Below are 72,089 nucleotides of genomic sequence, written 5' to 3'. Positions count from 1 at the left end.
CTTATATGTGAACGCAAAGCATACAATTGTCCAAAACTTTCTTTGATGGTAAAGGAAATCCCATTGTTAAACAAGCATTTTCTTGACAAAAAATGTCTTTTGTTTTCCACATTAGATACATTAAAGATAAAAAAACACTTGAAGTTTTTAAAATTATGAACATTGTATTCATCACAGACAGGGTTGCTGGTTGAAAGGTATTGCTTTCTCTCAGCACGTAAAAAGATATATGTTTGACTTCGGTTCCATTGTTTATTGATCTACGAGAAAGGCATACCTCCCATTATTAGATGCTGTTTATCGACATCTCTGTAGTTCTAGCATTAACACCAAGCCATCTGCAATGATCTACCTTGATAATGCAGTAAAATATCTTTTTATATCAAAAAAGGGCCTCCTTGCATATTCATATCTGTTTCTCGTATTTTGCCCTGGTTCGGAAGTTGGTGTGTCGGTATTTTGTGTTCCTGTTGGATGCAAAGGAACCACATTTATAGTAAAATCGTCGAATAAACTGGACTTTATACGAAACAAGTACAATGGTCACCAATTTAATGACCACCGATTTAATGGTCAACATATATGGATGACACAAATTTAATGGTCACCAATTTAGTGCGCAGCAATTTAATGGTCACCTATTTAATGTTCACCGATTTAATGGTCATCAATTTAATGTTCACCAATTTAATGGTCACAAGTTAAATTACTACCAATTTAATGGTTACTCTAACATTTTACCAGTTTATATTTGTTGACTGACACCCTTGCAAGGTTACCCGAACTTGTCAAAATTTTGAGGCAATTTACATTTTTATTTTTCAAATCGTGTCTAGTATCTTCCGAAATTAACGCAAGTTGATTTTTTCCTTTATATTACAATCAAAACTTACATAATTTCCCATTTGATCTTCCGGTACGGGAGCAGCGAAATAATATTGCAGGTGTGCTTCATTACAATGGGTAGAATTCTTATGTTTCTGTTGGAGACAGTATATTCACAGGAAAACTGGTTATGAATTTATGAACATTGGCTAAAAACTAAATTTGCCTGATATCCTAAAAGGTCGAAGATTTTGGTTGTTCAAATAAGGTAAAGTACATTTTATCATAACAATAATCAAATACGAACAGGACAAACATAATAATACTAGGATTATATTCATATTAATGATACTAGGATTATATTTATATTAATAATACTAGGATTATATTTATATTAATAATACTAGGATTATATTTATATTAATAATACTAGGATTATATTTATATTAATAATACAAGGAATATATTTATATTAATAATACTAGGGTTATATTTATATTAATAATACTAGGATTATATTTATATTAATAATACTAGGATTATATTTATATTAATAATACTAGGGTTATATTTATATTAATAATACTTGGGTTATACATGTATCTATATTAATAATACTAGGATTATATCTATATTAATAATACTAGGATTATATTTATATTAATAATACTAGGGTTATATTTATATTAATAATACTAGGGTTATATTCATAGTAAAGTATAACATATTAAGTATGAAAAAATTGACATAAAGACTTTATTACAATGATTCTCATTTCATACCATTACCAAAATAATGTCCTACATCATGAGACATGTTCTTTAGTTCCGGTTATTGAATGTCAATGTGAACAACATTAGGTATGTTTGTGTGGTGAAGTTGACTGTGTATTCACCGAAAAGTCACGTTCAGGTTCTACACTGGTTGTTATATACCAATTGAAACTCTATTCACATACATATCGATAACCGTATACGAAATTGTACATGTATATGCAGTTTTCTCAGGATAGCTCAGTGAACAAGGCATCATCTCAAAGTGTATATATTAAAGCTAACCATATAGAACACTGAAAAACTGTGATCTCTTCATATAGCAATGCACGAGCTTATACCGTTAACTAATCTATAAATACACGTTTAAGAGTTTTAAAAAACTGTTTACCCTGATTAATGCTTGTACAGAAGGTTACAAGGAGAGAACCTAATGGAGTCATATAATTTGAAATTTGAAAAAAAGTGCGAGTGACGAGTTATCTGGCAGCGTTCTGCTTAGGAGCGGCAGCATTATACGCCTTCATGTAGGACCTACCGAATGGCAATGTTTTTGTTTCGCACAGATCTAGGTATTTACAAAATACAGTTGCGTACACTTAATTTTCGTAATCAAGGGAAAATCTTAGTTTTCTGAATTTACTTGAAAAAAAACCCCCCAAAAAAACAACGTCTGATAACATTTTCCAACAGTGACTTTACATTTTTAGTCGCTTTAATAGCATATCGGGACACTTTCATTCAACTAGCATTTTTGCCAGTGCCCACGCACCAAACAATACAAATTTATAAGGTTTGCGTTTTTCGTCCTACACGTCAATGTAAGGAGGTGATTGTATCACATAAAATACTATGTATAGAATACCTAGTTGCTCCCTGTTGGATACCTGTCGTACGGGAGCGTAGCTATATATTTTGTCTTTCTCATAAAAACATCAATATGAGCTGTTTAGTTGACAGAATTTCTGAGTCGATTTAAAGCCGGATAATTATTTTTTGTTATTTATAACATTCTACAGTATAAGCTATCAGATTTGGGCTTTCAGATTCGGTAACGTAAGGACATGAAAAGGGACCATTTCTCTTCACATCATTTATCGTTTCAGACAGTTTCATTTATTTTTAATATATGTAGTTGAAAGAAGGAAGTAAAGCCAAAAGTGATTGATCTATAGATGAAAGAATCCTGCGTGCTTTTTTATAGTTTAATGCAACAGAAGACAAACACGTGCATACATGGGGTTATACGGAGACCTTTATCACTATTAACATTAAAGTCAATATGCCTACATATTGAACAATGAAATACTTCCGTTATATTTGAAGCCAAATGCAGAATGTATAAAGGGAAAGTACGGGGAAATTTACCCATATTACCACTATCAAATTCCCTTCTTTTAAACACCAATGCACTTGTTCCACTTTTTCAACCGAAAAGTGAAAACAGATTTTCAAATTTCCCCAAACATCTGAATTTGTAAATTTTCCACAAAAATGAAATATGTTGGAAAATATATCTAACACATACGTTGAAAACACATGTTATTCCAACTACAATCTTCTGTCGAACCGAAAGTAATTTACAACGCTATTTTGAATCCGCTGTTTTCTCCTCTTCAATTACCCTTAACGCTGTAGTGACATTAAATGAAAACAAACAACAAAAAAAAAAAAAAAAAAAAAAAACACAGCTCCATAAGATATTGAAATTCAATTGATGCTTGATTTTATCGTTTTCTGGATTTGGAGGTGGAGGAAAGCCGGAGTAACCGGTGAAAATTCACCGGCCTTCGGTCAGTACCAGGCAACTGCCGCATGTGGATTTCAAACTCGCAACCCAGAGGTGGAGGGCTAGTGATAAAGTGTCGGGACACCTTAACCTCTCGGCCACTGCGACCTAATATTACTCGCAATGACCACTAAAAATAGAAGGACTACCTCTTGAGCCTTGTTAAATATATAAAATCTAACAAATGTAATTCTAACAAAGATGTTTTTTTCATGTAATGCATGAAAATAATGCTTTTCCAGTATAATTTACCATGATAAAAATATTGCGTTGTTCTTGTAAAATGTTTGTCTACCCAATGTGGAAAAATCTTTAATTCAATCTTAAAATCTGAGTGATCATTTAGTTTTCTTAAGACAAGTATTTCCAATAGCTGAGCCTTGTTTTTTTTTTTTTTTTTACATTTCTATTAAATACAATACTTATGGTTTGTTGTCACTTCCTCAGTTACTATTTAGAGGACGTCATATTAGTTTTATGTTTGTATAAAATGGAATTAGGCATCGAGAAACTTACTTTTCAGTGGCTATCTTTATATTCAACTAGGACCATTTCCATATGACAGTTTGCTTGCATAGCTTTCTCTCCTTTCGTCCGTGTCATGCAGGTATTCCATTCTTTTTAAACCAAAAATAACTACCGCAAATTGTATAGCCGCAGGGTACTGACCGTAGGCCGGTGGTTTTTATCCGGTTACTCCGGCTTTCCTCCACCTCCAAAACCTGGCACGTCCTTAAATGACCCTGGCTGTTAATAGGACGTTAAACAAGACAAACCAAACAAACCAAAGTATAGCCACATAAGAAAAAATATATCAATACAGTAGAAAATAATCAGTTTTTGTAAAAGTTCGAATGCTTGTTTCGAAAATGTAGTTCTTAAATAGATCACACTTCAGAGCGAAGAAAATAAAAGTCGAAACAATATCGATTTTGACATCAGCCGTAACAAGAAAAGGAAAAACATATCTAATGGAAGCGATTGTTGTTTAACGTATAGCCTTGATAATGATGCATTGGATATTTTAAAATATAGGATTAACTAAGAAATGTAGATTAAAGCACACACGATACAGTTATTACACCAGGCCTCACTCAGTAAGTAAGTGTTTTTTTGTAACATGGGACACACCAAGGTTGTATAAAATCAATGTTATGTCACAGCGTCTAAGTCAGCGTTATTTCTGATACGTTTCTCTTTATTATAAGTGAAGCCAAGGTCGTCCATTAAGCAGAAATTCCGATTTGATTTAGAGTAGGTGAAGTAATGCGAGCACGTGCGCATCTCCCTTGCTGCACGTACTGCATACAAATGACCAGAGATGTTACTATATAAAATCATAACGGACATCAAACGAACCTAGGCGTCTTCAATCGCTAAGATCAATTTATTCTTACTTCTCATTGATTTTAGATCATGTTACATAAAACTGGTCACCTAAGTTATCCTTTATGCCGGTAATGTGCCAACTGTTTTATAGGCTTTCTAATGAATAAAAACACACTTCTTCAAACGACAAGCTTCATAGACCTTTATGTACGATAGCTTTACCTCCGACCGCTGTCTTACGTGGTTCTTCATGTGTACAGACGCACCAAAAGTGCTGACTATCTGTTTACCAAGACGACGTCATTATTTTTCAGCAAACATGTTCATGATGTATATATTTTTGTTTGTGTATCTAACATAGTTTGTTTTAAGTGGCGAAGACAATAAACATTTGTCAGGTTACATGTAATAAGCAAACGACTCTGCCTCTGAAACTAGGTACAACAATAGTTGAATTTGAATTTTCTTGCAAGAACAGTTGACGATGTCAATATTAATAGTCTGCCTCTGCATGACGATTTATATTGAACATAAACATGTCTAACTTCATAGTCATTTAATGAGTGGAAGAGATATACAGTGAAATCTAGGAGGTATTTTCATTGTATCTAATCATTATCATTAAATCACTACCGAAGCTTTATTCCGCGACTATGGCACATGTCGCAATTAGACAGAAAGACAATTGAAACATACTAGGGGAGATATGTTTGGAGTGAAATATATGTTCTCTACAAATGTAGATTTAAGATTCGTGCCCAATTAATATCAAGATAGCATGATTTTATTACGAGAGTTTGTAGAATATCTGAGGTAAAATGAATTCAGACTTGAAACCTGCTTATTTAAACCGAAATTTTAATGGTATGATTAACTCGATTAACTCTGCAACGAAAAGAAAAACAGAAAGACTTTCCGAAAGAAGACTTTTTAAATGGCTCAAAATGAGGTAACCAGCGTTATGCATTGTCTGGGTCCTTAGAATCGGTGGTTATAATTACACATGCCTGCCATGCCTCTACTGAATGGCTCGGCGTTGTACGTTAATACAAAACCAGCCACATCCAATGTTGTCTTCTGTCGTAGTGTTGGAAATGATATATCATCTACACGCGATTGTGCATATAAAATATATTTCTTTATACATCTAACGTATATCATGCTAAGCATGAACAATTCTTAGTACAACTCGAGGGGATATAAGAGAAATGCTTTTTCTTTGACAGGGCTGGTTTTGGTATTGTTTCGGTTTTTATATATTATACACCAGAATATCATATGGTGAGTCTGCATGATCGAGGCAATTGACGGCGATCATTGTATGTGTATCTATAGTGAAGGTGGAAGGTCTCTACAAGGTTTTCTTTTGTATTGGTGTACGTCCTCTGAGCGTAACAAGGTAATTTAAGGTACGGTGAATGATGAGTCCACTGACAGACGGCATTTATAGTGTCATCACACTGAAATGGCACACAGGTAGAATCGAATGCAACACACTCCTTTTTAAACTTAATGTCAAGCAGAGGATGTGTCAATGGAAACAAGAAGGAGCTTAGATTATTAAGAAAGAAGATAAAATATAAAATCTCGATTATGTAGGCCTTACGGATTCACGCTGTGGTGACAGTGGGTAAATTTGTAAAGTTTAACCTTATTCGATCACATACTATCATTACAAACTGTGTTTAAATGACGCCTGATTCTTTCTAAACCAGCAAAATAACGTCAGTACAACCATACATCATAAAAATTATGTCGGAATCACCAAACACCGTATCAATTATGTTGACACCACTAAAATCGTATCAATTTTGTCGGCACCACCTAACACCTTATCAATCATGTCGGCACCACCTAACACCATATTCATTATGTCGGCACCACCTAACACCTTATCAATCATGTCGGCACACCATACACCATATTCATTATGTCGGCACCACCTAACACCTTATCAATCATGTCGGCACCACCTAACACCATATTCATTATGTCGGCACCACCATACACCTTATCAATTATGTCGGCACCACCTAATACCATATCAATCATGTCGGCACCACCTAACACCTTATCAATCATGTCGGCACCACCTAACACCTTATCAATCATGTCGGCACCACCTAATACCTTATCAATCATGTCGGCACCACCTAACACCTTATCAATCATGTCGGCACACCATACACCATATTCATTATGTCGGCACCACCTAACACCTTATCAATCATGTCGGCACACCATACACCATATTCATTATGTCGGCACCACCTAACACCTTATCAATCATGTCGGCACCACCTAACACCTTATCAATCATGTCGGCACACCATACACCATATTCATTATGTCGGCACCACCTAACACCATATCAGTTATGTCTGCTTCACCATATAAATTATGTCGGCATCAGCGATAGTTTATTAAAGATATAATATGTCATTTTGATATGATGTGACGAATATCTATTCACTGAACAAAACTAACAAGATCATATATGAAGTTAGTCGATACAGGAAATTAAGTAATCATGGTTATCCTACTCGGCAACCAATCAGCAGACTAAACTCAACCGAGACGAATGAAATTTGGTATTCTTCTCATTAAAGTCACTTTAAAGACGATACACACACAATATTGAATAAAAACACATCTCATCTCAAGGAGGACACCGTGGTATTTAATAAAATCTCATCTCATCATTACTGGGACTCATCCGGTATTGAATAACATCTTATCTCATCTCATCTCATAGATGACACATGCGATGTTGAATACAATATAATCTCATCTCATAGAGGAAACACGTGGTATTTGGTAAAATCTCATCTCATCATGTGTTGGACACACCCGGTATTGAATAACATCTTATCTCATCTCATCTCATAGAGGACACATGCGATGTTGAATACAATATAAGCTCATCTCATAGAGGACACACGTGGTATTTGGTAAAATCTCATCTCATCATGTGTCGGACACACCCGGTATTGAATAGCATCTGATCTCATCTCATGCGATGTTGCATAAAATAGTATCTCATCTCGTGGAGAACACACGCGATGTTGAATAAAATTTCATCTTATCCCATTTTGGTAGGTTTTATGGTGACGAGCGGAGCAGTGATCTCGTCCCGTTGGAGGACATAAATAAGTTGATGGATTCTGTGGCTAAGAGGGACTGGCAGTGATCCCGTCCGTGGAGGTCATAAACTGGTTGAAGGATTATGTAATGAAGAGGGTGGGGTAAAGATAGCCAATGAATAACATGCGGAATAGAGGATGGGAAGTTAATTCCTTAACGCTTGTGGCACCTTTCTCCTAAATTTGTCAGAAAGGATCACATTGTTAAACTTAGGACTAACAAAACTGCTTCAGTTTTGAATTATTCATTATCGAAAAGCATTTCCCCGTCAGTATATACGGAGGGCGTGACAGTTTTTGAGTTGAAGCCACCATACCGAAAGACGGGAAAGGGCTTGTCGATGGAGACTTACATATGTAAATTACAAGCATGTATGTTTCCATTAAATATTTTAAGAACGTGACAAGTTAAGCGTAAACAACTACATAAACGTCATGCGGTGTAGAAGGTGATAATATGTTTTCGATATGGGCGTTAAATATGCGTCGTAATCGGTTTATCAGCTTTGATATCAAATCAAAGGGGAATGGTAAGTGGATGTATGATACTTGGTCGATTTATACACTCCTCTCCCCAGTAGAAGTGGAAGATGAAGTTATATCAGGACGTTGATCTGGAATCAGTGTCTACAGAAAAAGGGCGTATGAAATCTTATAAATGTGTATAAATATTGTTTTGAGTTGTATATTAAGCTCCCGAATTAATTTGTCTGTCGTGATTTATATATTCAATATATGAATCTATGTATTTACTTTGTTTAACCATAAAATGTATGTTTTATGTACATACTTTTTATCAAACCGAGTGCATCAATATTGTTATTGTGTGGGTCAATATTTCATTGTGTAGGTAGATATTTCATTGTATGGGTCTATATATTAATTGTATTGGTCTATATATACATTATATGGGTCTATATGTATACATTGTATGGGTCTATATATAAACATTGTATGGGTCTATATATATATACATTGTATGGGTCTATATATATACATTGTATGGGTCTATATATATATATTGTATGGGTCCATATATATACATTGTATGTGTCTATATATAAACATTGTATGGGTCTATATATATACATTGTATGTGTCTATATATAAACATTGTATGGGTCTATATATAACCATTGTATGGGTCTATATATATACATTGTATGGGTCTATATATAAACATTGTATGGGTCTATATATACATTGTATGGGTCTATATATATATTGTATGTGTCCATATATATACATTGTATGTGTCTATATATAAACATTGTATGGGTCTATATATATATACATTGTATGGGTCTATATATAAACAGTGTATGGGTCTATATATAAACATTGTATGGGTCTATATATAAACATTGTATGGGTCTATATATATATTGTATGTGTCTATATATATATTGTATGGGTCTATATATATATTCGTTGTGTGGTTCTATATTTTCATTATACGGTTCTATATGTGTATATATATTTGATATCCATTGTATGGTGCTCTTTAATATATGAGGATACATATTCAATATATTATATTCCCTCACAAACTCAATTCGTGTACTTTGCGGACATACAATAAACAATAATTGTTCACTTCGGTTTTTTTTCGATCCTTATTTTCATATGGTTTATCAAATGCCAAAAATCCTATAGTCAAAAAGAATTTAGCCGAATCTTGCAAGACTTCGAATGAATTGTAGTTTATTACCACTATTTATTCTTATGGTTACTTAGTCGCCTTCCGGTAATTGATTATTATGACTATGGGGCTTGAGTGATTTATGTGTCGGGGGTTGTTCAAAGTGATTGTTTTTTTTATGGTTTTTGTGCAGAAATAAGTGAGACAACACATTGTGGTCTTGTGTGGTGAGAGTGCTTCAGTAACTGTGTATGGAATGTGTGGTGAGAGTGCTTCAGTAACTGTGTATGAAATGTGTGGTGAGAGTGCTTCAGTAACTGTGTATGGAATGTTTGGTGAGAGTGCTTCAGTAACTGTGTATGGAATGTGTGGTGAGAGTGCTTCAGTAACTGTGTATGGAATGTTTGGTGAGAGTGCTTCAGTAACTGTGTATGGAATGTTTGGTGAGAGTGCTTCAGTAACTGTGTATGGAATGTTTGGTGAGAGTGCTTCAGTAACTGTGTATGGAATGTTTGGTGAGAGTGCTTCAGTAACTGTGTATGGAATGTTTGCCCTTAAGTTCTCTAGTGTATTGCATTGTACACTACTAACAAACCAATCCGGCAATGTCTCTAACCAGGCATGTAGTTTTAATAATATGTTATTTAATTCGATATTGGAATTATAGAAGGAGAACACTAGTTAAAAGTACATCATCACATCGGCGCCGTTGTTAATTTGTCTGATTTTCTCGTACATGCGTAGTCACTATGGGCACGTGCATAACTTTTAATTATTGCTTACGTTTGTAAGATATTCCGTGTAATTTTACGACCAAATTGTTTAAGATTTTCATGTTCCTTTAGGCACAGTGTATTTAAGACGGCGTACATTGCATATCGTATAGATTCTTTTGAAGCATGCAGGAGATGGTAAAGATCAAACCCCAAGCCAGCACTTCTCATAATGTTTCTTGTGTATGAAGGTGCCGATAATGGTTATATAGATCTGAGATATACTGTAAGTACACATTTTATTTCAAAACGTTCTAAAAGTAAACATCCTGCCAGGGTCTAAGGATGCAAAAGTATCTATGTCGAAATCAATGCTCGGCAATCAAAATAATACATAAAATTGAGCGTTATATTTTTGGTCTGATTCTAAACCTGTTTCATAATCAATATTCGAATTCAATTTCGTGACATTTAAAGGGGAATTCCTTCGTTTGAATTAAGTTTGGGTCGTCAAAATTAAACTTACTGGAAAATACATGCATGATTTTTTTCCAAATAGTAAAAGAGTTGTGATCTTTACATTAATAAGGCATTTTACTCTCAAGGTAAACCAACGTTCTTCGAGTATCAATTCCTGAAATTCTTAATTCGACCCAAAGTATAACTAATTACCGCAAAGACATACTGTTTATGTATACGATACACCTTTCGTCGTTAGTTTCTTTACTTGTAGGCACAAACTCTCATATAATCATTTTTCGGACATAGATTTCATCAATAGAAATTGTGCATGTTTCGGTTGTCCGAACGAAGGCATGCCCCTTTGATATGCTATACTTTTATATCTTTCCGTAACCTGCTAATATAATAGAAAGTTGAAGACGAGGAACAAGGGGAATATAAGCCAATAATTCACAAGCTTATTTCTGCCACTTTTAAAAAGAAAACACATAATGAAGTTTTCGAGCGAGATAAAATGTCGTTAAATCTAAATATGGCACGAATATTTAGTATTTACTCTTTCACATAAAAGTGAGTTTATTGACTCTTTTCCAATTCTGCTTGATAAACTTTATCTATTTTACAGTTGCGGACAAAGTTATATCTTCTTATATGAATCACGATTGTTGGTTCGGATGAAAAAAAACAAACGAAAGGGGTACACCAGAGTACATAGAACAAACCCACGTGGTCGGGCAGGCATACATTTTAATATTCGAACAGGGAATCGAACCCCGGTCACCTTGATGAAAAGCGAATGTGTTAGCACTGTGCCACTCGACCAGACAATCCTTCTATCACTTTTCAGTTCCAAATACATTTGGTACTATAGCAGCAAAGGTTGGGATATTGTTTGAGGTCTCAGAAACTAAATACAAAAACTGTGTAATAATTAGTGTGAACGTGGATTCCTAAACGGTAATGAAGAGTGACGTTCCTACTCCACACGGAGTCTTCTTTACGTTTCACTCCCACGGAGTCTTGTGTCTTCGTTTCACAGGTTTGACCCGTGGGAACACTTGCTTGAAAATCTTCCGTTTGTCAAGAATATTAATATTTTAATCGATCAAGCAAATCGCTTCTCGTTAATGAAATTTTTCTTTGACCGGAAAATAAAAACGGTATACCCCAAGATGGCAATGTGTCGCGGTATTTTTCTTTTGATCTGCCATCTTACCAAACAAACGAAACATCTTGTAAAACGACGCTTTCATTCGGTCAATTTTTCCTTATGAATTTTCTACGGAATCAATTAGATTATTTGTTTGGTCCATGATTAAATTCTTTGTTTTCAAATTTTGTACAAGTGCCCAAACGCGATAGATAGGAGCTATGCAAAGAGAGATCACGAGGGTGCTGACGATGATCTAGTCCATACCAAGTCTGTATCATCAGTCATCAGTTCACTATATCATGAACTAGCTTAAAAGTTTCAACATGTTTCTATTCTATTTCTAATTAAAAGAAATTGCGACGAATGTCACAAACATTTTACAGCCTTTATAAATCAAAGACACTTCAAACCCACGAGTATTCAAAATAATTTGTCAATTGTTATTCCTCAATTGTAGAATTAAACGATGATAGGGTTCAATTCATAGCTACACAATATGGCTTCGTTAGTCTATACATCAATTGTACACCCACTGCGCTGGATTCTCTCATTTTTGCTAATATCCAGTTTCCATGTGCCACATGCTAGGTTAGACAATGGTTTTATATGTTGGATGCCTGTATGTTCGGCGTACTGCCCAAATTCAACAAGTTGGAGATATTTGACAACAAAGAGCCATTTGATGGTGACAAGAATTACTGTGTATTTCTCTTTCTTTGGTCGAGACGAAATGGAATCCTTTGTTTGCAACATTTCAAATGAATACGTGTAGCTTTTCGTATGTGACCTCATATCTTCACTCGAATCAGAGCTCTGTAGGAACATTTAGATGATGGTAAGTTGTTCCGTGTTCTTGTACACAACAGAACTAACGAAACCAATGTGTAAGGCATTGCTTGACAATCTGACAACCTCGGAATGTAATCTAGTCAATATCAGCGACACATCATTACATACAAGTATCCTTTGTTTCACTATCACATTGTTGTATACATTTGATACTATACGATACATGATTGCCAGAGGCTAAAATCTGTAAGTTCATACAGTTATTATTCATTTCATATAAAAATAAAGCTGTGTCATTCATATCCTCTATCAATGACACATCATGTGCATTCGAATATTTTTTTTTCATTTTTTTTTTTTCATTTTTAAACGTTTTTCCGTTGAAGTATAGATTCCAATTTACAATTTACCGATAATGCGATTCATAAGATGGAGCATCTATGCCTCAGTTGTCTAGTATTATAATAGTTCGGGATGAGGACATTGTTGTAAAGAAAGATTCGTTTATTTAGGTATAGAACACATGTTAAGTAAAACGTACGTAGAAATACAGTTAACTGTATTATAGACACCCCAATATGTTATAAATAGTGCAGTTCACTACGTATTACAGACACAGCAATATGTTACATATAGTGTGCATGTATTGCGACGCTCTGTATCATCCAATATGGCTGAAAGCGCCTGAGCTAACATAGATACGGATTAAAAGAAAAAATGCCCAATTCATGTATGATTTAATATGAAAGAAGAGTGAATGGCTTTAATGAATGACGTAACCATGTAAATGGATTAAAGTAAGGCGTCAAGTCTTTCACAAATTTCCATACTAGGTGTTTATAGATGTTAAATAAATTGTTTGCTGTTGTAAGTCGTCCTCGCCATTATGTCAGTAAACCTATACGTGACATCAGAGGAATACAAATATCTTTGTCTGTCGTTTTCCCGTGTGGCAAAGCAATTAAATGTTTTGATCATCTCAAATGTACTTTGCGCTGTCTGTCGATACCAAACACATAGATTAAGTAATCAAAAAGACTCCCCGAAGGTTCGATAACCAAGAACAAAATATATTGTAATTGTATCTTGATGCTTTTGTTTCCAACTAGCAATACATTTTGTGTTAATTCAGGAAAAAATGTCATATTTAATCTCAAAGTACAGACATGAGATTCACCATCATGTGATTAATATGATATGAAAGGTGTTAAGACAAACAGCTTTTCGTGTTATTGTGACAAGAAGTCCAAATATAAATCTTTTTATGATACGATCATTCTTTCTCGTTAATGCATAAGCTAACTGTTAGCATACAGTAAAACTCCGATATGGTTGCTGTGGGCTATCTTCTTGGCACTTCTCTCAAAGGTATTGTTAGGCTTTTAGTATCGTAATGAAGAATTGTTACAGCATAAAACGTCTGACAATTTGTTGAAAACATCAAAAACATACTGTAATGCATGTCTACATCTGACGTCATGATAACTATTGTATCCGTGGAAGATATACCTTAAAGCAAACATGGACTTGCACAACATCAATCGGAACCCCTCGTCATTTTCTCCGAAACTGATTCGTAGACGGGGGCAAGGTGTTCCGATTGGCACAAGATGTGTAACGTCAGGCGAGGTTCCGGGTGTCGCGGGTCGATAACTACACATACAAGTTTTCTACAAACCACAACAGCGCATGCTGTTTGCACAAACGATCACTACATATCCTGATAAAATAGAATATATAGTTGTTTCATCTATTACTCTCTGACGGTAAGGACAGATTCGCCCGTTGTCAGCATTGTGTGCCGGAAAGGGACATCGCGCTACCATGTATATATATGTCTTTTCAATGTGATGACACTACATTTATAATAACGTCTAACAGTGGCTTCATCATTTGTCATCACCGTCCTTATATACCCTTTTCTTAATATGATATAAAGCAATAGGAAACCAAATCAGGTAGTCAAAATCATTATTTCACAACAGTGAACAAGAACAATTAAGTAATTTTGAGCACATTTCTGATAATTGGATACTTTTCTAAAATTACAATCGTTTTCGTAATATGGCTGGAGTGTTTGCTTAATTGTCATTAGCCGATTTCCTGTTTTGCCTCACAAGGACCTATCAGTGAGTAGACTTGTTCGGGCTAGAAATAACTCAGCTAGGAAATTTCCCAGGTTTTGCGGACATGTTCGTGCTATTTTTAGCACAAACAGGTCGGCAAGTTTGCCTCCAATCATGCACGTGTTCATTTGGACAACAGCCAATCAAAACGTCTGAAACGCGACTGTTAGGCATCATTTTACAATATGGCAGACACGAAAACAAGCAACGTTTCGCTACAATAAACGAAGAGGAATTACAAGATATTTTGAAGAAAAAAAGACTTGTAGAACACTCGGGGAAAATAATTCAGGTGCAACAAAACTGTATCGGCAATATTTAATGTCAGTGGTCAATCTGCATGCCGACTTTGAAAACTTTAGTCAGCATGATTTGGACAGGAGCCTTGGAAATGTTTATTCATGTTATTTAGTTTGCCGTATTACAAAAGAGGTATTGCCTTTTGTGATTCGATGTACACGAGACTATACGGACCTGGTCAAGAGTTTACTCACCTCGACATGTGGCTCCGTATAATCTCTTGTACACGGTACCGTAATTTATGATTACTAATACGATAACAATGTAAATTATCATGTATTATATAAAGAATAATGCAAACGAAATTACTTTGATATATAAAATAGATTAGTGTTGCTATTCCTTTCACTAATAAAAGAAGTAAAAAAAAAAAAATGAAAAAGTTCATTTGAAACGAAACTGTTGAATACACGCGCTGTCATGAAGTACAATTACCGTATGTATTAACAGTTGACACAGATGTCACAGTGCATTGGCACTCTTCAAGTTTATCTGTTGATTATATAATACTGTAAGTTTATTTAGCAGTCACATGCATGTCATATCAGATAAACGTCCTCGTTGAACGGAGATATAGCGTACAGTGTTAATGGTATCTCCGTTATAGATTATCGTGTAATGAAAACACTTTCTGCCCTCGGCCGTGTGATGTTAGCCGCTTACTATGCCTGATTCGTTCATACCGACCCGCAGCAGATTTCTACATGATAGAAAACGCTGATAGCGAGGATCGCTCAATGATAAGGCCACAGTATGAAAATTTCAACAGGCTGCAACCAACGGTAGTTTCTATTATCATAACTCCCTGTTGCCTCAGATAGGAATTATGAATATTAGCAAAATTGAAATTAGATTCATAAGTGTGGACTACCGTTGTTATCAATGAATTCAAATTGCTGACTTGACGTGTTAATGGTTCGGCAAGTGGTTTAATAGATTCCTGTTCTGTACATATTACTGTTGAGTTATTTCGGTTTGATATGACATCATCAGAAGACATATATTGATAGGTTATCTCCCTAAATCCTATAATAACGTAATTTGTAAGACTATTGCGGCGCCGAAACCGATTATATTCATGTAATAATGATGAAGCATGGCATTATACAAACTGGAATTAATCAACAAAGCCGATTACCATTCCAAGGACGAAAAGGGTCAAAAACAGATATTTAAACTATTTTGAAGGTTAAACACGACCATTATACACCGCTAATAACCTAACTTGTAAATTATGTTGGTTTATTTTGTTTAACGTCCTATTAACAGCCAGGGTCATTTAAGGACGTGCCAGGTTTTGGAGGTGGAGGAAAGCCAGAGTACCCGGAGAAAAACCACCGACGAACGGCCAGTACCAATTAATCAACTGCACCACGTAGGTTTCGAATTGGCAACCCAGAGGGGGAGGGCTAGTGATAGAGTGTCGGGACACCTTAACCACTCGGTAACGGCGGCCCCATTGTAAAAAAATTCGCTATTCAAGGTCAAATATCATGTTAAGGTTAAGCGTTATTAACTTAAAGTCAAATCAACTTTGGTCATAACGACTCTTTGAAAATTGAACTGGACCAAATGCAAAATTCGATCGATGGTAGACGTTTTGAAGAAAAATGTTGATATCAGATCATGGAGTCATGAAGTTCACACTAGATCACAGACACTCCTAAAGTTGACACTAGATCACTGATGTTATTTGAAGCTGGCACTAGATCACAGACATTCTTTGAAGTTGACACTATATCACTAACGCTCTTTGAAGTTCACACTAGATCACAGACACTCTTTGAAGTTCACACTAGATCACATACACTCTTTGAAGTTCACACTAGATCACTAACGCTCTTTGAAGTTGACACTAGATCACAGACACTCTTTGAAGTTCACACTAGATCACAGACTCTCTTTGAAGTTCACACTAGATCACAGACACTCTTTGAAGTTTACACTAGATCACAGACACTCTTTGAAGTTGACACTAGATCACAGACACTCTTTGAAGTTTACACTAGATCACTAACGCTCTTTGAAGTTAACACTAGATCACAGACACACTTTGAAGTTGAAACCAAATCACAGACACTCTTTGAAGTTGACACTAGATCACAGACACACTTTGAAGTTGACACTAGATCACATACACTCTTTGAAGTTGACACTAGATCCCAGACACTCTTTGAAGTTGACACTAGATCACATACACTCTTTGAAGTTGAAACTAGATCCCAGACACTCTTTGAAGTTGACACTAGATCACAGACACTGTTTGAAGTTGACACTAGATCACAGACACTGAAGTTGACACTAGATCACAGACACTGTTTGAAGTTGACACTAGATCACAGACGCACTTGAAGTTTACACTAGATCAGACACTCTTTGAAGTTGACACTAGATCACAGACGCACTTGAAGTTTACACTATATAACTGAGGCTCCGGGAATGTTAACCTTCATGTAGTTCGAGGTTTTATCTTTCGTTGTCAAAATATGCTTGCTGATAAATTTATTCGCTGAAGGTCAATTTCATCGATAGTATCTGAGGAAATAAGATCACAGACACTTTTTCATGTCACACCATATCATCTGTAAAGAAGGCAAATAATTACGTTAGAACTAGTCTATATGGAAGATCTCAAACTTGAGGAACGCCAATGACCATTCTGGACCTGGCCGGATAGATTGTTTTTTTTCTCTTAATTATCTAGAAAAAAAACATTAGAGATTACCGACGTAATTTTAACTCAAAAACAATCAAACTAGGGAAAAAAGAAACAAAAAACAACGGAAAATTAACAATTGCTAAGTTGCACTTTGTTGAACAAGAAAAGATCAAGATAAGCGGCTGATGCTGAAGAGACTGTAGTGTCCTTGATTTTACTCTCTACAGAGTTTATCCTATCGTTATGTTTTATTATTCAATTAGAAGATAACACATCTTCAATATACATTTATATAGATGAAATTGTAGGACTTTGCTGGACCAGTGTTAACTGCTCTGTTAAGGGTTTCAAACCTTATTACGACAACAAAAATAGGCCATGCGGGTCACAGTGTGATCGCATTGGTACGCCAATATTCTGTTGTCAGGTCTAGACACCAAACTCACTATAGGTGTTGTCAGACAGAAAAATTCAATAATCATCATGATTTTATCTTAATTGTTTTTCTTACTAGCCTTAGTCGCATGTATTAAGAAAAACGTTCACGTGTACGATGAATTTCACAATAACTTACTTTGTTGGAAAGGAAAACTATCATTACAAGAGAACGAATGCGTTACTTGAGTTTGGAATCGAGATTGGTAGTACAAAGAGTTGAAAGGCAAACGCTTTGATAGAATAAACGTTTCTGGAAGCGTATGCTCATAATTGATCAAGGGCTCAATTGAGTTCGTCAACATCCACAACCATTAATTTTACAAGTATCCAAACACAACTTTAGAATTACGGGTGTAAGCTAATTTGAACAGCGTCCCAAACTAGCATCAAACGTTGTTTATAATAATTCTTATGAAGTTCATGAATCCAGTATGATGGAAGATTGTAATACTTAATTATTGGTCGGTATTTCGTCTTTAGAAAAAAAATGTATGTGTGTGTAGGTTGCCCTATGTACATTTAATTATCATGTTAACTTTGCAAACAGGAAATGTTATCATTAGATGCCTCATTTGCAAGCACAACCAAACAACTCTCATGTAAGTTGTAACGCGCTGTTAGACTAACATTACGGACATCGATCATTAATTTATCCACTCTGACAGAAAATCTAATCCAGCATGCTCTCAGTTTATCCAGAAATGAAGTTAGTTGGCTCTATATGGGTTTTTCGTCACCCGGAATATCTTTCTAAAGGATTGTTTTTGTGCACTCTCCGGCCTAATTGCAGAATTTCCGGAATGACTCCCGGTATAATGAAACATTCCATCAATATTGTGGAAATTTAGCATGATATCATTTACATTTCTCGTAAAAACCAGTAATAACTTCATTTCCGCAAAAAAATATTTTTACTTTGGAGATTGTAGATATCTATATTTAGAAACAATGTTTACTTATGATTGGCAATCCCGTCAATTCGAGACATAGAATGATTGATGAAGCCCATCAGTCAATATTTGGTATATACAAAAGATTCCCGAATCTTCTCATTTTCCTATCGATTAACAATTAAGAGAATAACCTCATCAAGCATCCTGTATGAATTCAGTGTTACCTACCACATTCATATATATATATATAAATATAAATATACGGTATTCGATAAGCAAGGTTTTGTGCCGTTAGCAATAAAATTAGGAATGCTGGGATCCAAGAATTGACTAATGAGGAATGATCTTTTATACTTGTGACCAACTATTGAAGCCAACATGGCCTCAGCAATGGTTGAATAAACACACCACTACAATTATAGCGCATCGATACAATATATCACAACGTCAACACACAACGATACAATATATCACAGTGTCAACACACAACGATACAATATATCACAGCGTCAACACACAACGATACAATATATCACAGTGTCAACACACAACGATACAATATATCACAGCGTCAACATATCACAGCGTCAACACACCACGATACAATATATCACAGTGTCAACACACAACGATACAATATATCACAGCGTCAACACACAACGATACAATATATCACAGCGTCAACACACAACGATACAATATATCACAGCGTCAACACACAACGATACAATATATCACAGCGTCAACACACAACGATACAATATATCACAGCGTCAACACACAACGATACAGTATATCACAGCGTCAACACACAACGATTCAATATATCACAGCGTCAACACACAACGATACAATATATCACAGCGTCAACACACAACGATACAATATATCACATCGTCAACACACAACGATACAATATATCACTGTGTCAACACACAACGATACAATATATCACAGCATCAACACATAGCGATACACTATATCACAGCGTCAACATACAACGAAACAATGCATCACAGCGCCAACTCACAACGATATAATATATCACAGCGTCAACACACACCGATACAATATATCACAGCGTCAACATACAACGAAAAATTAATCACAGTGTCTACACACAACGATACAATATATCACAGCTTCAACACAAATAAAAGTATACCACATCGTCAACACAACTAAAGGTAGACCACAGCGTCAACACAACTAAAGGTATACCACAGGGTCAACACAAACTAAAGGTATACCACAGCGTCAACACAACTAAACGTATACCACAGCGCCAACACACAACTAAAGGTATACCAAATCGTCAACACAACTAAAGGTATACCACCTCGTCAACACAACTAAATGTAAACCACATCGTCAACACACAATTAAAGGTATACCACATCGTCAACACAACTAAAGGTATACCACATCGTCAACACATAACTAAAGGTATACCACAGCGTCAACACAACTAAAGGTATACCACATCGTCAACACAGCTAAAGTATACCACTCTGTCAACACAACTTAAGGTATACCACATCGTCAACACAACTAAAGGTATACCACATCGTCAACACACAACTAAAGGTATACCACAGCGTCAACACAACTAAACGTATACCACAGCGCCAACACACAACTAAAGGTATACCAAATCGTCAACACAACTAAAGGTATACCACCTCGACAACACAACTAAAGGTATACCACATCGTCAACACATAATTAAAGGTATACCACATCGTCAACACAACTAAAGTATACAACTCTGTCAACACAACTAAAGGTATACCACCTCGTCAGCACAACTTAATGTAAACCACATCGTCAACACACAATTAAAGGTATACCACATCGTCAACACAACTAAAGGTATACCACATCGTCAACACATAACTAAAGGTATACCACAGCGTCATCACAACTAAAGGTATACCACATCGTCAACACAGCTAAAGTATACCACTCTGTCAACACAACTTAAGGTATACCACATCGTCAACACAACTAAAGGTATACCACATCGTCAACACAACTAAAGTATACCACTCTGTCAACACAACTAAAGGTATACCACCTCGTCAACACAACTAAAGGTAAACCACATCGTCAACACACAACTAAAGGTATACCACATCGTCAACACAACTAAATGTATACCACAGCGTCAACACACAACTAAAAGTATACCACATCGTCAACACACAACTAAAGGTATACCACAGCGTTAACACAACTAAAGGTATACCACATCGTCAACACACAACTAAATGTATACCACATCGTCAACACAACTAAAGGTATACCACAGCGTCAACACAACTAAAGGTATACCACATCGTCAACACACAACTAAAGGTATACCATAGCGTCAAAACACATCTTAAGGTATACCACCTCGTCAACACAACTAAAGGTATACCACAGTGTCAACACACAACTAAAGGTATACCACATCGTCAACACAACTAAAGGTATACGACAGAGTCAACACACAACTAAAGGTATACCACAGCGTCAACACACAACTAAAGGTATACCACAGCGTCAACACACAACTAAAGGTATACCACAGCGTCAACACACAACTAAAGGTATACCACAGCGTCAACAAAACTAAAGGTATACCACAGCGTCAACAAACAACTAAAGGTATACCACAGCGTCAACAAAACTAAAGGTATACCACATCGTCAACACAATTAAAGGTATACCACAGCGTCAACACACAACTAAAGGTATATCACAGCGTCAACAAAACTAAAGGTATACCACATCGTCAACACAACTAAAGGTATACCACAGCGTCAACACACAACTAAAGGTATATCACATCGTCAACACACAACTAAAGGTATACCACAGCGTCAACACAACTAAAGGTATACCACAGCATCAACGCACCACTAAAGGTATACCACATCGTCAACACACAACTAAAGGTATACCACATCGTCAACACAACTAAAGGTATACCACAGCGTCAACACAACTAAAGGTATACCACAGCGTCAACACAACTAAAGGTATACCACATCGTCAACACACAACTAAAGGTATACCACATCGTCAACACAACTAAAGGTATACCACAGCGTCAACACAACTAAAGGTTTACCACATCGTCAACACAGCTAAAGCTATACCACATCGTCAACACATAACTAAAGGTATACCACATCGTCAACACAACTAAAGGTATACCACATCATCAACACACAACTAAAGGTATACCACAGCGTCAACACAACTAAAGGTATACCAGATCGTCAACACAACTAAAGGTATACCACAGCGTCAACACACAACTAAAGGTATATCACATCGTCAACACACAACTAAAGGTATACCACAGCATCAACACACAACTAAAGGTATACCACATCGTCAAAACAACTAAAGGTACACCACATCGTCAACACAACTAAAGTATACCACATCGTCAACACATCTAAAGGTATACCACAGCGTCAACACAACTAAAGGTATACCACATCGTCAACACAACTAAAGGTATACCACATCGTCAACACAACTAAAGGTATACCACATCGTCAACACAACTAAAGGTATACCACATCATCAACACACAACTAAAGGTATACCACAGCGTCAACAAAACTAAAGGTATACCACAGCGTCAACAAACAACTAAAGGTATACCACAGCGTCAACACAACTAAAGGTATACCACATCGTCAACACAACTAAAGGTATACCACAGCGTCAACACACAACTAAAGGTATATCACATCGTCAACACACAACTAAAGGCATACCACAGCATCAACACACAACTAAAGATATACCACATCGTCAAAACAACTAAAGTATACCACATCGTCAACACATCTAAAGGTATACCACAGCGTCAACACAACTAAAGGTATACCACATCGTCAACACACAACGAAAGGTATACCACATCGTCAACACAACTAAAGGTATATATCTTATGGAGAAAGTCAGTAATTAGATATATTAGAGTGTACAATTTGACTTTGACTTTAAAACTAATTGACCATTGACAAAAGATATCTGCTTTTCATTGTCATTTAGTGTTACGGAATTGTGTAGTAACAGACTGAGGTCAATGTATTGGCCATCAAGGATTTTTTGACGGATAGATTCCGACACATTAAAACCCAACACATTGTCATAGCTATTCACTTGGTGTAGTGAAGGACTGAAGTCACCAACCACATTGTCAATTGTGTCAAAATCTCGCCGTGGCGAATCTACATTACCTTCAGTACTAGTCCTAGTGGCGCTTATAGCCTGTATGAGTTGCGGTGTTACGCGGTCGGCCACCCTCTCAACGATGGTATCTAGAGTCTCCTCAGACAATGTAGAGTTGCCGGCTGCCTGCGAGGGCTCCCTCGGTTGTTCCCCCTCCACCTGAACATCAGTCTCGTTATCCCGAGTGAATCTGGCTGGTCTCCGTGAAGGCCTCCTACCTGGGAGTCTAGCTGTTGTTTTGCTTTTTGGCATTGTGGATTATAATACAACTCAAAAGGACTGATGTGAACATATGGCTAATTCGATGAAATATTAGCGTAAATAAGAAAGAGGGCCACTCATTATTGTCCCTTTTATTTAAAAGCGCAAATTAACAAATATTTTACTTTAGGGACTTGAGCAAGACAGCCCAAGTGTTCGAGGCCCTCACGCTAGTCATGTGTACAATATCATTAACGACGGAAACGAAGCAACATAGAACAAATTGCCTTAAAATATTATGTTATCTATTATACAACAGAGTTTACACTAAATAATATCAGATTATATCGAATCCCGATGATGCCCCACCACAGACATATATACAGAGAGATTGGCAGCTCTCTATTTGCCCTTGTGTTTACATAGTGGCCCCTGACCTTCCCACAATCCTTTGCGGTCGCTCGGTTCAGTCTAGACGCCATATTGGAGAAAACTTGAAAACCATACACATAATTATCGATCATTTCTATTTGAAATCATCACCAAGATCCAATTATGTGCGTTAATTTTATTAATATCAAAGTGCAGAAGTGTCATCAATATGAAATATATCACAATTTGCTGTCCAAGTGTTTGTATTTTGAGTATGAAAGTCAATCACAACGCAGGAAAGATCGGCGGGAATCTCCAATTTTCGAAAAGTCCCTATGGGGTTTTCGAGAATACGGATAAATGACAACAATGTGCATGACAATCAAGACCACATTCCATAAGTATGATTGTTTTTGGTTAATGTGGTAACTTTTGTAGTGGCCTAGATAAAACGATGTGCTTTTTGTGTGCGTTTAAAATTGACGATGTTTTGGTCGGACATAATGGCTGCTTAATTACAAAACTTGGACATGTCGATAAGACCCAATGGATTTTAGAAAATACGGATAAATGGCAACAATGTGCATGATCAATAAGACTATATCCCATAAGTATGATAGTTTTTGGTTAATGTGGTAACTTTTGTAGTGGCCAAAATAAAACGATGTGCTTTTTGTGTGCGTTTAAAATTGACGATGTTTTGGTCTGACGTAATGGTGGCTAATTACAAACTTGGACATGTCGAATAGGACCCAATGGATTTTCGAAAATACGGATAAATGACAACAATGTGCATGATCAATAAGACTATATCCCATAAGTTTGATAGTTTTTGGTTAATGTGGTAACTTTTGTAGTGGCCAAAATAAAACGATGTGCCTTCTGGGGAAATAGCGATGCTACTTATCTCTCTGTATATCTGTATATATGTCTTTGGCCCCACCAAGGACGAGAATCGACCATGCTATAAGACAACAAAACAACATTTATTTCTAAAGAGGGGAAATAACAACAATAAATGTATGAATTACTATAAAGTTATCTAACCATTACATTTTGACTTGATGAACCAGTATTTTCAATGTTACTCAACGGATTTTCAAAACCGGCATGGTATTATGGCCGGTGAAATCGGGGGAAATGAAAATCCGTTAACATCTTACAAATACTGCGATTTTTTCCCAAAAAAACTGTCGACACTTGCAGATTAACTAATCATCCTTAATAACTGAGCATTATTTTTTACTGATGAAAGAAAATAGGCATCTAAAATCAAATTCAATACTCCCTGAAATTACATTCAAGTTTGTAAATGTCGGGCTTATCACCGGAAGTGTAAACAACGAAGGGAGAGAACTCCTTTACAAATTTTGGGACACACTAATGACGGGAACCAAATAGCCGGCATACTAATGACAGGAACCGAATCGCAATGAAGTTACATTTGATAACCTAATTTAATATGTTACTCTATTAAATTCATATATCTTATGGAGAAAGTCAGTAATTAGATATATTAGAGTGTACAATTAGTAAAAGTTATTCTTAAATGTGTATGTATTGAACATGTATGTAGTGGTACACACATATTGAGGTGTAATTTATGGAAACCTTTGTGGTATCGACCCATTCCAGGGTTTATATTAAGGTTTAAGATTAAGATTTGATCTGTGACAGGCTGTGTTTTGGTACATCTGTGTGATGTTTTGTGGATATGAGGACATACGGAAGCTGAACTACAGATCAACAGATGGACTCATTGTTCTAGATCATGGACAACATTGTGTTGGATAAATGTTACATGATGGACTGTGACATTGTGGAAAGCTAGACTGTTTTAGGTGTTGTTCATAGGACAGTGTAGTGTATATAGAATGAATATATATCTAGTATGTGTATGTATAGTATTGGCTAATGGTGCATAGTGTCAATGTACAGGTGTGAGAGGATTGTGTATACAGTGTATGCTTGGTGATATCTGCGTGTGTTAGGATTAATCAGCTGTATATAAATAAATAAATGTATATATTTGTAATCAGCTGTAACTTATTTATTATTTCATAATTGCAAGCAATAACATTCGGTTACGTATCACTACCAGATGTCTAGTTAGAAAGGTAACTCTTCCATCGATTTTCTTCATTTTTAATTTGAGTTTCTTTTTATCGAAAATACTCATGATATTCGGAAAGGTCATACTCATTTTGATTGAAATACATTTCGTTCCTTTTATGGTTTATTTCTGAACGAATGTATAAATCTCCGATGAAAATGGCAACATCCCAGAAAAAAATCTCTTTCAACAATACTTTGAAAATCAACTAGGGACTTGACTTTTCAAATCCACATAGTCTTTTTTCAATTACAAACATTTGTTTATTTTGAGGAGAACATCGGTATTTTTTACTGTTCAGCCATTGTTTGTTTTTCTAAAATATCACGTCACTGCATGACGCCACGATTGACATTAAAATTCCATTCATATTGCAAAGCAATGCGGAATCACTGTCATTTCGATCTCAATGATGCCGCGATGTTTTGGGAATGAAGAATGATGAATGCTATGTAAGATAGATTTTTTCTTTCATAGCTATCTTACATCGGAAAACTGTATCCAACAAGAAGGGATAAAAAAGAACATATTACAATTTTGTCCGAGAATGGGGCCATACAACTAGATGCAATAGTGTTTTAGAGTCGCCTACTTTGTGCATTTGGTATACTGTTATATTTGGCAGTATACATTACGTGCGGCATTAGGTGTGTGAGGAATCCGATGTATTCCACATACAAGCAGATGGACAACAATATGACAACCAATAAGCAACATTGCATCACAAGTAGATACAGTAAACTAATTTGTATGTTTGTTTTACATATTTATATCTACAATACTTAAATGCATGCCCATGTCTTTCCCCAAGATGTTGAGTAACTATGACTGTAGTGACATTCCATCAAGCTGTCGTAGTTTGGTTGTATTTGGTTTAGCTGCCTATCAACAGCAATGGTCATCTAGTGACAGCCTCGTCATATAAATGTGGTTTTGAGAAACTGTGCTTTGTAGTGGTTCTTCACTGAAGTTTACAGCCGCAGGCGCCCATCAGGCCACTCCACCCAGCCACATCATAACGACAAGGGAAAAACCAACTGTTATATTCCCATAATGCTGAACATGAAGCAGGAATGACTGAACCAACTTTATAAATAAACTTAATGCTGAATGTTTGGTATTTTTTATCGTTAAGTGCTATAGCTGTATCTAAAGAAATAACTCCAAAAGAAATATAATCCTAAATAATTATTTTCTGCAATTACATGTTTTTACAATTTAATACTGGGTTTTTTTCATATATATATAAACTCACAACAAGGTAAATACACTTGTATGCTTTTTATGTTTTATCTATTTTTATTTATTTTGTATCTGTGCATGTCTTTTACTGTTTTAGTCGGTTTTAATAGCTCATTAGAGATAATGTTGACTTGTTATAATATGAACTGTAAGAATTGAATTGATTTAAATTGAATCGATTTGAATCGAATTCAATTGAATTAAATTAACCACTGTAAAAGGTTCCAGTCTGTCTAGGCGAGAAAACATCACTCAAAACCTTCTTTACAAAGACGAACGCTAAAAACAAATGCTACAGGTTATACAGTGTTAAGGAAGAAAAACAGCTGTTTTTCAAGATTAAATATCTTCGGGTAGCGTCTGTGATATCAGGAACACCATACAACTGTTTGGTCTTTCTAGGACTCGTCTGTAATATTAGGGACAGTATACAGCTGTTTGGTCTTTCTATGACTCGTCTGTGATATTAGGGACACTATACAGCTGTTTTGTCCTTCTAGGACTCGTCTGTAATATTAGGGATACTATACAGCTGTTTGGGCTTTCTAGGACTCGTCTGTGATATTAGGGACACTATACAGCTGGTTTGGTCCTTCTATGACTCGTCTGTTACATTAGGGACACTATACAGCTGTTTTGTCCTTCTAGGACTCGTCTGTAATATTAGGGACACTATACAGCTGTTTTGTCCTTCTAGGACTCGTCAGTGATGATAAAGGTATGCACAAAGTGACGATGCCTAAGAGGAAATATGGATGACATTGTGCAACAGTCAAATAATTGTATCCCTAACCTAACTCTATTTGCCATACCTTTCTGTATTGGATATCAAATGTCCATGTCTGAATCAAGTCACAGTTTAAATGAATCAAAGTGTCATATGACCGTTACAACAAATAACGATAGAATAAATTCAGCAAGCAGGTTCTACCACCTGTAAACTCTAAGGATTATACAAAGACACACGCAATATTAAGAAGCAATGGACCTCGGGACGAAAAAAAAATTGGTCATGAATGTCGTTCAGATATATATTGACCCGAAGAAAATGTTGCACCATCCTGGTACTGTAAATACAGCAGCTGACATTGTCCATATGATAACAATGCTCAGCCATCCCGACCTTTATCATGCTGGTAAATTATCTTGGTAAATACAGTAAAATGGTTCTATGATAACAATGCTTTTGTCAGTCCCTGTTTGAACATGACCTGTTTGGGAGTGTCCGTTTTGTAATATGATTCATTCCATATGGCGCCCTGAAGATTGCCTGTTCATGTGTCTGATTGCCTTTAAGTAATACATTTTGTCAGGATTAGTACCTTTGTAATCTTCTTATGGTGTTAATGTCCTATTTTTACAAACGATACCAATCTCTCTAGTATCATGAAATTATTTATGTTCTGTTGGTATTTAAAAAAGTAATTTTACTAGTCTGGTTGTCAATATTATAAGGTTTCATATTATATGTCTTTTACGGTAGCAAAAAAAAATGTAATATTAGGCACAGGCCTTTTAATATCTTATCAACTGGGACTTGTAAACACTGTAAATACGGGGAGCAGGGAGGTCAATATCTATCAAAAGTAGAAAGATAACAATTTGGAACATGAAATAATAACATTTATGTTACAACTTAGTGTGAGGCGCTGGTTACTCTGTGAAAACTAATATATAAGTATACTTGATATGTACTACGTGACGGTGTTCTCCTTCATACCAACAGTTTGATTTGTAACCAGATGCGCTCATAAATCGTTACCATGACATTAAATCAGATACGGTACAATTATATCTTTCTAGAAAACTATTTTATTTGACGTTTCCTAAATCGTGTCTTTCACAACATTACAAAGAAGCAATGCCATATCTGAAAGAACGCATCAACACTGTGTAATTATGTTACGTTTGTAGTAACGTCGTGCCAACATCGGTGACTCTGGCCGACAATGTTGACGTCCAAATATTTCAGTATCAAACGTGTACCCACACTACGCAGAGAGCTTCCTGACTTTTTATTGAAGTTATTTAAATAGAGAAACATATTCACACATGCTTCACAAATGTTCACAGCATTTGTATTAAAAAGGCTTAAATATCTCCTTGAATATAGCAACTTTAACCGCTATCAATAAAATATTGTTGAAAAATACTATGAATGAAATATCACATCCTGAAATTATTAAGCTTGTAATACACTCGGTCTGTGGCGGCGCCACTTACTGTATTTACTTCCCATTCGACCAGACGAGAACAACACACAACCATCTAGCTCGTGAAAGCACAGGAAATAAATTGGCAAGGTTATGGTATAATCGGACACGAGTCTTAGATTGATGTGATTTTCCGGGTCCCGGTTTTGTCTTCCTACAATGGTGAGTGATCATTCTTTGACGTTAACAGTTTACGTGGACAGCCAGGCAATCATGTCGTATTTGAGGAAATGGTGTGCCACCTCATTGCCTTAACGCAAACGTTAATGAATCGGCACGTAAATGGCTAATGCTCTTACAGTCTGTAAGCTGGTATTGTATCTGGGATTGGATGTGACATTTATGTTTACATAAAGAATAGTAAGTAGATAATTCTTCATACAATTAAATATAACTTTTGTCGCCGTCCTTTGCTGAAGTACACGTACCATCATACTATTGAGCCATCGCTTCCGCTTCCGGTCCGCCTTCTGTAACTGCAATGGCAGTTTGTTTTAGTGAGTTACTTAGTTATACCTGAGTACAATTATTGCTCATATCTCCTAAACCAATGGTTTTACTTACGGCGCATATTGATTAGGAGAATACAAACATAAAAAAATCACATGTGAATATGAATTCAGTATAAAAACAAAATACATTGTAAGTGAGATATGATTGTACATTTGTAGTATTGCATTATACAGCTATTTAGTCCTGCTAGGACTCGTCATCGATGTTTGGGACATCAAACATCTGTTTCATCCTGTTAAAACTCGATGTTTCGTTCTTCTAGGACTCGTTAACGATGATAGTGACATCATACAGCTGTTTCGTCCCTCTAAGACTCGTTAGTGATGATAGTGACATCATACAGCTGTTTCATCCATCTAAGGCTCGTTAGTAAAGACAATAACATCACCAAGATGCTTAGACCTACCAGGACTCGTCAGTGTTGCTAGTGACACCATAGAGTTTTATGTCTTTGGGACTGAGCAATGATACTGGGGTCAACGTTGTAGATAACCTAGAAAGGAAGTTGGAAAACAGAAAAAACAAAAGATAAGAAAAGCGCTAAAAAGCTCAATTGTCTGACCAATTTATTATGGATATAAAGATAATTGTGACAGAACGTGAAATTATTGTACCTAATGAATCCTACTTGGTAGAAGGTTACTGGCTCGTTAAGCTAACTTGCGACAGTATACATATAAACATGTTGTAAACTGATTCAAACTGTTAATTCCACATTGATAACATAAACAGCAGTTACAACTAGCAACTGCTTACTATCTCCGGGGGGCTATTTTCCCATAATTCATTTCTAAAACCATAAGTGCCTGCCTTTTATCAAATTGTTATTCCGTTTTGATTGTTAACAACCAATGGTGATTAATTGAAAATGCAATTGATGGTGTCTGGACAATATATCACACGAGCGATTTCCTGCGCAATTTCACCGTGTTTTTTTTTTTAATTCGTTCAAGTTGACGTCCTAACAGCAACCAAGATGATATCGAGACAGGGGTGTTATCGGATAGCGTTAGGTAATTAAGGTTATCTTACCTGAATGCGACATAATGGTAAATCAATAACCGCTTTCATTATTATTTAATACTATATGAAAAGGTACTATGTACTAGACACATAACAGAAAGAACAAAGAATAAAGAACGACTAGTAACAAAAAAATAAATAAAAAAAATCACAACAGCTTGCCACTCAGGATTTTGGGTGTTAGTAATTTTTAAACAAACGGTGACCGTGCCATTTTCGGAATTCGACCGATACCGATACACGGTCCACATGTAATCAAACATACCTCCCATATCTCAACACATCTATTTGTTCAGCGAAATTATTGAAACAAAAAAGAAGATATCTAATACTATATTGTATTGAATTAATGTTTATACATTTATTTATCAGTTTGCTGACCTCAATGTTCTAGTTAAATTGTGCAACATCACTACAGTCTTAATCACAGTAAGTTGCGCTAATAATGTTTACTCCTGTCTTATTAATTCACGGATCATATAATCTCGGCCACTTCAATGACCCACGATTTAACGAAACTGTCATTTCTGAGGAAATAACTGGATATACGGTATTCTGAGTTTTTGTCAAAACTAGTGATGAATATAGTATCATAGATGCTACAGCGGTGACAAATTATGATCGACTGAAAGCAATGATGAGGTGTAGTATATATATACAATATCCAAAGTTAAATACTTTATGCTATTACCATATCTATATAAATAGTAACAACATATTATTCTGTCTTGTGCTGAGTGTTCAGTGTTTACCCTAGTTCTGACGTTGATGTGGTGAGTGTTCAGTGTTAACCCCGACGTTGATGTGGTGAGTGTTCAGTGTTAACCCTGACGTTGATGTGGCGAGTGTTCAGTGTTAACCCTGACGTTGATGTGGTGAGTGTTCAGTGTTAACACTAACCTTGACGTTGATGTGGTGAGTGTTCAGTGTTAACCGTAATACTAACGTTGACCTAGTGTATTTCAGCGTGACCCTAAACCTGGATAGAAATATCTTCAATGTTTGATGATTTTCTAATATAGATGCTTTATAGAAATTATATTTACTCCAAGTGAATAGTTCCAAGGTACCACTTTGTACCTATTATATTTGCGTTAGCTGGATAGATATAAGAAAATGCATGCGGTATCGAACCGGCACTAGGGCCATTAAAAGAATCTTTTCGCTTAAGAAACCCGAAATACAAATATATACTAATTCGAAATGATTCGAAATGTGTAAATAACTCGAAACGGCGACTTAATTAGGCTAGCATTTCTATAAGAGAAACAGCTAATTAATCAACTTCCTGTCGTTAGTATTCCCATGGCGCACTCACAATGGTGGCGGTTTTGATGAAAGAGATGAGAAAGGAAGCGTTTGCAAAAATGCAGAATTGAGAGATGAGTTTTTAATTTAACTAGCAGATGCAACGTGAAGGCACTAATGAATCAGATACACAGAATAAATACCCCTAGTTCGTCAAACCGCTACGCCTGTGCACTCCATTGTCCTTCAGATGATCATGATCAGGATAGATTGGGCGCTTGTGTTATCATATTTGACGATTTCGTCCAATCAATATTTTCAAACCATGAACGCGACGTTTTCATCTCTATGTTAGAGAGGTTTTTTTTAAATCATAATGAAAAAAATATCTAAGTTCGGAACACATAATCATAAAAATAAAGTGGAAATAAACAGAAATAATGATGATACCAATGAAATATTGCATTATTTTGAATATCGAAAGAACTGTTTAGAAAAAATATTATTATACACAGCCAAATAGGCTTAGGCTTTCAGAGCTCATGACTAATACAACTATCAAAATCCTACGTCGGTTTACAATAGTTTTGTTAAACGGTCTTATAATTTGTTCACCTGATTAATGCAATATATATTTGTTGAAATCAATATTTTTTTAGATGAATTAGATAAATAAAGTTGAGGTCGACTATAGGGTAGTTACCAATAATACTGGTATCCCATTATTTCACACCTGCTTTATTTAGCTTACCTCCACCATGGGTCATAACACAGAAACCCTGTTTACAAGACAAACACTCGAATAAAGAGGGGTTAATACCCATGGGTATAGTACATATAGCTGATTGGATAAGAACAACTAGTATCTTATCAGGGTGACACTTATCTCTTTGAAATTATCTGTTTTGGACAAATGCCTACAGGAAATTTGATTTGGAACGATCTCATAAATTCTCTGTGGGCTCAATGCACTTGTAAATGATGCGGTTGCAAATCAAAATATACCGATAGTATATTATATACTGCCTGTCACAAAAATGCATAATATCTCCAAAATATATCTACAATGTAATGAACACATAAATATAATCTCGGCATATACAGTAATTGTTAAAGTTCTTTCATGCCCGATAGCATATTATATACTGCCTATCACAAAAATGCATAATATCTCCAAAATATATCTACAATGTAATAAACCCAGAATTGTGGGGAAATGAGAACCTTATACATATGATGGTTTATCAAAACTGAATAAAATGTTTGGGCGGAGTACTACAGAGTGTCTTAAATTTGATTGCAGTTAATTGTTGATTTTAAATTTTAAAGATATAAAGAGAAGCTTAAACTCATAAAATGTCTTATATTACATAGAAAATACACAACGGTATATTGTTATTTTTAATCGTTTATAATAAATCTTTGTCAAAGATGAAGCATAATTTAACATTCTGCCCTTGTTGAACTCCAAAGTAAAACCCAGCGGAGAAGACGTAGTTGTTTATGTTTTTTCAATGGTGTCAGGGCAGTTATGATAGCTCGAAGCTATTACTTGGTAAGTTGGGATTTGTCTGACTTGGATTACAGATAGAGCTGAGTAAACAGTCCTTATACTTTCTTTAGATCATGCTCTATCAATAAACTAATTGTCTTAGTCTACCATTATATATTTGGACAATACAAAAACAGTCATTGATGATAGAGACTACACCTACATGGCTGGTACGGATAAAGCCTGGTGATATGAACCTGATTGATCCTATGTTCCAATAAAATTAGTTTATCATATTTGTTTCAGATATCATGGAATCTGCATTCGAGTGGTGCATAAAGAGGTTTTGTGCTATTTCTACGTCTGTATATTGTTAGCAACTGTATTATACCATTTACAATGGTAAAAACGTATCCATCAATCACAATCTGCATTCCGTCATAAATGGGGAGTCAGCTTGATATCAATGCATAATAGATACGGAGTTAACGAAAGCGTTTGCACAGAAGGGTGTAATCAGAACTCCAATTTGATTTCAGCAGACAGCAGGAATCAAAGTAAAGGAAATGAATGATGCATTTGTGAGCAGAAACAAAAAGCGCTTGTAAAAGTGGTGCCAATGAGTACAGCTTATGCGTACATACAAAAAGAAAAATGTACAGGTACACATAAAAATGAAACGCAAGGCCTTAATTCCGAGCATTTTGGTCGGTATAACTTTGTACCTAGGTGTTGCACTTCGCTATGACTTGGAACACATTTATTGTGAATCTAGCTGGATTTTTCATTTAAATATTTATGATACAAACGTTTGACGTTTAGATTGGCAAAACACGAATAAAATCTATTAGATGGTTTAATGAGCTATTATGTATGGTATATAGATATGATATTCTTACATGTCATTTGATCTATCAATGACCTTGATTTGCCTGTTATGTCATATATCTGCCTGTTGAGTGTCGTGGATTTATCTGTTGGGTGTCGAAGATTTGCCATTTGGGTTATATAGATTTGCCTGGTGGGTGTCGTAGATTTGCCTGCTGGGTGACATAGATTTGCCTGTTTGGTGTCATAGAGTTGCCTGTTGGGTGTCGTATATTTGCCTGTTTGGTGTCGTAGATTTGTCTGTTTGGTGTCATAGATTGGCCTGTTGGTTGTTATAGATTTGCCTTGTGGATCTTGTAGATTTGCCTGATGGATATTGCAGATTTGCCTGTTTGGTGTCGTAGGTGAAGTCGAAGACGCTTATCATTTAAGGGTCACCACACAAATCTATCTTTGCCATATTGCGCCCTCGTTTTCTCGTTGTTGAGCTAGAATTGTTGATGCTTTTCATGCATTCGATATAAGCTTATTAATTTATTTATGCATTTGTAATGATTGTTTTCGATTGTTTCATCGTTGAAGTTATTATGAGAATTCAACGTTTAGAATATGCAAAACCCAAGGAAAAAAAAACAAAAAAAACAAACAAACAAAAAAACAGAACCAGTTATATCGTAAAATTCTAGGTTATGACATATCTCCCTATTTTGTACATCGAGAATAATTCATAATTGTATAATATCATTTAATGTGTTATTTTGTATTTAGATGACAGATAACCTACATCTAATGGAGCTACGCATCGTCCTGATTGAAACATTTCAGTGGTCATTAACCGTCTCTTGTGTTCCCATCTTCACATGTCCAATGCTTTATTTGTTTGTCACATGCTTGATTCCATTGATCAGCTTTTGGTAGAATATACCTACATCTTTGTTTGATCATCAGTGCAATTCAGCGGTAAGCATTCCTTTTCCTCTGTTCTAACACATGTCTTTTTCATCAATCAAGGAGGTTTGTGCACAAGTTATTGAACTTTTATCAAGTATTTTCCCATGTTTAAATGGATAGTTTATACGTACTTCTGTACGGCTAGGACACACCGGTGTAACCAAGGTGCCAATATGACAGTATTCATACTAAAACGACCTCTGGCATTTACCAAGAAAAGTTCAAGTCATTTATTTTCAGCTACGTTCTCAGCAGTTCATCGAGTTTTAAGCACAGCAAGTATCGTACGTCATGGGACGTGTTACACTAAACAGAACAACGAAAGCTGTCCTTATTGCACTCTCCAGCAGTTACAGCCTTACAAATACAATTTTTATAATTATCATTTTGGATTGCATCAATTACATAACCATAATTCATGGAATTAAAGACTGCAGTAAATTGTTATTATGTATTATATGAGATAGAAACTGATTAAAACCATGCGAGCAATCAGAATAATACATTTGTTTAGTGTGGTTTTTGTACATTACATTACATATTTCATCGAATCTATGTCTAATCTTTCTTCGATTTTACGCTTCACTTTTCTGATATATATATAGCAGCTCAGCTTGGATACAAAAGTCCATTGATATTAATTCATTACACTCCCGCAAGTGAGATATCATAAATCATCAATTTATTAAAAATAATAATAATTCATCACAAACCTGTCTATATCTCGACGAATCCAATATCTACCTACAATGAGTCTGGGTCATGCCTGAGGTAGTCATAGGTGGAGTTGTTACTGCTTTTTTATTATTAGCGTCTCACAGTAAACAGGAGACGCAATGACGTTGTTTCTTCCACAATCTTAATGTGTCCTAGCCCTGTATAATTGTCATGTTGTGTGTTTATGTGTATATATATAAAGAAAAAGAAATATATCCTTGCGAAGGTTAATGTATACAAAATTAATAAAAAAAACAATAGTTTGCCGCTAGGCCTTTCTGCCCTCTCGGGCTTCTTTAGTACCCCGTCATGTTTGACATATTGGTTAAAATGCAATGCAAAGCAAAAGTTAAATTTTTTAACTGTTGATATGACGCCGTCATTTTTTTTTTTTTTTTTGTCGTCTCAATAAAATACTCGCAGTCAATTCGTAAGGTGGGTGTAAAACAACCTATGTGTGTCGTATTAGAAGTTGTTGTAAGACGAACGTGTGTTGGGCTTTCAACACGAGTACGGCAGACAAACATACCATACACGAGTATTAAGGAATGCTTGCTGAAAGTTATTCTTATGTCCCTTTCACTTTCATCACTCGTGTGGACAAAGTGGCGTGCTTATCGCGTCCTTTGTGTCACATGGAAATAGTAGAGTTTATTAGGATTGCTCAACATCCATCGTATGTACTAACGGGCGATACGCGTGCTCGACATGTTCTTGAAATGCGAGGTCAGTTCCTGCGTTTTTTTTTTGCCATACATTACTCGTAGAATAGACGGACGGCCGGTTATGAAGGATGATTACTATGTCCTTCACATCTTATAGGTACCTTGCTTTTCTTTTATCTTTCAGGTTTTCTTTGATGCGGATGGAGGAGTAAAACAAGTGATACTTACGACGTAGGTAAAAATAATACACCGTATATGTGTAATGGGAAGGTATTAAATAAATACTTTATTGATGCCTTATAACAAGGAACAGACAAAAAAGAAAAAAAAACTTAAAGTGTTCATGACACATTTCGTACCATCAAAATACAAAAAAAGAGAGAATTTTAATAAAAAAATAATAAATAAATAAATAAATAAATAAATAAAGGTAAAAAAGGGTAAGGACGATCCTTATACCGTCACTACTGACTTTGTTACACTAGAAACAGAAAATATTGATATTATATCATACTGTCGTCTTGATAATATTCATCAGGAAACCTTATCCTAATGCACGATATTTAATCAGTTAAATTCAAATTGATTTTGCCTACACGATTTAAATTTTCAGTCGAAGTAATTCTGATAGGCTGACAATCTGATCCACTTCCAATCATCAGGTAGATTGTTGTATTATATAGCTTTACGCATTAATCACTTTTCATTTAACTGAAGTAGAAATTTGAGAAGGCGTCAAATACGAGTAAAATCAGTAAGATTTTAATTTGAAAAGATCGCGTACATGATTTATGGTGCAATTAGTGATGAATGATATCCTTCATAATTGGACCTTCTGTGCTTTACCATAAACAGGATGCACACATTGGATGACAATTTAAACCAGCAGATGCAAATTAAACACGTTTTGGATTACTGCAAAGTCAGCGTGAAATACTTTTGGAGAACTGTAAATCAAAACAATTTAACTGTCTATAATACTGAATCCCTAGTATGTACTGCATGAAATAACCCCACACTTTATCAAATTTTCGGTTCAGATTCTTGTGGGTTTTCTTCGGGCATTTAGCAGCGGTGGTGTAAATGAATTCATGAAGACGTCAGTGATCTGGATATTTTTATATTGTTTTTCCTTTATTAGCACTGTCTCATTGCCCGGTAAATAACCGTTTAAATACCTAAGATTTGAGCATTCCATAAACACATTGGCTCTCCCTACCCCCATTAAACTACAAGTCATGACTATGTTGTTGACTAAAATGAAGTTGTGGTTTAACGATTTTTTGTTTCATCATTTCTTATTTCAATATTCATCGTGTGTGTTAACAGTGACAATGTAGTCGTTGCTCCAAGGTAGATCGGCAATACAAAACCAAATCTAATACAAGACTAGCTTAAGTATTTTTATGTTTTAATGGAGGGAAATGGTTGTTAGTATTTTCGATAAATGTATTTGTTATGTAGGTATTTCGATCAGCGGTTTATCGATTAATTGAACTATAATCAGGTGGGTTATGAAGGCTTGGGGTGACGGCGGTTATCATATATATATAATTGGTCATGTAATGATAACGACAGTACAGACAAGTTAATTGTCAATCTATTTGTCTGTACTGTCGTTATTATTAGTAATGCGCATCCAGTAAACATCTGTTTGTTAGGATACCCATAATTGACCAGATCGTCCTAATTACTTACTAGACCCTCTCTCTCTATAAATATATTTATATATATAATATCCTATTAACCAATAGGTCGGTCGCATAACGCTTAATGTGGTGCAAATAACATAGGAAATGAAGTGATGTAGTTCTCTGAAAAATGATACACTTTTATGATTTTGTTTTCACCAATGCACTAAGAATCACGTACGGAAAGAGAGGTCAGTGACTTTCCTACAGTTAATAGAGGTTATCGAGTATACAGATATATCATCGGTGACTATGCAATAGTCCAACATATTTGACACCAGGAACTAGTATTAGTGAAATCTTGAATTTCCTGTAGGCCTAGAAGTCGCTATGACTGTCGTCTGGCAATGTTGACATCGGAGTGATTTAGACGCTTGAAAGGGTAGGACTAAATTCCAAAACGTCACGCGGTGTTTAATAGTTCGCATGTGACCGTGCAATATTCATTCTTGCCGTACAATAGTTCAAAATATAGCTTATGCGTATAGTTAGGGAAAAACAAACGCATTTTGTAATAATATACTTTATGACAATATGGCATGGCATGGCATAATCACCGTTATTTTTGATAAGATAGGTTTACATTATACTTTCTTATGATACCATTAATGAAATGATGATGCTGTAGTATTTTTGATTACCTTACATTATGTTTCGATTTTACTGTTAATAACGTAATGGCGATATTTTTCTATTGGTATTTTTTAATTAAGTAATGACTTTATTATATTTTTTCTGGTGATACTGTTCATCAAATATTGACACTTGATTAAATAATGATATTGTTGATTAAGTAATGATACTATTGATTAAGTAATTATACTGTTGATTAAGGAATGATACTGTTGATTAAGGAATGAACTGTTTAGTAAGTGATTATATTGTTGATAAAGTAGTGATACTGTTGATAAAGTAATGATACTGTTGATAAAGTAGTGATACTGTTGATAAAGCAGTGATACTGTTGATCAAGTAATGATACTATTGATTAAGGAATGATACTGTTGATTAAGTAATTATACTGTTGATTAAGGAATAATACTGTTGATTCAGTGATTATACTGTTAATTAAGGACTGATGCTGTTGATTAAGTAATTATACTATTGATTAAGGAATGATGCTGTTGATTAAGTAATTATACTGTTGATTAAGCAATGATACTATTGATTAAGTAACTATACTGTTGATTAAGGAATGATGTTGTTGATTAAGTGATTATACTATTGATTAAGGAATGATGCTGTTGATTAAGTGATTATACTATTGATTAAGTAATTATACTGTTGATTAAGCAATGATACTATTGATTAAGTAATTATACTGTTGATTAAGGAATGATACTGTTGATTAAGTGATTATACTGTTGATTAAGTGATTATACTGTTGGTTAAGGAATGATACTGTTGATTAAGTGATTATACTGTTGATTAAGTAATGATACTGTTGAATAAGTAATGATACTATTGATTAAGGAATTATACTGTTGATTAAGTGATTATACTGTTGGTTAAGGAATGATACTGTTGATTAAGTAATTATACTGTTGGTTAAGGAATGATATTGTTGATTAAGTGATTATACTGTTGGTTAAGGAATGATACTGTTGATTAAGTGATTATACTGTTGGTTAAGTAATGATACTGTTGGTTAAGTGATTATACTGTTGATGAAGTAATGATACTGTTGATTAAGTAATTATACTGTTGATTAAGTAATTATACTGTTGATTAAGTAATTATACTGTTGATTAAGTAATGATACTGTTGATAAAGGAGTTATACTGTTGATTAAGTAATTATACTGTTGATTAAGTAATTATACTGTTGATTAAGTAATGATACTGTTGGTTAAGTGATTATACTGTTGATGAAGTAATGATACTGTTGATTAAGTAATTATACTGTTGATTAAGTAATTATACTGTTGATTAAGTAATTATACTGTTGATTAAGTAATTATACTGTTGATTAAGTAATGATACTGTTGATAAAGGAGTTATACTGTTGATTAAGTAATTATACCGTTGATTAAGTAATTATACTGTTGATTAAGTAATTATACTGTTGATTAAGTAATTATACTGTTGATTAAGTAATGATACTGTTGATAAAGGAGTTATACTGTTGATTAAGTAATTATACTGTTGATTAAGTAATTATACTGTTGATTAAGTAATTATACTGTTGATTAAGTAATTATACTGTTGATTAAGTAATTATACTGTTAATTAAGTAATGATACTGTTGATAAAGTAGTGATACTGTTGATTAAGTAATTATACTGTTGATTAAGTAATGATACTGTTGATAAAGGAGTTATACTTATGATTAAGTAATGACGTTTCTTATTAGTTTTCTGTTGATACTGTTAATTAAACATTGCCGTTAATCTTTTTCTCTGATGATGTTTTGATTAAGTATTTATACTTTTTGTTTAGCAATGGCGTTATATCATTTTTCTGTTGACACTGTTAATTGGGTAACGACGTTATTTTTTTCTGTTGACACTGTTAATTAGGTAACGACGTTATTTTTTTCTGTTAACACTGTTAATTAGGTAACGACTATATTGTTTTCTGTTGATACTGTGAATTAAGTAATGACATTATTTTCTTTATGTTGATACTGTTTATAAAGTACTGATACTGTTAATTAAGTAATGAAGCTGCAATGACTACTATTTTTTCTGATTTTCTGTTGATACGGTTACTTTAGTAGGCATTAGCGATGTAAGGTATTCTAATTATTTATCAATTGATACTGGGAAAGTTGTAATGGTATGGAGCGAGAAATATCATTTTATTCCCGATGCGATATGAAGGTCGCAAACTTGATTTATAATGGCTATGACTTTAGCGACATGAAATTAATTGGATTTAATTCCAGGTCTGCATTACCGATGTTATCGACTTATCTTGCGGAACGCCTTATTATTATCCCTTTGTCAGTTTTAAAGTCTTTAAGTTGTGTTGTGCCTTCGTGTTATCGATTTTCGGTTGGAATTGGTTTTATTGACGTTATCAATATCTCATTTGAAAATGTTTTATTTCCTCTTGCGATATGGATTTAGACATGTTCAATGCTCGTTGATTAGTTTCATTGTCAACTCCCTCAGTTCTCCTTTTCCCGGACATAAATCTGACTTCGACCTTGATTTACATCTTTCCTCGTTTGTAATACAGTTACTACTTAACCAATCATATCCCCGCCTTTCCTGATGAATTTACATGTATATCTTATTTTGCTATTTTATATAACTAATGATTCTTCCTTGACGCTCAATATTAGAAGAGATTAAAACTGACAAAAAGTCTTGTGTCGTTCATGAAACATGCAATTTTGCCTCAAGCATTACTTTCAGTAAAATTGCGCTGGAAAATGACATAATGGTTTCGCCATATCAAGCAGGAAACGTCCTAAAATGACCAAAAGGAACTTATAAGAAGTTAAACAGTAGCATCTCTCCTTCTGTGAATTAATGAAAATAATTCATTTTCATGTCGGTATTTCCTGTTCTTGTCCGTATAACCTAGTACATACGATCGTTGAATTTTATTGTAGACTCTCCTTGTACTAAATACGATGACGGATTGACACCTTATAATAGACGAATATCGCATTCTAGTGTAGAACGTGCAAATTCTAAATGCCATGTTTAAATGTCATTTTGTCAAATATAGCCGTCATAATTTTTATGTCCGTATTTATATATTTCTTTGATCTAGCTTCAAACCTTTGTAGGATATTCTTCTTCATTAAGTAACTGACATATAATTAAGTGACGAGACAGTGCGATTAGCACGTAGTCCTCCGCAGCCTTATTGTGTCCAACTGCCTTGTGATTGCCTTCCGATACAATAAAGAAATCCGTCGGTAGACACGATTTACGTCATGCGCGTTTTATCCTTGATACTAGGCAAGACATCAAACGCCAAAGATCTGCAACTTCTAAACTGGATCATGAGAAACAACAGCATAAAGCAAAAGTGAGATGCCTCACTTTCACTGTTCCGTACGTTGGTCCTACAGGTAGGGCATTAGAACTGTAGCTAATGTCCTACTCATTCTTATGTTCTTTTGTTTGTTTGTTCTAAATCGCTCCCTTGACTCTTCAACGGCCGTTTAACCAAGTCATCGCTCATGTCACGAATGCTGAAGGTCTCTGTGTCTGATACACAGCAGAGGCATTGGAAACTGTACTCAGTTATCGTTACTTGACGCTCAGTATTAGCGACCCCATTCCGGCGTCGTTCATGAAATATGCCATTTTGCGCTATAGATGTGAGTTTGCTCTTGTTTCTTGTCTTGATCTTCTGTGACAATCGTTTAACACCTTGACGACGTACAACTTCTGGTGTAAGGGGTGATGCGATCGGATGTTGAGGTATAGGTCAGTGTCAGTGTGAGTCTTTTTCCTATAGACCAATACTTTGATAGTACCGTCGTCTTTCTTAACCAGGAGAGTGTCGAGAAATGACAAAATGTCATCTTTTTCTTCTTCACAGGTGAACTTGTTGCAGTTGGTGGTACGTACGGTGTCGCTATGTGTAGTAAAATCCTTCTGTGAACCCTTCTTCACTATTTCTAAGTTTAGAGTATTCTATTTTCAAAATCTTGTTTGATTCTATTTTATTTTTACCATCTCGTCACACTTTTCCCGAACTTTGTGTCAATAGGGTCATGATAAAGACGAAACATCCTTCAGAGTAGATCGGATCTTTTACAATTTCGAACACTATATAGAACAGTTCTTGTACGCTTCACATTGGTCATTAGTCTGATGAAGGTGATAGTGTAGTCATAGAAACATTACACTCTTGAATATCATATGTGTCATATAACTTCTATCATATAAGCAAAAACTATATATCCACGGAAACACTTCAAAAGTACAAAGAACAACAAGACCATGTGTTCAAGAAGAGTAAGCGTCTTCTGATTCATTGACGACACCCTCCATACAAATCTAGGTTACGACGACACCCTCCATACAAATCTAGGTCACGACGACACCCTCCATACAAATCTTGGTCAAATTCTGACTAAATTAGATGACCCCTATGAGAACGAGGGTAGTGACCCCTTAACCGCTAGGCGTATCAACAACCATCGGGAACGTCTGACTTTTATCGTACAAGGACATGGGATATTTCTAACTGAGATAATTATGTCGACTATTAAACTGTCCTATGGTTTTTAGAAATCTTGTGTTGAACTCTTTTCCGTCAGTAGTCGACATTTATCCCGGAGTAGAAGCACATTCTCCTTTGGCGGCCGGGGTTCGATTCCTCGGTCAGACGTGAAAATGTATAGGGTTACCTGCCTAACCACGTGGGTTTTCTCCAGGTACCCTGGCTTCCTCACATAGTACGACCACTCTCACGCTTTCCTCTTGGCCAACAAGCGCGATTAATATAAGTTTTCATTTTACATTATTGAGATCCAGGATACACCCCAGCTTAGATTAAAACCAACACCATAAACATCAGTCAGGAGACAGGTGCAAATCAAACACAGCTAAATACCACCTTTTTATGTGACAGTAAATGTAGATACAGATGTTTCGTACTGATAAAACTAGCCGCCAGTGAGACTCCTTAAAAGAAACGAAGAAACAGAGACAAAGAAAAAAGTAAGAAAATAGGAAAGTAATATGATTTCCTCTAGGGAAATATTGGTTGTCTCATTTCTTTAAACATTCCTTTTTTTTTTTTTTTTTTTATTTCAACGCCATATTCAGAACTCAAATTGCCAATGACACCACAAGTTGCCGTTTATACCAAATAAATAACAAAAAAACAAATAATATTGGTACAAACAAAACAAAATGTTTCCGTGGCTGGGAGTTTTATCTTTCTTCTGTTACTGTGTCTTCTCTCACAGATCTCATGATGGAGACCATATCCATTACGTTTGTTTTCTCGTCTGTTAATCTTAAAAGAATTTAATGCATCACACACCGAAATGAAGAATTCCCTTTGGAAATAGAATAATTGATGCCTATAATCACCTTAAATTTCCAATCCTGTCCTGTCACAGATTTAATATATCTTTTTCTCTTCCCTGTCATGTTGGAAACTCCTCAATTTTGATAACTACTGTGAGGATACCCCTATAATACAAAGTAGTCATAATATACCATCTCTTTGCTTCTCCATTTGTCAAATGCGACCGAAATTGATAGTCACGCATACAGTCACAGTCTAAAAACGCAGGATTTTGACTATTTCTTCGAAACCTTCTGGTGGGTCTTGGCTGCCGCCAGATCCCTCGCTCTAATCTCTTCCGTCCAAAGTCTCCTAAACATCAAATCCGGGAATTTCAGAAGCATCATTTCATTTCATCTTCGACTAAAATGCTGCTGTAAAAAACATATACCTTAAAACTTCATTTTTGTTTTTTTTATTTTTTGTTAATTGTTTTGTTTGTTTATGTTTGTTTTTGTTTTTTTTTAATTAATTAATTTTTTGCTGGGGATGTGGTCCCGACAGTGTCAGAATACAGGATCTTGTAAAATTTCTTCGAGAGCCTCTGGGGACCTCGGCGGCTGCCAGACCCCTCGCCATATTTTTTCCTATACTATGTATATTTAAAGACGAAACATATTCATACGTGGATTATATTTCAACGAACAATTTTACATTATCCATACAAGCTGCATTTGGAAATATGTTTTACATCAGGTTTTTTTTTCACTTGCGTAATACTGAGTGATCCTTTTCACAAAGCCTTTAATTAGAGGAGATGTCTGTTCTAAGGAACATTGTCGATTTATTATGCGTGGCGTTTTAGTTGTAACAAGACAAGGGAATCCTAATTCAGTAGAGAAATAACGCCATGACGGGCTAATGGGCCCGCTACAATACACGTTTCCGTCATAGTTCCCCTATCAATAGCTTTCATTAGCTGAATATTTTTAATAGGTGTTCAATTCATTTCTCTGCATTAACAAGACTTCACACCCACAGAATCCCTTAACAAGTGTACACATTCGACATGACTTTACTGAGCATTGTCATTTTCCACTCAAGGGGAGATAACTCTTACAAGGAATATTTGATCTGATAGAGGTACACTATTTATGACACCGATAATGTTACAATTTTAATTGTTCCTCGCCGTTTTAGCTATATATATGTATTAACGTGACAGATCTACAGCACATATTACGAGTATACATGAATAAGATAATACAAAAATAATCAAATGCATGGAACACTCATTATCGGTGCAATCGGTTGTAAGACCATCAGAGCTAAACAAAGGGAGGTTACTCTAATAGATTAGAATCGGAAAATTTAGTAATGTATTTCTACGGTGTTCATTTGAACCATATCGGTCAAAACAGCAGGTTATAGCATGCGGTATTCTGGTTGTTATCCGGAAAAAGTACAGAGTTCCATGTTTGGCTTCTACCTACTAGTTGATATAGTTAATGTATTTCAAGATCTTCGATTGGAAATCTTTATTCAGGTATATTTTGTCGAAACTCCATAATCGATAAAACAACGTGTATACCCCATCAACTGAAACTTGGCAGATATAGGGGAATATGTGCTTTGAGAAATGCGGTTTGGGATTTATTTTTCTGAACGGAGTAGCATGTCGTATACAGGCCTTCATTCTTATGCGCGTATAGAAATTCTTCATTCCAAACTGGTTTAAGTTCTCTTTCTAATCGTCAAAAACATAAAGAAAAAAAAGAAAAAATAGAAGAAGAAAAAAAAAAATTAAAAAATAAAAATTAAAAAAAAAAGAGATTTTTTTTTTTTTAAGTAAAAAAAAAAAAAAAAAAAAACCCCTCCAACTACATATATATATAAAGGCAAAATAAGTCATCTCCGGACTACCTAAATGATCTCCTTTCATCTTCTGTTGCAGAGAATACTAGTAAACGATACGCTTTTAGAAATACCAGTGATTGTCGAGTTTCTCCCTATGGGCTTTCTCTAACAAACCTTTCGTTTATACCTTCCACTGTTCGTAGCTGGAACTTGTTAGATCTATCTGTACGATTGTTGCCTTCCCTGAATTTGTTAAAAAAAATCCATAATCTCAAATGTACATCCATCTCCTCCTACCTACTACAGTTATGGTCTAATAAAGTTAAACATTTTACATACTAGATTGAGGCACAAATGCAGTGTTCTCAAATATGATCTGTATCAAGTAAATCTTATTAATGATCCGTTTTGTACATGTCGACATCCTTGCGAAAATGCCTTTCATGTTATCTTTCAATGCAAATTTTATGAATTCTAAGATTGAATATGTTTCAAAGTTTAAATGGTTTCGTTTTGGATTTAGAACTTCTCTTGTTTGAAGATTCAAATCTTTATGGAGACCCTAACTCTGGGTTCGGACATGTGCAAAACTAGATAAAATCCAACAATAGATTTTGATGTGTATTCTTGTACTCTTCCTTGCGAACTTGTGTCTATGTCTAATATTCTATTTTTGCCTTTGTACATTTTTTGTATGATGGGAGAGAGCGTCAATATGTTGAAAAATCTTGTGCCTAATCTGTATGTATATGTTTAAAATCAAAAAGTATCTTGCTTAGTCGTTACCTAAATTGTAGGTTCACACTACCTGGCCGAGCCAGTAGAAAACTAATACAATGTAGCTACATTATCCCTGGCCGAGTCGGTAGAATGCTTATACAATATAACTACATACTCCTGGCCGAGTCGGTAGAATGCTGATACAATATAGCTACAAACTCCCTGGCCGAGTCGGTAGAATGCTGATACAATATAACTACATACTCCCTGGCCGAGTCGGTAGAATGCTGATACAATATAGCTACAAACTCCCTGGCCGAGTCGGTAGAATGCTGATACAATATAGCTACAAACTCCCTGGCCGAGTCGGTAGAATGCTGATACAATGCATATTCTGCTTTATATCTATATTCATTTTTTTTTAACAATGGTCGCTTGGATGCATTTTTTTAAAATTAGAAAACGCTAAAATTGCGTTGACCAATCCATTTTAAATGGCGCCGTCTTGTGAAGCGTTACGTTGCAAGGACTTGACGTCATATATTATATCATTATACCTTTCTTTATTTTACACTATATAAAAGGTAGACAATAAACATGCTATTTGAAACACATCCTCTAAAAATGCTATTTACCAGGTTAATAGTCGAAAGTACTATTTACCCGGAATGAGTGCATGCATATTTTGGCGGACTTTTTTGCTTTGTTCATTGCATTTGGCATATCCCTTCGGATTGTCCTTGCCACAATCCTTTGTATTAGGATACAGTCCGAAAACTCTTTCGAAAACCTAAGCGTTTACTAAAATCATTCGAGTGAATCATACAGGAACATTTCGGAAAATGGCTTCATCTACACGATTATATAATCTGGATGAAGAAGCGTTGGAGAGGACTGTTTCTGAAAGACAAACACACAACAAGTAATGTTTTTTTTTGTTTTATTTTGAATTTACATTAAAATTTGATCATTGAAACAGATTTTGCTTTTATAACTACATTTGTAGTCTTAAACAGTTTATATTTATAATTTAAATATGGGTAAAATAAAACAGTTATTGTATGGGTATTTCCGGAAATGGCACTTTTATTGTCCCCCTTGACATTAACTATTTCCCTTGGCTTCGCCTCGGGAAATAGTTAATGTCTCGGGGGACAATAAAAGTGCTATTTCCCTCACACCAATACAATAACTGTATACCACTGATCCAAGCGCTTTTTGGCAAACATGTTTCTATTTTGGTTTTTATTTATCTATTTCTGACATATTCGTGATACACATGTTATACATGTGTATAACCATTTATCTACGTTACAATATATTACTTATTTTCGGACTATCGGGCCTTCGGACTATCGAGCCTTCGGACTATTGGGTCGTACGATTAATAGGCCATACGTCGGTCACCTCCCGTTCATAACTGCTGTTTCTGTGAAGTTTGTTGGTATAAACACTGCCGATAACAGTTTGCCTCCCCTTTTCCGTATTGAAAGTAGATCTGACGATAGTGTAGGTAAAATCTAAAACATCCATAGTCTACATACTGTTTATCTCCCCTACTCCGACAGATAAAATACAGGTCATGGATATAACGCGTTTTAATTCAACAAAAGAAAAAGAGGGAAAAAAGAAGTTTTAGTTTTTCACTCAAATTACCCCTACATCTGATTTTTGATTCATTAGGTTACATCATGTTCTTTTAAATTATAAATTCCAGTTATAGATTTTGTGGTACCGTTTATTTAAATCTTAAATAGATTCCCTGTCTCCCCTGTTTCGGTAATGATGAGCACACAAAATATAAACCACATGCCATGCTATGAACATGTTTATTTCTACTAATCAATTTTCTATTAGCAAGTCTGTGACCTTGTAATAGGTGTACCAGTTATAGATGTCTGCTTCAATTCACTAAATGTAGGGGGGGGGGGGGGGGGGGGGGGGTGTAAAAGGTGTAGGCGGGACAGTAAATCCCGTGGTTAAACAGACTTGTGCCGCCATATGTCATATTGTACACAGTCAGAATTACAGCTTGTTGTGTTTACACCAAAGCTGACCCGTTTTGAACGAATGGCCTACATAACTTATTCACATGTTTAAAATTTCGGAGAATATACCCCAGCAAAACCTAGAATATAACATTAGATAAACAGCGGGCCTCGGCCCAAGTTCTTGTTTTGCAATGTATATTATGCTTCCATGAATAACTAGCCTTCTTTAAGCAAACATGTGTTCTGTCTAAGAATATATCAGTCTGTATCTCTAGTAGGACAAACTGACACCCATCATACACTCTGAATTAGTGTAACTATTGTAGGATAAACTGACAACTATCATACACTCCGACTTACTGTATATCTTGTAGATAAACTGACAACCACTATACACTCCGACTTACTGTATCTCTTGTAGGATAAACTGACAACCATCATACACTCCGACTTACTGTATCTCTTGTAGGATAAACTGACAACCATCATACACTTGACTTACTGTATCTCTTGTAGGATAAACTGACAACCATTATACACTGCGACTTACTGTAACTCTTGTAGGATAAACTGACAACCATCATACACTCCGACTTACTGTATATCGTGTAGATAAACTGACAACCATCATACACTCCGACTTACTGTATCTCTCGCAGGATAAACTGACAACTATCATACACTCCGACTTACTGTATCTCTTGTAGATAAACTGACAACCATCATACACTCCGACTTACTGTATATCTTGTAGATAAACTGACAACCATCATACACTCCGACTTACTGTATATCGTGTAGATAAACTGACAACCATCATACACTCCGACTTACTGTATATCTTGTAGGATAAACTGACAACCATCATACACTCCGACTTACTGTATCTCTTGTAGGATAAACTGACAACTATCATACACTCCGACTTACTGTATCTCTTGTAGGATAAACTGACAACCATCATACACTCCGACTTACTGTATCTCCTGTAGGATAAACTGACAACCATCATACACTCCTACTTACTGTATCTCGTGTAGGATAAACTGACAACCATCATACACTCCGACTTACTGTATCTCTTGTAGGATAAACTGACAACCATCATACACTCCGACTTACTGTATCTCTTGCAGGATAAACTGACAACCATCATACACTCCGACTTACTGTATCTCTTGTAGGATAAACTGAAAACTATCATACACTCCGACTTACTGTATCTCTTGTAGGACAAACTGACAACCATCATACACTCCGACTTACTGTATCTCTTGCAGGATAAACTGACAACCATCATACACTCCGACTTACTGTATCTCTTGTAGGATAAACTGACAACCATCATACACTCCGACTTACTGTATCTCTTGTAGGATAAACTGACAACCATCATACACTCCGACTTACTGTATATCGTGTAGATAAACTGACAACCATCATACACTCCGACTTACTGTATCTCTTGTAGATAACTGACAACCATCATACACTCCGACTTACTGTATATCGTGTAGATAAACTGACAACCATCATACACTCCGACTTACTGTATCTCGTGTAGGATAAACTGACAACCATCATACACTCCGACTTACTGTATCTCTTGTAGGATAAACTGACAACCACCATACACTCCGACTTACTGTATCTCTTGTAGGATAAACTGACAACCACCATACACTCCGACTTACTGTATCTCTTGTAGGATAAACTGACAACTATCATACACTCCGACTTACTGTATCTCTTGTAGGATAAACTGACAACCATCATACACTCCGACTTACTGTATATCTTGTAGGATAAACTGACAACCATCATACACTCCGACTTACTGTATCTCTTGTAGGATAAACTGACAACCATCATACACTCCGAATTACTATATCTCTTGTAGGATAAACTGACAACCACCATACACTCCGACTTACTGTATCTCTTGTAGGATAAACTGACAACCATCATACACTCCGATTTAGTGTATCTCTTGTAGGATAAACTGACAACCATCATACACTCCGACTTACTGTATCTCTTGTAGGACAAACTTACAACCATCATACACTCCGACTTACTGTATCTCTTGTAGATAAACCGACAACCATCATACACTCCGACTTACTGTATCTCTTGTAGGATAAACTGACAACCATCATACACTCCGACTTACTGTATCTCTTGTAGGATAAACTGACAACCATCACACACTCCGACTTACTGTATCTCTTGTAGGATAAACTGACAACTATCATACACTCCGACTTACTGTATCTCTTGCAAGCTAGAGTGTCTTTGACTTCCAATCACCGTACATTAAGATTGACGGTATATCTCTCTTTGAAGCTAAACTTGCATGCATCATATCTCATATTTTTAAATCAAATTTTTCGTTTCGTCTCGTCTCGTTTCTGATTTGATATATTCTGTCTACACGATACTTGCTGCTTTTTTTTTGGAGACAAAAATTTGATCGTCAAAAGAAATGTAATCTCTTTCTCTCAGAGGTCTCCGATTTTCTCTAATCACAAGACCTTTGCATTTCCGTCCAGGGTATCGTTTCACAAAGCTTCGTAACTTACGAACGATCGTAAATATTTACGAAAAAGTTACGCAAAACTTACGAATTTCGTAAGTGCGTTTCACAAAGGTGTTCGTAACTTTTTTCGTATCTTACGTCAAAATCGTACTTTCTCTCGGTAAAAATATACCACTCTCTAACTTGGAGGTAAAAAAGGACGACACTTCTGGGGTGAAAATTGTACGCCGGTCCTATTCCCGGGTCACGTACACAGACCATGAACTTTATTTTGTTCTATCAAAACAACCGTATTATTGATAGAAGATGATTTTTTCTATAAAATTCCAATTACTATTCTAATTATTGAAATGTTTGATGATGCATTTGTAACTACCAATTAAGGAGAGAGCAATTGCTGTACATCTTAATGGATTTATACTTGTTATCGGAAGCCTCAGATTCATCAAATGATAAAAGTTTATGACACGGATTTGCAAATATTTAGACAAACCATTTGCAAATATTTATTTAATTTGTGGATCTGTTCTAAGATTAAAATTAATTGCTCTCCTCGGATTTATTTGGATTTACATCAGCTATCAGTACTAACCGATTAAAACTCGACTCTGATGATTGAACGATCGTGTATTGTTCCGAGATCGATTACGGACAATGCGTCTGCATGTAATGCTAATGTGCGGATAAAATGCACACCCGTATTTCCAATTGATCAGAGATATTCTAGGTGTTTGAATGATGTTGCATTTTTATAGTGATTGGAAATGACACTATTTTCAATGTTTTATCATACAAATAGAACTAAATTAGAAAATCTAATAAATATTCTTCATCGTGTTGAAATAGCTTGCCACCTGAAGTTTTACTTTACCATATCCATATTTAGTTGACAATGGTTGTCAGTGGCGGTGAAAATGGTTTACTTTTTCTGAGAGCATATATGTCTCCTTGTTATAAAAAAAGTAACTTTATTCATTTTATAACAATTGCGAAATAAGTTATATTAAAATAATATTTATCATGCTTCGATGAAAGCTCGCGAGGGGTCTGACTGTGTGAGGAAACCGGAGTACACAGAGAAAACCCACGTGGTATTGTAGGTTTCCCCATACCTTTTCACGTCCGATCAGGGAGTCGAACTCTGGCCGCCTAGGTGAAAGACAAGTCTGTTACCACTGTGCCTCCCGCCTTGTATAAAGACGTGTCAATTGTCTTACGACCAATAAAGAGCTATTGCATTTTTATATTTCCAAATCTGACCTTTGAACTGTTCTGGTCCTTCGCAAACGTCATCATGCCTTCAAGTAATAGAGTGATTGGGGATCGACCATGAATTTAAATTACTTTAAATCTGAATTCTAACTCTCCAATATGTTTATTGGTATTTGCCATCTCGTTACTTTGCTCGAAAGACTTTACTCGTGTATACCAGATATTTAGACATTTTGGTACTGGCGGCATATAATGGTTTATTTATAGTAACACGTGACGACGCCATCCCCATATCAACCAATTGTATTTGTCTTTGATTACCACAGGGATACTTTCACACACACTTTGAAATCCTCTGATATTTGAAATATCTAAATGGTCGTGATATGTCAGGACACTGAGGACTAATCAAGCCAACTTGAAGACATCTAAACATTCGCGCTCAGATTGATGTAATGGTATTAGTGGGAACGTATCAGTCGCTACTTCTTATTGACATAATGTAAAGGTTGAGTGGAACCAACATGTATATATATACCATATATTTCACTCGACGACTGTGAATTAACACACATTCAGACAATTCACCAATGGTACTCGTATACATTATTAAAATGTACATAAAGGTGGGTACAAAGACACTGTGTCGTTCTGTCCCGTCCGTCCTCACACGGGACTGTAAACTCCACGGTGTTTGTATCCCTGTGTTCCGGTACTTCGGATTAATTCTGGACTTACCTCGGTCCACACATTACGTTATATACTTCGGTTGACAGGACTTTCCCTGGAGAGCTTCATGGTCAGTTAAAGACTTCTATTATTATCGGTGGGAGCTATAGAGATGCCTAGAATTATCGACATACGTATTGTGGTTTTGTCGGCCATCTGTCTGCCGATTACAGGTGAGTGTTTAAACATTACCATCTTTCCGTTTAATATATATTTTGTATTTACTTAACAACCAAATGTTACTGTAACACGTTATAATTAATTTTTCTTTGTTTTCATGGTAAATACTCAAATGTGATTTGTCGAAAAATTCTTTTCATTCTTCTATGAAAGAAAAAATGACATCAATGCTTAATTAATATTTACATTGAGAGATTACTTTTTTTTATATTAGCAATATCCTATATATCGGTATTATAATCCCCGAAATCACAGATTTCCTGTCACGGTGAATGCATCCTCTCTTATTAAAATAGCACAATTGGCCGCCCGATTGGTTCCTGGCTATTCTGTAGGTTTAGTCACTGAAACACTGGATGACATCAATATAAATCTTGTTTAACTTCTGTGGTGTAAGGTTTAGGATGTTTTATCGGCCTTTTTAAAATCTGATACATAGGCCGACTAACATCAGAAGTTCTTGGTAGTGAAAAGGGAGGGAAAAGCTACTTCATCACATGTTTTCAACTACCCAATACTCGCATGTGAATAAAAAAAACACACATATAAAACATCTATCATTTGCGACATACTTCACCATATAGACATAAATGTCAATATACATAAACAGGTCAATCCACTCATTTTATAATCCAGCTCCGAGTTTCCAAACATTTCGCGGCCATGTTTGTAATGACCGTGTTCATGTGACATGCATGACGAGATCTCGCGTTGTAGCATGTACCTCGCAAGTTAATATGAGAGGTGCAAATTCCACTTCCGGTACTTGTACATGTAAGTTACACGGAGGGGACACCGGTCTCCGTGAGAGTTGCTAGTCGGCACAATTTGGCATTGAAACAGGTCGTGATTTTGTTTTATGGAACCTCTTGCTGAAAATTGTTTCATGCAACTTTTAATCACCTGATTCACACTGGATTTTTTTTTATAAAGCCGACTGGAATAATTCAGAGATCAGCTTATTAAAGTGGATATGTTATAAAATCTTATGAGTATAAGATATGAGTAATGATTTGAATTTCCCAATGGTTAACTTTCCATTTGTTGTTAGTAACATCCCTGATTCCTATACCTACGGTGATTGTATGTCCAAGACAGATGTCGAGTTCTTAACGACACAAAGATTCGAAAGCAAGATGCAGGTTGATAAAGACCATGGGATTTTTTATGGTCGACATCAGGCTTTCATTTCCTCCACCTCCAAAACCAGGCACGTCCTTAGATGACCATGGCTGTTACAAAATAAACCAAAAATCTTGTGCTATGTAACGCTAAAATTATTTGGCGCTTGTTAATACGCCTAATGGTTCCGTCGTCATCTAGATTGCATTGTGGGTATCGGAGACGCTTACCCTTCTCAAACCCATGGTCTTATTCTCATCTGTACTTGTTAATGGTCTCATTGAACATTGATATATTTTGTTCATATTTTGATTTCGTCATATCGATTTTGATTTCGAATAAAATGTTCGTTATTATGTCGGTATTCTGAGATGTTTTTAAACGTTTAAACAACAAAAGACCTTGTAATTTCTTTCGTTGACACTTTAAGAAATTGCCTACCTATAGTTTCGGATTAAATTTCTATTCATGCTGCCTTTTAACGGGTTAAAAATCCAACGTTTAAAAATTAACTACTTAGTAGAGACTCATTTTTAAACTCATTATTTCTGGTCTTGTTTTACAGAGATGTTATAAATGGTAGTTGATACTATATTGTATGGTGGTCTAGTGTATGGATATATCCCCTGGAACCAGATTTTCTTCACGTCGGATCTCGTTAACAGGATCCGCTATTGCAATTTATCGCGTGCTGTTAACACGTGCACCTGTGTTAACGACACAACTGTCGATTAAGTTATCACCTGAACACGAAACTCCGTATTGACTGAGCTACATTAAAAGCTTAAGGAATCGAAGAGGTTAAGGTTAAATGCGCCTATATGAAAACGACACTGAAAACTAGATCGTGTTGTCGTCGTTAATGGACGAGACGGGACCAAAGTTTTACCAGTGTTTAGATTTCAGCCGTCTATGGTACATGTAACACGGCCCGGTGTGTATACCCTATTGTGTCAGGGTAAATATTAAAGAGTGAACAATAGAGATTCATCGGGAAATGATCGCTGAAGTTTTATAGATAACTGCAGATCGGGATGCAGGGATATTGTTAGAAAATGCAGACAGTATGATAGTTATCTATTCAAATTATTAATAGGAGTTTTAACGTAACTGTACATGTCTTTTAATGTAATACATCATTTCATCCAATATCCAGATTTTACAGAATCAACTAAATCATAATGTACACGAAAAATTATATAAGTGTATCTGAAATCCCACATCGTTGTCCCTAGCTTATCTAACGACTCATAAAAGGGCAAAACAGCTGTATGGTGTCTCTAGGATCACCGACGAGTCCTAGAAGGACTAACAGCTGTATGATTATCTCTTACATCACCGATGGCCCTAGAAGGACTGAACAGTTGTATAAGGTTCTTATCATCACAGACGAGTCCTAGAAGGAGAAAACAGCTATTTGAGTTCCTGGCAATACTGACGAGTCCGAGAAGGACAAAACAGCTGTATGATGTCCCTAGCATTTCTGATGAGCTCTGGAGAACAAAACAGCTGTATGATGTCCATGGCATAACTGACACCACTGGGTCCTAGGAGTCTTTGTATTATACAAAACACCTGTGTACAATCTAACCACTGTACCGAAGGATGTGTCAGTCATTACACTATAACAGACACTTGTGTACAATCTAACCACTGTACCGAAGGATGTGTCAGTCATTACACTATAACAGACACTTGTGTACAATCTAACCACTGTACCGAAGGATGTGTCAGCCATTACACTATAACAGACACTTGTGTACAATCTAACCACTGTACCGTAGGATGTGTCAGTCATTACACTATAACAGACACTTGTGTACGATCTAACCACTATACCGTAGGATGTGTCAGCCATTACACTATAACAGACACTTGTGTACAATCTAACCACTGTACCGTAGGATGTGTCAGTCATTATACTATAACAGACACTTGTGTACGATCTAACCACTATACCGTAGGATGTGTCAGTCATTACACTATAACAGACAATTGTGTACGATCTAACCACTATACCGTAGGATGTGTCAGTCATTACACTATAATAGACAATTGTGTACAATCTAACCACTGTACCGTAGGATGTGTCAGTCATTACATTATAACAGACACTTGTGTACGATCTAACCACTATACCGTAGGATGTGTCAGTCATTACACTATAACAGACACTTGTGTACGATCTAACAACTGTACCATAAGATATGTCAGTCATTACACTATAACAGACACTTGTATACGATCTAACCACTATACCGTAGGATGTGTCAGTCATTACACTATAACAGACACTTGTGTACGATCTAACCACTATACCGTAGGATGTGTCAGTCATTACACTATAACAGACACTTGTGTACGATCTAACCACTGTACCATAAGATATGTCAGTCATTACACTATAACAGACACTTGTATACGATCTAACCACTATACCGTAGGATGTGTTAGTCATTACACTATAACAGACACTTGTGTACGATCTAACCACTATACCGTAGGATGTGTCAGTCATTACACTATAACAGACACTTGTGTACGATCTAACCACTATACAGTAGGATGTGTCACTCACTACACTATAACAGACACTTGTGTACGATCTAACCACTGTACCGTAGGATGTGTCAGTCATTACACTATAACAGACACTTGTGTACAATCTAACCACTATACCGTAGGATGTGTCAGTCATTACACTATAACAGACACTTGTATACAATCTAACCACTGTACTGTAGGATGTGTCAGTCATTACACTATAACAGACACTTGTGTACAATCTAACCACTGTACCGTAGGATGTGTCAATCATTACACTATAACAGACACTTGCGTACAATTTAACCGCTGTATCATAGGATGTGTCAGTCATTACCCTATAACAGACACTTGTGTACGATCTAACCACTGTACCGTAGGATGTGTCAGTCATTACACTATAACAGACACTTGCGTACAATTTAACCGCTGTATCATAGGATGTGTCAGTCATTACCCTATAACAGACACTTGTGTACGATCTAACCACTGTACCGTAGGATGTGTCAGTCATTACACTATAACAGACACTTGTGTACAATCTAACCACTATACCGTAGGATGTGTCAGTCATTACACTATAACAGACACTTGTATACAATCTAACCACTGTACTGTAGGATGTGTCAGTCATTACACTATACCGGACACTTGTGTACAATCTAACCACTGTATTGTTTGATGTGTCCGTCATTACACTATACCAGACACTTGTGTACGATCTAACCACTGTACCGTAGGATGTGTCAGTCATTACACTATACCGGACACTTGTGTACGATCTAACCACTGTACCGTAGAATGTGTCAGTCATTACACTATAACAGACACTTGTGTACGATCTAACCACTGTACCGTAGGATGTGTCAGTCATTACACTGTAACAGACACTTGTGTACAATCTTACCACTGTACCGTAGGATGTGTCAGTCATTACACTATACCGGACACTTGTGTAAAATCTAACCACTGTACCGTACGATGTGTCAGTCATTACACTATAACAGACACTTGTGTATGATCTAACCAGTGTACCGTAGGATGTGTCAGTCATTACACTATAACAGACACTTGTGTACAATCTAACCACTGTACCGTAAGATATGTCAGTCATTACACTATACCGTAGGATGTGTCAGTCATTACACTATAACAGACACTTGTGTATGATCTAACCAGTGTACCGTAGGATGTGTCAGTCATTACACTATAACAGACACTTGTGTACAATCTAACCACTGTACCGTAAGATATGTCAGTCATTACACTATACCGTAGGATGTGTCAGTCATTACACTATAACAGACACTTGTGTATGATCTAACCAGTGTACCGTAGGATGTGTCAGTCATTACACTATAACAGACACTTGTGTATGATCTAACCAGTGTACCGTAGGATGTGTCAGTCATTACACTATAACAGACACTTGTGTAGGATCTAACCACTGTATTGTAGGATGTGTCAGTCATTACACTATAACAGACACTTGTGTACAATCTAACCACTGTATTGTAGGATGTGTCAGTCATTACACTATAACAGACACTTGTGTACGATCTAACCACTGTACCGTAGGATGTGTCAGTCATTACACTATAACATACACTTTTGTACAATCTAACCACTATACCGTAGGATGTGTCAGTCATTACACTATAACAGACACTTGTGTACGATCTAACCACTGTACCGTAGGATGTGTCAGTCATTACACTATACCGGACACTTGTGTACAATCTAACCACTGTATTGTAGGATGTGTCAGTCATTACACTATAACAGACACTTGTGTACAATCTAACCACTGTACCGTAGGATGTGTCAGTCATTACACTACAACAGACACTTGTGTACAATCTAACCACTGTACCGTAGGATGTGTCAGTCATTACCCTATAACAGACACTTGTGTATGATCTAACCACTATACAGTAGGATGTGTCACTCATTACACTATAACAGACACTTGTGTACAATCTAACCACTATACCGTAGGATGTGTCAGTCATTACACTATAACAGACACTTGTGTACAATCTAACCACTATACCGTAGGATGTGTCAGTCATTACACTACAACAGACACTTGTGTACAATCTAACCACTGTACCGTAGGATGTGTCAGTCATTACACTATACCGTAGGATGTGTCAGTCATTACACTACAACAGACACTTGTGTACAATCTAACCACTATACCGTAGGATGTGTCAGTCATTACACTATAACAGACACTTGTGTACGATCTAACCACTGTATCATAGGATGTGTCAGTCATTACACTATAACAGACACTTGTGTACAATCTTACCATTGTCCAGTAGGATGTGTCAGTCATTACACTATACCAGACACTTGTGTACGATCTAACCACTGTACCGTAGAATGTGTCAGTCATTACACTATACCAGACACATTGGGGAATCTTCCCTCGGAATACGAGTGCAGTGGTGATATAATGAATTGTGTATAAGAGCTTATTTCCGAGATAATTGACACTCCAACAAGAATTGTTGTTTATCGAGGCTGCTTTTCCTGTCTTTTCGTATCCGAGAAGAAATAATGGGCTATTTAATTAAAGGTTAGATGGTGCTTTGAACTACCTGTCAACCTTTATTAAAACAAATAACATAGAGATGTCAAAGCGTGAATAGTTATGGTACCGAAGTCTAACAGAGTAAGTACAGAAAAATACAAGATGCTAAAACATGAAAACAACGGTGAGATCGAGTTTTAGTCTTCTTCAGGTAAAAAAGACAATAGCAAACAGACATAATTGATAGATGTAATAAAGAAGTATTTCATTATGATATATTTTTTTCAGAATCCTCGTTTATTGTCCTATAAACCGAGAATGGTAAAACGTTACGCCGTGAGGTTCTTACACGCTATTGCGTAAAACTGACTGCACTATACCACAATGGGGAACCGTTAAGCCGCCGTCTTCGCCACACAGACGATCTCCTGGAAATAAAATAGATTATTATTGTGCAAAGCACGCAAGATGCATGTTACAATGTGGCGTAATAAAAACACCACGTACAAACAAGACATACAAGGTTTGTTTGATTAAAAAAAAAGATAAAAATAAAAATTAAAAAAAAAATAAAGCGATGATGTTTCCTTAAGAATTGGAAGACCGACTCGGAACCCTTTTGGGATTTGTCTCTTTTGAAACGATCCATTATTCAGGAGTACACGTGACAGGATTGCTGGTCTCTCGTGAGTTTACGTCTGTTTGTAGTGACAATGCCACACTGCATTAACACTCAGGGCCAGGGAAACCTCACGATTCTGTGGTTTTCTGAGATTTAACACAGCCAAGTGTGTGTATATATATAACCATGGGGATATGTTACTCTTCAACCATCACTCACTTCACTGTCAACCTTATTCAAACGATTGCCCCACGGGACACGCATCTTTAAGCATTCAGCACGCTATCGGCAAGCTTGACCTTAACGTACTCTAAATCAATGCTATCTGCGATCTATAAAACTAAATCCCAATATGGTGATAATGATATATTCAGTTGTAACAGTCACGTTTCGTGGGCTTTATTGATATTTAAGTATAGTCCTTATTTTTATCTTTTTACCTGTGAAGTAACTGAAGTGTTTAGATTATAGGAGACTAGTTATCTCCCCTGATGTGTATATCGCGTGTTCGAATCCAGATCTTGACACGTGCTAGGTAATCATTGCTATACACGCGTCTAGTTTTCACGTGAGAAAATCAGCATTTAACGGAATTTTATGTTTTGCGTTCTTTCCCGAAACTGAATATTCCCAGCATGAAATTACACGTACTGAATCAGTACATAAGGATGTAGTACTGACGTGGAATGCCACACAGAAACGTTTCTCTCTAATTTGTTTGAAGGGATTTTACAGACGCAGGTCAATGGGTAGTTTTATGGTCAACTTAATGATTTTATTTGTAAATATTTTGTGTTCTTGCGTGATATGGAGCAAGCCGTGTCAAATATGTCTTCTGATTCTGTTATCACCATCAATTAAATTTAAATTAACCGAACAATTCATCGTTAAATTAATCCGAAAATTCAGCGCGGAAATCCAGTCATTGCATTAATCTTAAAGTTCAGGGCGCCAGTTCATCCTTTCTTTATTGTTCTCATTCGGGGAAGCAAGTTCATCGTTGCACTATGTTAGAGTTTCTATAATCAACCACTTCATTGTTGCATTATTCTAAAAGTTCAGAGCGCCAATTCATCGTTGAAGTACTGTATCTTTGAATTAGTTTATTCCATTAAAATATCTGCAGAGTAGGTCTCAATGTTCAAGAGACAAATAATTAATTCAAACAAAAGTTAATTAGCGCTAAATTAATCTTTACAAACAAAACTCATCATTTTTGAACAATGGATATGTTGCGTGTTTACGACAATTCTGACGGAGCACCCTTATAACGCCTTTCTAGTCCGAAGTATCTTATCCGTCACACTTTTATGGTTCAACAAGACAGGTTGCTGCTGGTCACCTTACCATCTGTTCCTGTATTCGTGAGTAAGGTGCACCAGCCGGTATCTTACTCTATCCTGTCGTGTTGCGAACGGGAAATACAGACACGGTGTTGCTTTTAGCGATCAAGACATATACCTCCCAACAGGAAACAATTTAAAAGCAACGACCCTGTCATAAAGAGATACTTCCGGCGTGATCTCGTCCCTATTGAAGACAACTCTCTGTTATAGATGTGCATTGTTCCAGAAGTCTAGACTAAAAGCATTGTCTCATGCTTAAAAAGCAGTATAATTGCATAATGACGTATCTTAGTTGTTAGCCGATACCGATAACAGCCATGCTGTCATTTCTAACAAGGTATTTCGATCTATTAAACTTACTGTAAATCTGATACATTGCGCGTTGGATTAATTTTCGGGTTAATACGCGAGCAGAGTTAATCGAGAATTCAAATCCTTCGCGATTATTTTTCTAGATCATCGTCGCGAATATGTCTGAAGAGGTAAGTTTGCATGTTTCGCGGAAATCTTTGTGATTTACAGTAATTCGAATTCTCTTCGTTTCACTCAGTTGGGCGAGAATGCAAAATGGAGGACGCGGATCCATTTCCTGGTACGGCTCAGTATAGGAAAATGATATTGTGTACGTGACGCCATTTTACATTTTACCCGTGTTGTATCTGTACATTATGAATGAAGCATAACACAATATATCTAACGTTAGCATTAACATAATGATATGATACTGTGTACCGGAAACTTCTGTCCTCTGATGAAAGTTGAAAGTTCCGCCCTTCAGATCGCATGGAAATAACGAAAGTTCTATCATATCTGGAGCCACCAATTATATACAACAGTGTAGAATGTACATATATTGAACATATGATTAAGATATTAAACTGAAGCATACGAACTTTTCTAGCTTGATTTTTGACTACCTAAGAAGTTAAAAAGCTGCATTTTGTAACTCAATACGACCTATACTGATTTTACACAGCGGTATTGCTGTGTCTGGTGTGTTTTTGGACTGTTCGGTGATCAGATGCCTGACGGGACACAACACAAAGAGTTCCAATCAGTTTACCATGAATTATAATGTTACTTCTTCAAATAGTTTCTAATCACAATATCAATAGTTTGGCAGATTATAGGGTATTGAAGTCCACATTAATGGTATTCCAATATATATTATGTATGTAGATGGCAATCCAACTTGTAAAATAGGTCAGTCAAGTGAGAGAGTTCCGGTCACAATTTGTTATCCGTAGTGTACATGTTGCCTCTTGGCTGTTTCATATAAAATGGAACTGACCATTGTGCATATGGACTAGTATATAATACATATTAATGACTCAATAGACGCGTTATCATTTTGGATAGCCACACGTTGACAATAGCTGACATTAAGCTAACCAGGTAAGGACACGGGTAGATTGTAAAGATCATAGCTACAATAGTAAGATTAAAGGATTGTAAAACTGAGACGACAGGTGTTTCTCATAAGAATGGCCCCAAAGTAAATAAATTACGTATACTATGGTATGTCCTTGGTTTGTTATCTGAGCACGACTAATATAGCTAAAAGTCTAATTACACTATACAAGATGATCTGTTTATATTCTAAGTGATATAATACACCTTATCTAAAACATGACATCCATGGCAAATTCCATCTCTTTGTCTCAAATACTTTCTGGGGTTTTTAGATAATTGTGTATGTAAAGTATGTCTTTTACATGTAAAACGAGTAATTATACAAAATTGAACGGATAATAGAAATACGATTTTTTCAGTATGAAATATATCCCCTACCTTTAAATTTATCGACACATTTAAACATACACTAGAAAACAAGATCAAAGAAAAATATCGGAAAGCTATTTTTGATTCTAACATGACATATTAATGTATTGCAGATTTTGGGACGAATTTATTTTGTCATACACTTTCTTACTGCCAAAATGAACGTTTTCTGAACATCAGTATCTTTAAGTGTTTTTTTTTCACAACATATTTTATGAAAGGCATCTCGAAACTATTATTTTTTTGCTCGCCAAGTCTCACAAAAAATACATTTTTGAACTTGGTATAAGCCAAAAGCTGTCTATTCTACAAATATTATGTAGAATATTGGAGAATTTTTTTTTTAAATCCTTTGGACCACCTCCCTATGTTACTGGGGACCTGTACTCAAATATAATGAGCAGCCACATATGATTCCGCGTTCTTTCATTCTCAGTCATTTAAGAAATATGCATGCCTTAATTGAAATGATAGTTTTCTGTGTGTAAATGTACAGATTTTGCATAAAAGGTAGTTTGAGGTTTATATTTTACTTAAAACACATCCCTACTGTGTGTAAATATTGAACAGTTTCAATATATGCTGAGTATGTGCAATCAATCTAGAAAACTATTAGTATAATATAGGGCAGCTTTGTTCTGTAGCTTACTCCGTATTCTTTTGCACATATATTTATATATTGCAGGCGTGTGAAATATGTCAACATATAATTTGGTATCATTTCGACTTGTAGTCTAAATGTGTGTTCAACACAGCCCATCTACCGTTTGAGCACCAGCATTCAAAAGGATTTAAATCGAATAATTTGATTGATTTTGTGGAAAGTGATCATGATTACAGACCACTTCTGGGATTGTATCTCACAGAGAATACTGTAAATAAGGCTTTCAACAGCACCTCTAAAATATTTTCATTTAAGATATGTCACAGCTATAGTTTAGGGATGATATACGAATCTATCAGATGATGTATATGGAATCATAAAAACAGTGGGAGCAGGATTCCTAGTGAAATTTAAAAAATATTGCGAAATACGAAAAAATACTAGATCAAAGGAAATCGCTGTATTTACGTGTGATGTAAAAAGAGTGTTCCGTTATTTAAATCTTCTGATAAAGGAACGAAAACCACATGGGAAATCTGATTATGGGGATATTAATACTGGATAATGCAGGAAGAATATTGATATCTAAATTCAGTGTTACAGTTAATATCTTGAGGGATAATAAAAGTGCTAGTTCCCTCACACCAATACAGTCATTGGATATTGTTACATTAGTGTGTAAAATTCCCTATACTAACTATACTAGAAAATAAGCAACAGTGTCGCTATTACTTGTTGAAAACAGAAAACAGCTTCCCCGGCCCGGTCTTTTGATTTTTACTGTCCCCCTCGTGTGATTTCCACGGTAGCATATATAATTTCCCGCGATCCGGGTTAAACATGCGAATTGATTGGCTGTTGTTTCAAGCGTCACCGGGACCTTGCACGTAATGTTGTCGTCTGCAGTTAACATTAAAGGCTCCACCCGATTTGTTCCTTGAGATGAAGAACATTTGACACAAATATTGAATGACAGAGACCGCAAAAGCACTGCTAATGTAATCAAGGTTGTTGTTAGGATCCTGGAATATTATTTGGCCCGATCCATTACGTCTACAACATCAACACTGGATGATCTGCTACACTTGTATATCTTACAATGACGAAAACTTGAAGACTTTTGTTTTAGTGTTGTGTTCTCAACATTCCAGCTGACATATGTAAGTCTTATGTAACAAAAGAATTATTGACTGGGGCTGAGGTCAACAGCGATTTTGTAAGCACCCTCGACCCTGACTATTAACCTCAGTCCCGGTTGATAATCGTATACTATCTTTGCTGGTGCAAATAAAACAATGAATTGGCGACATATTTTTATAAATTATCCTCTTTCATAAGAATATCAGTTTATCTTCACTATTTAAAGAGTAAAAAAGTTGTAATATCGTTTCTGCCTTATCAAAAATTAAAAGTCTAAAATCAGAATAAATATCGCAATCAATAAAAAAGTGAGTTTCATCGTCAACACAGTTTGATGTGCAATCTATACATTTCATTTTGTGTTAAGGTATTTAGGCCTAACATATCTACCCGTTTAGATAGCTTATGGCAGAGAACCACTTCTTAAGTTAAAAAACATTCTTCTATAATATCTATTTTTAACATTTTATCATAGTAAGATGTACCAATTTCATGTTTGTATTGCCGGTGGATACGTATGTTATTTCAATTTGCTCGGTTATTGTCATTAAAAAGATCCTCTCTCCAGTCGATCTTGTCGGTTCATCCAGTATTCGTTTGATGTCAAGAAGCTCATTGTTTGTAGAACGTTGACTATTCATTACACCAGCTAATCCGAAAGTGTTTATGATATTGTTTTATTTCCTTCTCCATGAGCTCGCAATATGTTCAAAACCGTTACAAATATGTTTAGTTAAGCGGGTCTCTCCCTCGCCATGTATTCGTGGACGAAGACTCAGAACTTCAATAATTTGCTTGTGATGTGTCGACGTGAATCCCATATCGCCCAAACTCGCTGCATTTGAGGCTTTTTTTGGATGACACTAGAATTTTGTTCTTTGAATTTTTTTATATGACATGCTTTATTCTGCATTCTTTTTGCATAGGTCCATCTCGATATTCTTCATATCCCTATACCGTACAGGTTCTACGAGAGTACGGTATAATGTTTTGAATACATCAAACGAAGACCCTCCATTAGTATATATAGAAGATAACGTCCTGCTCGTTGCTAAGTAATATTTGAACTGTGTATCTAAAGTCCATAAATTCGTTGAAATTTAATACTAGGTAGCGATATGAGATTTCATTGTCAATATGTTGCAGTCAAAAACAATCACCTGAAGATGTTAAATAAGTGCCTGCTTTACTTAATGGACAGCTACAGACAACTTATTTTCAGGTGATGCCAATTATGTCTGCTAGTTCTAGTACACAAATAAAAAAATGAAATCACAGCTGTCTATTAAAAAAAAATTACAACTCTTTTAACAAAATCTTGTGAAAGGAAACCCATTAATACATTTCTTATGGATTACTCAAACACGACGTTCAATGAGCCTAACTGAAATATCCATACTTAGGTTTGATTAGTATTTTTAAACAGGAACTATCACGAAATTGACATTTGAAGTGATCATGTTTGATTAAATAGGTCGTCAATCACTCTCCGAGCTGGTAAAACGTTGTTGCTTTAGCTGTCGATAGGACAATCTAATGCAATAGAGTTGTCATACCGTCTAATACGGACAGGAAAGTGATAATGGTCTATTGCATATTCATCTGCGGATTGCGGTTAATATGCACGATAGACATACAGACTCACTACTAACAACCAGATAAAGGCTTTCGGAAGGGTTTGGTGAAAGTATCGTCAAAAGAATCTGCATTCGAATGAAAACCAAATGAAGCATCCGCAGATGTCTCCCGTGAATATCTGATCATGGTATACATGGAGACCCTTGGAAAAGAACAAGGAGAATAAGACAAGGCGTTCCGGAAGGGTAAGTGTATAATTAGTACATGTGAGAGTTTATGAAATTCCACTGCGATACTGGCACTGTACTTTGTCGTATGCTTGAATATACAGGGGGATTATGAGAAATATCTATCAATCTTAAACTATAATCTTATGGCTCAGTTAATTATGCAAGTGACTGTTATCCTATGCTAAAGTCATACGTGAATAATGTCTTTGAATACTATGAAACTTACATTAGTAAAAAAGGCGTCATGCAGCTGTTTCTTCCTTCTAGGAAGTTATGTTAATCGTACATTTAGTGATAAAAGGAGAAAAAAGTAGTAAAAGATAGTACAATGGATTATCAAGGTCACAGGTGTCAAATGTGTTAAAATCTTTCAACGACGGATTCTCCATAATTAAGAGACGCAGAGAGAAGACATGGCTCTAAAAACAGTGTTTTAAATTATACAGAATCAACGGAGAAATTTCTCAAAGAAGTCTTTGTGACTTATGTTGGTATTATCAGATACTCGCCGGAATAAGATATTTCATTACTGAAGAGGGAAATGAAGCGAGTTCTGAATGCAGATAAAAGTATCATATATTCTACACCATGGTAGAGTACATCAATTATAAGGTTGATAAGATTTCGGAATTACAAAATGTTATCTGGAATGATAGCTTGTTGGATCTAAAGGCGTCATATAACAGAGCAGAAAAGAGGAAGTAATTAACGAGGAAAGGAATGTGATATTGTGGAGAACTATAGTGTCAAATAAGATATCCTACACAAACTAAAATACATATTACTCATCCCCTCCTTCTCGTCGTCGGTAATTACACAAGGAACATTGGAATCTGAGAATTTGGCTAATGCTAGCTAATTTCAATTTTCAATCACTGCAAGGATTTCTTTGAAACCAATAATAAGTGTATTATGCAAAGAAAGGGAAATTAAACGTTAACTTTGGTTTACAAAACACCAAAATAAAAGTTGCTGCTGGCCGATTACTATTACTGCAGAAGGAGAATATCCTTAATTCAATGAAATTCCCAGTACCATGACAGTTATGGTACCCATTGCTCGGTACAATTTACAATGACGTCACTGCATGCATATATAGCCAGCTAAATCTTCCTACAGCAAATTCTTTCAATGAACGATTTTTGTTTGATTTCGTTCGTTCACTTGGTTCAAAGCCACATTAACAGCCGTCATTTTGAGGCGGGGTCTCTTGCAGTAGTTAGTGACTTCCTCACTGAAAAAAACATACGAGAGACCCATCATATGCCTTCAAGAGCAATTAAGGTAAAATGTCTTGCCCAAGGACAGAACTACAAAAGCACAGACGGCCCGTTTCTCAGCTTTCCGAGAAACGCAAACCGACAAGGGTAGGGAGCATCGGGCTATATACCTTGGACCTTTGCCTGAGATTACGTGGCCGGCGCTCTAACCGACTGAGTTATCGTAAACCTTTGATCAATGGATGAATGCTGTGTATCATTACGAAATTCGTAAAAGGAGATGTTGGTCGTTTGAACTGTAGAAATAATAGTGTTCTGCTCATACATGAATGTCACACCTGCGTACCTTGAAACGCTCATGTGTGATTAGGAATTTCCCTCGAATCTCAATGTACGACATATACTACCCTACTTGTTTTTATAATACCTTATATAAACTACTTTATAAACTTAATTTGTCTAATCAAGCAAATGTTAAGCATATGCCTTCATCATCATCATCATCATCATTGTTACGTAGGACGAGCGTCGAGCAGTTAGATGAGAAATGAAAACAATATTGGTATATGAAAATTAACAATTTATTTACAACAAAACAACAAAACACACTCACTCTCAGCCATTTTCACACAAATATAGAGTCACTAAAGTCTCTGCTCCAAAAACTGGTCACTCTATTCCCACAACGTGCATCAAACATGTGTAGTGTAGCGGTAGCTGTAAGCCATAAGCTATACACGTCCATTCCCCGTAAAGTTTCCACACAGGATATCACTGACTAACAACTCAAAACATGTTGGTTACAAAAACACCAACACATCCAAACACTGACACTGTTTCACTGGAGCCTAAACCTCCTCAAGTGTGTCAGTGTTATATCACCTCCTGCACCTCGTGACCTGTCCTGGCGCTCGGGGTGTGATGATTGGCTGACCATCCTGTCTGATGGTCATGGCGCCGGCATTCCATGGCGATGGTAGAGGCCCTGGTAGGGGTTCAGATGCTGGTGTGAGCCTCACATGGAGCTTAAAGAATAACAATACAAGTTGTCTTATACTTGCACACAAACCTCACTTATACCGAAGTTATTACACGACAATCTTAATTCAATAATTAATATCAATATTAATTATTAATAGGGAAAAGGGCTAAATTACCATTAGATATTACTTACAATATACTACAATGTAAAATATAACGATTTCACAAATGACTATGTGCGGACTCAGAATATTCTAAGAACTATGTTGAAAACAATGCATACAACATCATACGGCCACTCACGACTTCCATACTTTTCCAAACATGCATACGTTCTCACCTGAGTACACTTCAAATTTATAACATTAGTTTAAGTCATAATAAGTACAAATATATATACACATAGCTTAAATAATCATATTTATGGCAAATTACAAAGCAATATTCGAAAATATATACCTTAGATAAGCACAACAAACAATAATAACAATGTTACGCATCACTGAGCCGCACGCTCTCTAAAGAGTGTTTACCAAATATATTATAGTAAACTTACGTGTGGTCACGCACAATATATGGTCACTAAATATAAGTATATACTCACCAAATGGACTAAGTAGACTGGTAAGCAGATATGGTTCACAATGAATATATCTCAGTAAAGACGAGCACGTCTGGGTTGGTTGGATGCAAACACAAAACTCGTCGCCTTCCTGTCAGAACCACGGAGACACCCGGAGTTGCCCGAATGACTACAGAATCCCGACAAGGAAGACAACTCTGGCGGACTAGTCCCAGTTTCACTACAATATTTATCAAATATAGGGCTATGAAAACAGTAAAATAGGTACAGAAATATAAAGATAGACTTACCACAGTCTGACATCTATGCCTGCATACAATTTCCACTGCCAACGCAGTATAAATAGGGTAAAACACACGTAAATCACGGTCCGAGAATTTAAGTCATTATGACCTCGCACCTACCTGGTCACACACTCTCGTACGGTAGCCAATTAGGAACATATAATTACAAACACCGAACGATAACAAATAACAATTATATACATACGACGTGACAATCATCATCATCATCATCATCATCATCATCATCATGTGGTGGTGGTGGTGGTGGTGGTGGTTGTGGTGGTGTTGGGTTGATGGTGATGATGATGATGATGATGATGATGATAGGGGTGGTGAATGGAACCTTTTTTGATATGTTTGTAACTCTATGTATAATTGACAGACTAAATGGAAACTTTACATAAACCTTAGTATATTTCGGCCAAATCACTTGGCCTTCTTCACCTGAGTGAGTAATCTTAATCTACTAACAGTCACTAGACCTTGGGTGGTCATGTGACAATAGGAGCGGGGTACACTCGTGAGAAATCGAGTCCATCGCCCTTGTTCAGAGATGGCTGTCGCTGTTTAATCCCAATAACTTCTTAAACTATGCGTTCGATGAAGTGCTCCTCCAAACCTATAACTCTGTGTCGGTTTTCATGTTGTCTCGAGTGTTGTTACAGTGTACGTGGATGGCTGATGATGATCTGAAGAAATGCTCTTTCGTCCATACTTCTACCGGTCTTGCTGTTTCATCCAGATAGTCATTTTTGCATTTGTTAAATTTGATGTGGTAAATAACCCTGCATTTTTCAATGTGTCTTATTTGTCTTTGACGTGTTTGAGTTTTTACTTTAGGTAGTTGTATGCTCTATGGTAGATGTTAACACCATGTTTTGCACTTCCGATGTTCCCCAAATGTACGGAATGCCGATGTTTACACTTTCTTTTCACTTTTCTTGATGTCCTTGTTGTCATCGTCTCCTTTTCTATGAATTTTAAACATCCATTCAGGATGTCCATTGAACGAAGTGCGGTTTTGCCATATTCAGCCTCCTTGATCTATCCTTCTCATCATCAAAGCTTATTTGCCCGATGTAAAAGGCTTCTTACAACAGACCTTTTATGTTGCAGATGGTGATTTGAATCAAAGTTCAAATACTGGTTAGTGTAGGTAGGTTTTTTGTATCCTTTAACTTTGGTAGAACCATCGTCATTAAGACATACATAGGTATCCAAGAATGGTGAGATACCATTTTCCTTCTGCTCTGATGTAAACTTGATATGTTGGTCTATAGAGTATAAATGATCAGAAAATTCTTCTACTTCATATTTATGTAGTCTGGTGAATGTAATATCCACATACCCGAAAAACATTGATGATGATTCTTGGCAGACTTCAGAGCTTGCTTTCAAAGTGCTCCATGTATATATTAGCTGCAATAGGAGAGACTGGTGATCCCATAGCGGCTCTCTGTCGTTAGTGATAGTAGTTACCTCCAAACACAAAATATCTTATGCCTAAACAAAGGTCCAAAAGATCACAAACATGGTTTACAAACATTTGTCAAAATCAGAGTGATTATCTAGTAGCTTCTGACGAATCAGATCTTAAGGTTCCTGTACCGGAATACTCGTAAATAGAGAGGATACTAGGTTTTAGTACTTCTAATTCCGAGATCTTTCGTACAAAATCCACACTGATGATGTTATGGTATTCTGTTTTGTGGCCAGTTGCCCAATCACCGAAGCCAGGTATTTTGACGTTTTGTACGTAACTCTTTCTACGTTGGATACGATTCGTCTCAAGGGGTTCATCTTTCCCTCGGGTTTTC

The sequence above is a fragment of the Pecten maximus genome, chromosome 16, assembly GCF_902652985.1.
Source record: "Pecten maximus chromosome 16, xPecMax1.1, whole genome shotgun sequence".
In the NCBI taxonomy this organism is placed as follows: Eukaryota; Metazoa; Mollusca; class Bivalvia; order Pectinida; family Pectinidae; genus Pecten; species Pecten maximus.
This window is presented reverse-complemented; position numbering follows the sequence as displayed.